The sequence below is a fragment of the Protopterus annectens genome, chromosome 9.part0 (genome assembly GCF_019279795.1).
Source record: "Protopterus annectens isolate FY-2018-M chromosome 9.part0, PAN1.0, whole genome shotgun sequence".
Classification (NCBI taxonomy): Eukaryota; Metazoa; Chordata; order Ceratodontiformes; family Protopteridae; genus Protopterus; species Protopterus annectens.
In genome coordinates this window covers 425,548,495-425,620,583 of record NC_056743.1, presented here as the reverse complement: position 1 = coordinate 425,620,583, position 72,089 = coordinate 425,548,495, and positions in this window count along the sequence as shown.

Sequence of the window (72,089 nt, the reverse complement as noted above, 5' to 3'; positions counted from 1 at the left end):
GCTGTAGGTCTCTTGGCAGCCTCCCTGACCAGTTTTCATCTTGTCTTTTCATCAGTTTTGGAAGGACGTCCAGTTCTTTGCAACGTCACTGTTGTCTCATATTTTATCCACTTTTTGATGACTGTCTTCACTGTGCTCCATGGTATATCCAATGCTGTGGAAATTTTTTGTACCCTTCTCCTTGACTGATACCTTTCAACAATGAGATCCTTTTGATGCTTTGTAAGCTCTCTGTGAACCATGGCTTTTGCTGTAGCAGGCAACTGAGTAAATGTCAGAAAAATTCTATTAGGACAGCTAAACCTTATTTGGGGTTAATCAAGAGTCTCTTAAATTGATGGCAGGTGTGTACCCAAGAAGACTGAATGCTGTAATTAAATCAAAAGGTGCTTCAACAAAATATTACTTTAAGGGTTTGTGCACACTTGTGCAACAAGCTTATTGCACGTTTTTTATTTTTTATATTTTCCCCTAACAGATTTGTTTGTTTTTCAATTGAATTGTACAGGTTATAGGTCACATTAAAGGTGGGAAAAGTTTTGAAATTATTTACTGTGGTCTCATTTTCTATATCACAAAAACCTGGCATTTTAACAGGGGTGTGTACACTTTTTATATCCACTGTATTTAGATAAAGAAAGTCAAAAGCTGACAACCTTCATTACACTTGAGAAAGGGTCTGCTTTAAATGTCTGCCATTTGGTATATCCCAGCACTCAAAATCTTTCTGATTTACTCATCAGGCTGGATGGTGTGGTGGTGGTGTTATGGATAACATCCTGATTTTAGGCTTGAATAAGGAAACACATGATTCAGGACTAGACGGAGGGCTGCAGACCATCAGAATGTATGGTTAAACAAACCAAGATAAGTGCTGCTTCAGTTCTTTGGGGCAATGCATAAGCACTAGTGGTATCAGACCACTTGTAAGAAAGGTTGGCGCAATAGCTGAGTTACAAGAGCCATCTTGTGTAACTGATTTAAGACAAGCCTTCGGCATGATTAACTATTTAGGCAAGATTTTGTCCTTTAACAAACCTGTTAAGGAAAAATGTAAGATGGCCCTCGGGGCATGCTCAAGCCAAAACATTCATTGAAGCATAAGAAATGCTGACAAGCTCCAGTGCTAGCATACTATGATGTCATTAAACAAACACAAGTGAGCATAGATGCTAATAGCTATGGCCCAGGAGCAGCATTACTCATTACGGAGTAACAAGTTTTCCATCTTGTTTCTTATTCCTCCAGAACCCTTACTGATGCTAAACAGAGATATTCACAGATCAAAAAGACTGCCTTGCAAGTACATGAAAAGTTCTCTAAACTGGGGCTTCAAAGTTTCCATTTCCAGGCTGATTCCATGAATCAGTTTATATAACAAAGTGCCACCAAGGTGCCAAAGTCTGATAATGAGGCCAAAGAAGTGGAATGCCAAAATGATCCAAGTAGCTGAAAAACAGTGTTGCAGATGTGTTGTGCCATACCTCTCAATTGTCCAGATTTTCCCAGAATGTCCATATTTTTGCCTCATATTTTTGGTCTTTACCTCATAAAATTTGTAGTTTACTGGCAAACTGCGGAGGACTGAAGTCATTCAATAATGACATTCATTTGAGTTTCTTACTTCATATCCTTCAGAAAATCCATGCTTACACGAATAACTGTTATTCTAGCAACTTTCTAAGGTTTATAACAGCAATATTTAAAATCTGTCGCTACATTTTGTCCTTTACCCCCCCCCCCATTATTTTAGGCTTTGTTCAGATTTTTTGCCTTAAAAAGTTGAGAGGTATGCTATGCAGAAATCCTGTATGTGCCCAACCATTGTCGAAATACCTAAGAAGATATTGGCACCTATAAGCTGAGCCTAATAATGACTGGATCAGTAAGTAATAAAAGACTAGGGTAACATAAACAGGCTACTAAAAACAATCAAGATCTGCAGTCCATTGTCCAACATGTCAAAATGATTTATTATTTATTTATTGACAACTGTTTACTGGGAAAGTCCAGCTAGGCACAGGTGCCCTTTTTCAATGGAGGTCCAGGAAGGAAAACTCCAAGGTAACAAATTTAATGCAATCAGTATTTACAATAACAAAATTGTATAATGCAGTTACAGTATATACATAGCAAAGCAGTCAGTATAATAAAATTTGAGTTGATATTCACAAACATTAATATACAACATACTATTTAGAATTTACAGATAACGTGGTGTATAAGATAGGTAGAAGCAATTTAAGAAACACATTAGAGTGAGGTATTGAATGGGATAAGCAGTCTAAGTGTTAACAGAGAAGTAGCAATGGAATAGAAAGTTGGTTGTGCTAATTAGAACTAAGTATAGTTGTTTAAGTACTAGAATAAAGTGAAATATTAGAAGGGGATAAGCAGGTTAAGTGATTTAGCGCTTTAAAGGGAGGTATAAGAAGGTGATGAAGGATATCAGGAGAAGTTACGTCTCACATGAGGAGCAGGGACAAAGCTAGGAGGCAAAAAGGAAGCCTTTTAGTAAAGGTTTGAAAAGATGAAGGCATGAGGTAGATCTGATTGACACAGGAATTTTATTCCAAATTCTAGCTGCATTATGGGAACACAGGTTGACCCCAGCAGCCATTTGTGGTTTGTAGATGGTAAACAGCTTATCATTTGACTGAAGGGGATGGTTTGATAAATAGAATTTAAGTATGGAGGTAATTGCTGTACAGGCAAATGTGGTATAGACGATTTTGTGGGTTAAGATGAGCTAGGTATAAGATAGGTGGTGATGAAGTCCAAGCAACATAAGTGTTTTTAATGCTAAACAGAGCTGGCTCTGGTAAGGTTTTCTGCAAGCAAATCTGGCAACATTGTTGTAGCACTGTTCAAGTGTAGAACTAAGTGAAGCTTGTTGGTTGGTCATGATAGGGGTTCCATACAGTAGAGAGGGTAAGGCGTAAGTGGTAGCTAGAGTTACCGTGGCAGAGTCTGTAAGGAATTTCTTTACTCTCTGAAGGGTACCGAGTTTTTGATGCATTTTCTTAAAGATATTGTGGATTTGTAAAGCAAATCTAAGATTTTTAAAGTTTTTTTTTTCATGGAAATGGGATTTTGGAATAAAGAGAAGTAATTTATTGGGGGGGAGGGGGTTAGTAGCATGTGATTATCCTGTAGCAAACTTTTAACAGAGTTAAAGGCTTCTAGAGTAATTCTCTGAAAATGTACAAGATTATCTGAAGTGCATATTAGGGTAGAATCATCAGTACATTGTATGATGAAAGCTTGCAAAGGGGATTTATGTAGATTGTTAGTGAATATATTGAAGAGTAAAGGGAAAAGAATGGACCCTGCAGCACATCAGTAATGACAGGAAGGAAGGGAGAAAAGGTGGAGAGCCATTTAACAGACTAGTATCTATCAGTTAAGTAGTTGTTAAACCATAGTAGTGTGGATTGTGATAGCCCTGGGGAAGACAGCTGACAGAGGAGGTTTTGGTGACAGACTAGATCAAAAGTTTTAGAGAGATCAAGGAATACAAAGGAAATGCGTTTGCCTTTGTCTCTGGCTTTGTTAAAAGTATGTGTGAATGTTAATAAGGCTATGGGTGGGTCTAAAACCATGATGCATGGGGGTCAGGAGCTTTTCCTGAAGGATGTCTTCAAGAAGTTCTTTGTGAATGCACTTCTCCAGCAGCTTTGACAAAGGAGATAATATGGCAATTGGTCTGAAATTAGTTACATTAGATGAGATTACTCTTTTAAGAAGTGGGATGCTGAATAAGTTTTTCCAAAGAGAAGGAATGTACAATTCCTTGACAGATCTATTAATTAGGACAGACACAGGACATGCTATGGAACTAGCATCTAGCATGAGTTATTCTTCTGTAAGATTATCTGCTGAAGGAGAACGGGGTTTCCATTTAAGGAGCAGCGATTTAATGTCGGAGGTGTGGATGGGTTTTAGGGTAAAACAGAGTGTTTGCCTTCTCAGAGGGCATGTCAGAATCGTTAGATGGAAAACCTTTAGTAAGAACTTTAATACTTTCTGTAAAATGTATAGGTTCATAGATCGGTACTAGGCTATCAGCCCTAGGGCCTATACAAGCCTAGCCATAACAATTCCCTGGATATTTCTTCCCAAAATATTTACTTCTCTGGACCCCTGTCTAGCAGGGCAACTGACATGATCCCCGGGGTGAATTTCCTATCTCCCATCCAATCATCAAGGTTCCTTTTGAAGAGGGCCAAGGAGGCACTCTGCTTGACATGTATGGGCAGTCTATTCCAGAGTATGGGGAGCTCTGGGTCAGGAACCTATCCCTCCAGCATGATTTGTTCATTGTGATGACAAGGTTTAGATCCCTGCAGCATGTGGCTCTGAGGGATTGGGATTTCTTTAAGTGGAGCATGTCCAACAGCTCAGGGTTTGACATGGCCTTGTATGTTAAGCAGAGATTGCCTCTGAGTAGACGATACACCACAGAGTATGCCTGGAGTTTTTTTAGATGGTCAGCATATGGCATCTGCTTTAGGCCTGTGATTCTTTTAGTGAGGTATTTCTGTGGCCTTTCCAGCTATTGCAGATGACTTGTGAGGTACATGCCAAACAGGGCATTACACTCTATAATGTGTCTAATGAGGGATGAGTACAGTGGGACAATGACCTCCTTTTTTCTGGATGCAAAGCCCTTAGGATTGAGGTGTGCCACATAGAAGGATTTCCTGACTGTTGTGGCGATGTGGTTATCGAAAGTGAGACCACTGTCCACCTGTGTCCCTAAGTCTCTCATCACACTTTCGATGTTGAGTGCACTACCACCTATGTGGTAATTCATGGGTACATGTTTTTTTCCAAAGGGGATAACTAAACATTTCTTGGCAGTAAGCTTGAGCCCGTGGCTCTGGCACCAGGCATCTGTTTCTGTAAGGCCCTTTTGTAGAATATCCACATAATTTGGGGATTAAATAATGGCTCCCAGTTTGCAGTCATCTGCAAACTTTGTTAGCCAGAGTCCCTTAGTGTTGGCCTGTACTTCAGAGAAGTAGATGCCAAACAAGAGTGGTCCCAGGACTGAACCCTGAGGTACTCCACTTGTCACTTGTCTGGAGCTGGATTTGGAGTCAGCTACTTTTACAGTCTGGGTTCTGTCAGTAAGCCAGTTGGCAACCCATCGAGTGACGTAGGGATTTATGCCCAGCTTAGTAAGTTGATCTATGATTCCAGAGTGGGGGATGGTGTCGAAGGCCTTGGCAAGGTCCAGATAGGCTGTGTGGACCGCCTTACCCTCGTCCACAGCTCTGGAGACTGATTCGAAGAAGTCAATCAGATTCAGGAGACAAGATTGCCCCTTCACAAACCCAAACTGGGTGGGGTCCAGTGTTTGAAGGTTGCCAATGTCTTTGTTTATAAGTTCCATGATAATGCGTTCCATGCCCTTGCAGATCAGGCTTGTCAGACTGATGGGATGGTAGTTCCCGGGATCCAAGGCGGATGCCCCTTGTGGAGTGGGATAACTGTAGCTGTGCATCATTCAGTGGGCACAAAGCCTGTGGTAAGGCTATAATTAAACATGACACTTAGGTGAGGTGCCAGTTCATTTTGTAGTTCATGTAGTACACAGCCTGGGATGTCATCTGGTCCCATGGATGCTGTATTCTTAGCTTTGTAGAGTGCGGTTTCTACCTGTGTGGCCGTGATTACTGGAATTTGGCAATCTTTTGGTATTGAGATGGGCCCTTTAGGGAGTGAGAGGGAGGTGAAGTTGGCACTAAATCGATCTGCCAGGATATTGGCAATATCCTTGGGATCAGTATATTTAATGCCATTCTGTTGTAGCTCAGAGCAGATCTGAGCATTGCCATTTAGACTGACATAACTATAGAATGCCTTGTGGTTGTCTTTGGAATCTTTGGCAATTTTATTTTCATAACTAGCTTTTGAGGATTTTATGAGGGATCTCAGCTTCTTACTGAGGCTGGTGAGGGAGTTTTTTGCATCCTGGGATTTTCCTCTTTTCTGCAACAGTTTCTTCCTTCTGTTGTATAGTTTGTTTATAGCAGGGGACCACCAAATAGGCTTCCTTTTTTTGGAGAAGAGCATCTTGGTTCTATTTGGGATGGCACGATTCATGCACGAGTGGATATGCTCGTACAGTGCCTTAGTGTAGGATTCTGCAGTCGAACTTTCAGATCCCGTCTGCATGGGTGTCATGAAGTTTGTTACTTCTGGCTTCAGTAGCATGAAGTTGGCTTTGGAGAAGTTTTTTAAGGAGGTTTCCTTACTGGGGGTGGAAATGGGATGTGGATGTCAAGGGTGATTTGCTTATGGTCAGACCTGACCAATGAGGAGGTGTCCACTGGTGTGGAGCATTTATCTCCCATGTTGGTAATGACCAGGTCTAGGATATTGGAGCCCCTGGTGGGACAATGGATTAGTTGATCCAGGGCATTGGAATTTATGAATTCCAAGAACCGTTGGGAAAAGGAGTTGGTACCCAAGTAGTTTTCCCAGTTAATGGCAGAGTAGTTGAAATCACCCAGTATTAGGGTGTTTGGTTGTATCTTAATATTTTCCAGTATGTTTAGAAAGGTGTAGTGAGAATCTTGGGGCATGGTGGGGGATCTGTAGCAAGCTACAGTTTGGACTGCAGTCTTACCTAGTGTTATTTGCACCTGGAGAATTTCAGATGCATTGTGTTGGGCAACTAGCCTGGAGGTGTGGATATCCTTGGTGAATATGGACACTCCTCCACCTTTAGTGTTTCGGTCTTGGTTTTGTGGCCGAAAGGTGTGGTAAGAGTTGTAGCCTGGTATTGCAGGAGTGCTCTCTGGATCTTTGAACCAGGTCTCAGTTACTGCACAGATATCGATGTTCTCCATTTTTAGGAGTGCCTCGAGAGTGCATTTTGAGGTTTAGACTTCTAGCATTGAGTAGCATTACCTTCACATTTTGCATGCTTGTATCTGTTACGGTGGTGGTTTTATCCTTTGAAACTTGCCTAAAAAAGGCACTATAAGGGTAGCAAGGGCTTTAGCCAGTAACCTGAATCCCAGGGGTGACAGGTGCAGACCATCTCTGGCAAAGCATCGTGGTTTGTCGATCATGTCTTCCCAGGCAGACAGATACTGGATCCCCTTTGAATGACACCAGAAGCTTAGCCAATCGTTGAAGTCAATCATTTTGTCCTTATACTGTGGTATCATTCTGGGCGAAGGCAGGATGCTACTCAGGGCTAGGGTCATACCTGCATGGGCCACATGATCCAAGAACTCTTCCATGTCTCTTTTCATGTAGTCCAGGGAGGTACGTCTCAAGTCATACACTCCAACATGGACAATGACAGAGTCGTATTTGAACTTGTTGTGGAGTGACTTGAGTGCATGCGTTATGTGGCGGATCCTGGCACCCGACAGGCAGCTGACTGTAATTTTCTCCTTGTTCAGCCTGGTGAGTGGGACATCAGTGTGCCTAATTATAGAGTCACATATGACTAAAGTGTTGGGTACATTGTCTTGCCTTAGGGGTTGTTGTTGGGTGGCACACTGGTGTTGTGAGCTATGTGTCACTTTGGTTGTGACTGGTGTTTGTTTGTGTTTCAGCTTCGGAGGTCCTTGTTGCTTAGGTAGGTTACTATTAAGGGCCTCCACATATGTGGGTTTAGAGAAGCTTTGCTTCCAGTTTGGCTATGTAAGTGCATCTCTCTCAGGTTGTAGTGTTGGGTGGTAGGAGGAGAGGATTGTCTGTGTACATGAGGCAGTTGCCGCATTGCCCCAGTACGCCCAGATTTACCAGGTGGACAGTAGAAATCACCAGAAGCTGAACCTTGGACATGCCTGTTTAGGTGCTTTTTTTGTAAAGTATAAGAGCTGTTTTCCCTTACCTTTGCAAGGTACTTTGCAATTATAGGCTTTTTAGTGCCTACGATTAATTTCTCCTTATTGACAAGGAGTGCTGAGTGCTTGTATCAGTTTCAGGCTTCACAGTGCTTTCCAGCAGGTTCTAGAGCAAGTGCTAGTCACAGGGGTTCATATTTTAGTGCTACTACTGAGCAACCAGCTAGTTCTAAGGGAAAATTTTGAAGAGCAGACTTTCTGGCACCTGGAATAGTTTAACTGTAGCCTCGCAGTGTTGCACGATGTGAAAAATGTGCAAACATGTGTTTTTAAGCCAGAAAGTTGAAAGGGATAGAAATCAGCCCAAAAAGCCTAATAAAATTACAATTTCAGAGTTGGAAACCACTCCTCTAGCGTTAGATAGGCAGTACAATGCTCACCATTCCCACTGGTAAGCAGTAGGACTTCCCTCTACCACAGCAAGGTCTGGATAGCTCTGAACACAGAAAACAAAGTCCTGAGACAAGCAAAGCCTGGGATATGGACTGGCTAGGAAAGGTGGGAAATGAGCAAACAGGATAGTATTTGTTTTGTTAAAACAGGCTAAACAATGCAATAATACAGTAAATAAACACAGAAAAGGCTAACACACTTGAGTGTGTAGTCCGAAACAGTAAATGCAATTAAAACTCTACAAAATTAGCAATTTAAAACTTTTTAAATGAAGCAAGGCAAGTGCACAACTGAAAAATGATTTAAGAGGCAGTAACACAGCAGAATAAGTAGCTAGTCCACATATACAGAGAAGTCTATATATATATATATATATATATATATATATATATATATATATATATATATATATATATACAGAAAAGCAGCTAAAACACACAAACAATTCAGATGCAGTGCAACCTTGAACACTTGAGTTGTAGCAATATTAAGGCAATTACAGTTATAATAAATGCTTTAAATATACTCTATACTTCCAAAATGTTTGAGAAGCACAGTCAGAACACAAGGAGATTCAGGCAATTTTTTTTTTGAAAGGGAAAAAGAAGAAACAGAAGGCCTTCTCAGATGTTCTCTCTGTATTAGGTAGAATGAGCTAAGGACACTAGATTGGGAGGAGTGTCCCAGATCAAATTTACAGTAGGGGCGGGCAACTGCAAAGCCACCAAGTATAACAACAAGACACGAACAGGGAGGGAGGGTGGAAACAAAACTAAAGCTAGTAGCCTACACTCTTCAGACAGTAAACACTACAGAAAGACACAAAATGAAAGTTTTTAAACAGATAAAGGAGCAAAGAGACTCTACAGAATGCCTTTAACTGCAAACAAATCAGTTACCCATGCAGATTCGTTAATAGCAATAAAATGCACTAAAGACTATGCAGCAGGCAATAAAAAGTGCTATATATAAATTGCTAGAAACAATAATCAGTATAAATAATCCAAAAAAAAACAGGATACTTATATATCTCAGATCAGAGTTGTAGTCACCGCCCCTCCTCCACTCTGCTCAGTGTGCATAGACAGAAATCTTCTCAAAAGTTAGGGCTTAAATACCAGAAGATACAACCTTAGACAACTTTTTTTTTAAAAAAAGGACAAAAGAACCGACCCCCACTAGCCACCAGCCAGTTAACACAAATCTAGCCAAGGTAAAGAAAGGCTTCTGCTAATTCAAGATGGCCTGTTCATGTGCTTTGAACAATCACTGTAGAGACAAACATGCCCTGAGCCAGCAAATCTGAACTAGGAAAATACTAAAGCTATTAGCCTACACTCTTTAGACAGTAAACACTACAGAAAGCCACAAAATGAAAGTTTTTAAACAGATAAAGGAGCAAAGATACTCTATAGAATGCTTTTAACTGCAAACAAATCAGTTACCCGTGCAGATTAGTTAATAGCAATAAAATGCACTAAAACTATGCAGCAGGCAATAAAAAGTGCTACATATAAATTGCTAGAAACAATAATCAGTATAAATAATCCAAAATAACAGGATAGTTATATATCTCAGATCAGAGTTATAGTCAACACTCCTCCTCCACTCTGCTCAGTGTGTATATTCTTAAACTGACTGGCTATTTCAGAGGGAGTGTTACTTGGGTGGTTGTTCCAGGATGGAGTATATTATTAATAGAAGACCGGAATTGTTTATGGTTGGAACAGTGATTTAGTAAGGGGTTACTGTAGTAGATTTTCTTCTCTGTGTTAATCTGTCCATCAGTATGGTTACATAAAGTGTTGTGGGTTTTGGAGAGCTCTGTGTTTTAACCACTCTTTCCAAGCCCTATCTCTGTTGTGCATTGGCACCTGCTGTGCGTGGATAACTAAGGAGTAGGGTTATTCGTTACTCGTTTTGTTCTAGTTGGAGACAGATTATTCAGAGTTTCCAGTAAAAGTGTATTAAATTTGTGAACAGCTTCATTGAGTGGAATATTTTTTCAGGATAGACCAATTAAAGGAACTTAGTATTCTACTAAATGTGCCAAGATTAAAATTACTATGATTGTGTGAAGTTTTAAGTAAGTGTTGTTTGACATGATAGGTACTAAGTTTGTTTGCATATACAAGAAGGTAGTCACTGAAGGAATCAGAGAGGGTGCCACTGAAAAATACTTAGTAGAATCAAACACAAACATCTGGTTGACAATTGAGCCACAGTTTTTGGGACAGTTATAACAAGTGGGTGAGGAAATAAGTTGAGTCAGGCCAAATAGGATGAGACTAGCTGATGGGTATTTGTGGAGATAATATGCCATTCGAAATTAACGCCACCTAGGATTATCTTTTCATTATAAATTGTATGTCAGATCCAGTTTAGGATGTTTTCCAGGGTTGTAGCATTATTGTCTGGGGGAATACTGAGTATTAACATACTCAAATATTTAATATACAGTTGTTTACGGTTATTTAATTTAAGATGAGTGAAGAGGAGTACGGCATTATGGAATTTGGGAACAGGTTTATTACAGGGTAGTCAGGGTACAGTAAAGCTACTCCACCAGTTGTTTTTTTTTAGTTCTCTCAGCACTGATGATATTATAACCAGGGAGTGAAATTTCAGAGTCAAGTAAATGTGGCTTTAGCCATGTTTAGATTATGGCAAGAATGTCTGGTTTATTGTGTGGAATCCAAGCACTGAGTTCTGAACTTTTATTAAAGATACTACAAGAATTGAAGTAAATAAATGTAAGTAGTTTGGGCGAATTTGAGATAGGCAGGTTGGGTTTTGATGGTTTTGGTAATGGTGGCATGCTCCATGTTTTGGAAGGGAATGAAGTGTGTAGGAAGGGATGGTTTGCTTGGGATGAGTTTTGGTGGCTATTGGGGAGTCAGGATGGGAGAAGGGGTCAGGGTTAAGATAAATATCCCCACAGAGTGGCAAGATAAAGCTGGATAAGTTTGGTAAGCTTGTTTTGGTTTAAGAGTTAATTTTATTTTGGTGCAGTAAGTGTAAGGGTTTAGAAATTTAAAACTGAAGTAAATACTGGGAGAATCATTGTATATATTTGAAGTGATTAATAGTGAAGTGGGGTGATTTGAATAGTTAGAGGTGAAGGAGACAGTGGGAGAAATGTGTATAAGATTAAGTGATGTATGGTAATTTGTAAGATGATAAAACAGGAAGGGTAAGAATGCAGTAATATTTAAGAGAAGCACTGTATGTAGGTTTGTAGAGAGATTATTGGTCAGTGAGACAGGAGCTAAAATTCTTAGAGAACAAATATAGAAGGGATGGGGTAGATAGATGAGTGGGTGGATGGAGTAAGTTGTGATCACTGGGATCAGTTAGCAAATATAAGGGAAGAAAGAACGTTGGAGTTCTTAAACGCAGACTGATGGTTTAGCAGTTGTGTGTGTATTGTGCCTGGAATAAGTCTATATTTATGAGTGTGCCTTTAAGAAGTGTGGGCCATAGGTGGAGTTCTGGGTGGAGAATAGGTCTTATAAATGCAATGCCATGAGGGTTGGCTGGTGGATTGATGCTGGGAGAGGAGATCACTGAGAAAAAAGCTGCAACACCAAGACAGTGGAAGGTAATCAGTGCAGAGATGTACATTTTGTAGAGCTTTCCCAAGGTAAGAAATCACTTAACTCTTTCAGTGAAAAAATATTACGAAATAGGAAAGTAGTCTACACATGCTATGGATGTACAAGTGTTAATCTACTCCATCAGACTGCAGCTGCAGTAGACCTGTTTTGAAGGAGTAAAGTATTGCAAAATACTAAGAATCTACAGGGCAGTTAGCCTCAACAGCTACAGTTTCAGCAAACAGTATGCAGAGAGGAGAGGAGCCAAGTAAATTTGGTTGAAAGAGCAGTAGAAAGAGTGTAAAAGGTCAGTCAGTCATGTAATAAATATTGTTTAAGGTTGTAAGCATGGATCATGTGGCAGGACACTGTTGTCTCATTATTATTACAAGACAACAGACAACCGCAAGTAGAACAGCAATCCACTAAAAGCCTTAAGTGAATAAAGTGGTGTCTCTAAACAACATCACAGCGGTGCATTCAGATGCCTGCTGAAACTGTACCTGTTTGACTGAGCTAAGAACTCAGAATGTGTGAGCAGTATTTAAGCTTCTTGTCTGCAGTAAGGATGGTGTTTTAGACAGAAAATATTGTATTAGCTGTGTGACTGGACTAAGAACTCAGGATATGTGAGCAGTATTCATGCTTTTTTTTTGATGTCCAACAGACATCGGATGGCCAAATCACAGGATACAAACCGAAAGTACAGTTGTGTACACTTACCATAAATGTAGATGGTCAAGTGTACTCACTGTTACAGTCATCACATTTGGGTTATTTGCCTGCAGGTAGCCCTCAGCTAGCCTGAATACCAGAGTCTTCAGATTTCTGCATCGGATGCTGTCTCTTCTTCCATGATGTCAGGTCGTCAGGGGTATAAAACATGCAGCCGATGCCATTACATCAGGTTTTTCTTACCCCAGATGTCAGGTGCACCCACAATAAGAAGCAATTATATGGTATGGTACACCCCCACCAAAAAGCAAATACACCAGGAAAAATAAACATACCAAACAAGAAGGAAGGTAGAGCCAAGAGAAGTCAGGGGGCTAGAGGGAGGCTAACCAGGACTGCAACTGTGAATACACTCGAACATCTACATTTATGGTAAGTGTACACAACTCTACTATGTTCTTCATGTTTCACTGTTGCAGACTTCACATTTGGGTTGATTCCCAAAGCTAGGGAAGGGAGGAAGAAGTTAAAAAGCATTAGGGCCAGCTATTAAGCCCTGCAAGACTGCAGTGGCAAATCCAGCTCTGGATTTAGAAAAGATAGGCATGTGGTAATGCTTGGTGAAGGTATGTACAGAGCTCCAGGTAGCAGCTTCTGGGATGTCCCTGGTAGGGACTCCTCTGAGAAAAGCCGTAGAGGTAGATGCAGCCCTGGTGGAATGGGATCTTATCCCCTGTGGGGTAGGTTTTCCATGGTGCTTGTAGCAGAAATGAATGCAATGTGCTATCCATTTGGAAATGGTTTGCTTTGAAATGGCCTTCCCCTCTGTCCCTGCAGCAAAGCCAACTAGCAGCTGTTCCGATTTTCTGAGAGGCTTAGTCCTGTCCAAATAAAATCTTAGTGGTCTGTGCATGTCCAGAGAGTGCAGTATTTGTTTCCCTTTGTTTTGTGGATTAGGGAAAAAAGTAGGCAAATGAATGGACTGATTTTAGGCCACACTAGACACCACCTTGGGTATAAAGGAAGCATTAGTTCTGAGGGAAACCCTGTCTGCATGGAAGATAATGAAGGGTTCCACTGCCATGAGGGCCTGTAATTCAGACACTCTTCTTGCAGAAGTGATGGCTAGAAGGAAAGCTGTTTTCCAAGAAAGGAATTTCAACTCTGCTGTTGCAGCTGGCTCAAAAGAGGGGGGGGTGAGCTTTTCCAATACAAAGTTAAGGTCGGTCCCAGGCTGGAGTGGGAGCGCTCCTGGGGGGGTCTTATATTTTTGGCCCCTCTCAGGAATTGTTTTAGCAAGGGGTGAGAGAAGAGAGGTGGCTTGTTATTATAATGTGCTGAAATGGCAGAGGCAAGAATTTTAATTGACGAGAAGGATAGGCCCTTGTGGAGCATTTCTGTTAAGTACTGTAGAATATGAGGTAAGCTGGGCACCGTTGTGCCCATCCCCTGAACCTGGCTCCAGGGACAGTATCTTTTCCACTTTTCAGCATAGGATTTTCTAGTACTAGGCCTCCTTGCCTCCAGAATGACATCCAGCACCTGCTTACTGAGTGACGCTAGAGGAGCGCTCAAGGAATTAGCCAGGCTGCAAGGTTCAGGGTTTGAAGCTGAGGATGCAGAATCTGGCCCACCTGCTGGGACAGCAGAGAAGGGGTCTGAGGCAGGAGCCATGGTTGCAGCGGTGTCATACTGCCCAAGGGGGGGTACCAGTGCTGGCGTGGCCAGTCTGGTGCAATCAGTATTGTCCTTGGCTTGTCCTGTTTGATCTTTAGTAGAACCTTCGAGAGGACAGGCAGAGGGGGAAAGGCATAAACTGAGAGGCTTTCCCAGGTAAAGGAAAGGGCATCCACTTTCCAAGCTTGGCTGTGGGGATTTCTTGTGCAGAATTTGTTCAGTTTGTAGTTCTGAGGGGAGGCAAACAGATCTACCTCTGGAGTCCCCCATTTGTTCCTCAAGACGTTGAATATTTTTGGTTCTAGTTTCCATTTGTGTGGGTCCATAAACTGAGAGGCTTTCCCAGGTAAAGGACAGGGCATCCACTTTCCAAGCTTGGCTGTGGGGATTTCTTGTCCAGAATTTGTTCAATTGGTAGTTCTGAGGGGAGGCAAACAGGTCTACCTCTGGAGTCCCCCATTTGCTCCTCAAGAGGTTGACTATTTTTGGCTTTAGTTTCCATTCATGTGGGTCCATGAGATTTCTGCTTAAGTCATCTGCCAGTGAATTTAGTTTGCCTGGCAGGAAATGAGCTCGTAGATGTACTTGTTAGCTCAAGGCTGTGTTCCACAGAGCCATGGCTAGTCTGCAGAGAGGGTGCTAGTGGGTTCCCCCCTGCTTGTTTTTGTACCACATAACTGTGGTGTTGTCTGTCTTTACCAACAGTTGTCCTGGAAGAATACAGTCTTTGAAGACTGTCAGAGCCTTCTGTACTGCTAACATTTCTTTTTGATTGATATACAGGTGCATCAGTCTTGGGTTCCATTTGCCCTGAATGCACTGCCCTGCCATGTGAGCCCTCCCCATGCATAGAGTGATGCATCTGTTGTTAGGGTTTGGGCGGCAGGGGGTAGAGTGAAAGGGAGTCCCTTGTTGTGGTAGCAGGCCTCTGCCCACCAGAGGAACTCTGTCTTCATACAAGGAATGATAGAAATCATTGTTTCAGGTCCTGAGAATGTTGACAGCATAGGCTTTTTAGATACCACTGGAGTTTCTTCATATGCAGTCTTGCATATGTAATTAGCAGAATGCAAGAGGCCATGAAGCCCAGGGCTTGCAGGATTTTCCTTGCAGATAGCTGGGGTTTTGTGGCCAATAGTTTGAAGTAGGTTGTCAAATAAACTTTTTTCTTCTGAGTGAGGAATGCCATCTGGGAAGTTGTGTTCAAGCTTTCTCCCAGGAATACAATCTGTTGGCAGGGTACTAGGTGAGATTTCTTTTTGTTGATGGTGTACCCCAGTGAGGTTAAAAATTTCTTTACGAATGCCAGGTGTTGTAATAGCAAGTCCTGGCTTTCTGCCTGAATCAGACAATCATCCAAGTATGGGTAAATCTGAATATTTATCTGCCTGCAAAATGCAATGGCTGGAGCTAGACACTTTGTGAATACCCTGGGCACAGTAGATAAGCCAAAGGGAAGTGCAAAGAACTGATAGTGCATGGAGCCTGCCCTGAAGCGTAGGTATTTCCTGCAAGATTCCCTTATTGGGATGTGCAGGTAAGCTTCTTTTAGGTCTAGGGTTGCCAGCCAGGCATCCTTAGCTAACATAGGAAGAAGCTGTTGAAGAGTTAGCATTTTGAATTTTGGAACCACCAGCAAGGTGTTGAGAATAGGGATGTCCAGGACAGGACGCCAGGAGTTGTCTTTTCTGGGTACCAGAAAAAGTCTTGAATAAAAACCTTGTCCTCTTTGTTCTGCGGGGACAGGATGAGTAGCCCTGATACTGAGAAGAGAGATAACCTGCTGTTGGGCCTCCGCCCATTGATTTGTGGGTAGGTCTGGCCAACCATTTGGGGTTGGTAGTGTGTGGAAGTGGAATTTGTATCCTTGGGAGACTATGTTCAAAACCCATTTGTCCTGGGTAATGAGTTCCAAGGTTTTTGCATGCAGGGCGAGCTTTCCTCCTAAGGGAGCAGGTAGTTGAGCAGGACTTGGAAGGGTTAAGGTTAAGTCATTGTGCCATATTTCCGTAGGGGGGGTAGCTTACTACTCCCTGCTTTGGAAGTGGGAGCCCCCCACTGCTTAGGTCTGTGTGTAGCCTTAGACTGTAGCCTAGGTGGTCTGCTATTCCTGGGTTTGGGCTGAGAAGGCCTGGAAGGGACTGGAAACGACCAGTTCTTAGAAGGCCAATGCCTACTGAATCTGGGAGGCTGTACTTGTAGGAAATCTTTAACAGTTTGCATAAATTTAGCTTTTCTTCTGCTTTGTTGCCAAAAAGGCGGTCTTGGTTTAAGGGAGCATCCAGCAATTTAGCTGTAACATGATCTGGCAGGTTTTATTCCTTAAGCCAAGCATGCCTTCTAAGTACAGACCCAGTGACAGCAGCCCTGCAAGATGCTTCTAAAGCGTCAAAACCGCATTGCAAAGTATGTTTACCAACTTGTTCTGAAGAATGCACTAAATCTTGCAAATCTTTGTGTTCAGCACATTCAGGAATCAACATCATTTTCTGTTTAAGTAGTCCCATAATATGCTGCTGGTACTTTAACATATGAAACTGGCAATTTAAAGCCCTAATGGCCAAAGTAGCAGTTTTTAAATTTTAAAATTTTAAATGGCTAAAGTGTATACCTTCGTACCCCATCTGTCTAAGGCTCTAGAATCTCTATCAGAAGGGGTAGGATTTTTGGCAGTAGTAGCCTTAATGCCTTTTGGTCCTTGGGAAATGGTCTCTGGGTCTGCAGAAGGATTCTTGAAAAGGAACTTGTGAGAGTCCGGTACTCTGTAGTACCTATTAGGTTTTCTGGGAGCTGGAGGTAAAGTGTCTGGGGTAAGGCTAGATTCCAAGAAAGCATCATCTACAATGTCCAGAACAGGAGGGATAGCTAAAGGCCTGTGTTGAGGCAGGAGTAAGAATTCCCTAAGTCTCTTTTTGGACTCAAGAGTAATCCTGGCTTTCCCAGTGGAAATGCTCCCTAAGAGTATGCAAGGTTTCACCGAAAGAAAGATCTTCTGGAGGGGAGGCAGAGGGAATGGAATCCTCTGCATCAGAATCCTCATAAGTAGATAAGGGCAAATCCTGGTAATCAGAAGGAGCAGAAGAATCAGATTACTGATCAGAAGAATCAGAAAGAAATTCAGTTCTAGGTCTCTTAGAGGGGGAAGGCTGGCTTCCCCTAAATAAGATAATAAGATCTTCAGCCATTCTAAGCATTTCTTTTTGAGGCCTATGGGCCTGAGCATGCGGTTTGGTCGGTTTTCTAGGCGTAGTGTGAGATTTTGGCCTGGATGAAATCTATGGCGTCAGTTTAATATGAATGTCTGTAGGCCTGAATACACCCTCAGAAGCCAGTGCCTGCACAGCGGCTCCAGACCCATTCAAGGTAGAGACATCCGCAGGTTCCATAGTCGAAGAAGCATCTCGTGGCATACTGGACTCCAAATGGGTCTCAGTAGAGGCCTGCGAATCTGAAGTAGTGGGTATCAGGGGCTGTGAAAGTGCCTCACTGAGTACCGGTGGACTGGCGACTAGCTTAACGGAAGCGTCGTCGGCAGTTTTGGACCTATGCCGTCTGTCTCTGTCTTTATCCTTACTTTTTTCAGAAGATTGGTAGTTGGGTGACTTAACAAAGCCATTTTGGAGTACACAGATCGAGTACGAAAGTGATTCACTGCAAAAATAGCCTGACTACGAACAGTTCGGGCGTTGAACAAGGCACAAAACCGACAACAAGGAACGTTGTGGTCTGGGCCTAAACAGGGGATGCAGTACGAATGAAAATCTCTATGAGGTATTTGCTTTCCACAGGTAAGACAATTGTTAACTTTTAATGACATCGGTTAGAGCAAGAAAAAGGATCCCCAACGGGGTACTTATCTTTTTTGAAGACTTCGGGTCTGAAACTCAAAAATGAAAATTTCAGGAGACAGCCGACCGGCACTTGCGAACTGATGTAATGGCGTTGGCTGCATGTTTTATACCCCTGACGACTTGACTTCATGGAAGAAGAGACAGCATCTGATGCAGAAATCCGAAGACTCTGATATTCAGGCCGGCTGAGGGCTACATGCAGGCAGATAACCCAAATGTAACGACTGCAACAGTGAAACGCGAAGAACATCAGCTCGTGCATAAGTGCTGTACCGACACAGCACCTTTATTACATTATGATGGCTTGTTGTTATATCAAGACAGAATCATAGTACCCCATCTCAATTAGCAGAGGTGCTACATCAAATACACGAGGGTCATCAAGGTCATATACGATCTCGCAAAATGTTGAAAAAGAGCCAAAGTGGCAGTGTGGTGGCAAAACATCAGCCAAGACATTGTAAACCTGTTGTCCAAGTATCAGTTCTGTATTGTGCATAAATATAGCACAGATTTGAGGCACTACTGCCAACACCATTACCACAATTTAGGAGTATGGATTAAAAAGGATTCTGGTGTGGCAGCTAAGAATATGTGGTAAGAGACTAAACAAAAGATAAAACAAAAACTGAAAAAACAGGAGCTTTGTTATATGGATATGGATAGCAAGATACAAGTAATTAAAATGTTTTTTGTCCCTTTAGTTTTATACATAGGTCAGGCATATTTTTATCAACCAGAGAAGAAGTTGTGGCTAGCAATTAATAAAGAGCTGAAGGATTTTATCTGAGGGGAAGATGGCAAGAGTCAAGTGGGATAAGCTGATTCTTCCAATAGAGCAAGGCAGTTTGGGATTACCTGATTTGAAGTGGTATTTCAGAGCTACACAATTAAGGCTTCTATACATAGTAAAAGCAGAAACCTATAATTCAAAATAGAAAGGGATAATAATGAAACACAGGGGAAGCTTGAGAAACAAGGAGAGACTGGGATTTTGGATAAAGATCCTTAAGTAGAATAACAATAACTCTACAGAATATATTATTAATAAAAAAGCAGAAACTATCATAAAAACTAAGCCAACAAAGAAATGGAGAGAGGAGATGCTGCCGATAGAGATGACTGCAATTAGGAATACAGACAATAGGCAAGAGCGGACTAGAATTTATAGGAAAAAACAGGCAAAAGAACCAAGGTATTGGGAGCAAATAATTAGCGAGGGAAAGGTGACAGACTGGGAAGAGGCCAATAATTTATTTGGACTGCAAACTAGAAATACCTTCCCTATCAAGGATTGACATCAGAGTACAGGCAAAGAGAAAGAAATAGGGGATCCTAAGCATAAGACCAGCATTGATAGAGGTTTTGTCAGAATCTAGAACAGAAGCTGCTGTTAAAAAAGGAAAAATTAGTAGAGCATGCAAAATATTGCATAACTATAAGAATCAATCAGTGGAGTTTAGAAAATATTGGGAAGAGACTGGATAAGCAATTCACAAAGAAACAATGGGGGATATATGTATGTCTCCCATATATGCAATCTAGATATATGCAACAAAAATTAGAATATGTAGGATCTTTTGAAGTGTATACATAGGTATTTCTTTACCGCAAGTAGACTCCAAAGAATTTTTCCTCAGATAGAGAGCAAATGTTGGAGGTGTGATGGGAAAGAAAGAGGTAATTGGGAACATAATTTCTGGGAGTGTAATGAGTTGGCAGACTTGAAAGATTTCCTGCAGACTACTCTGCCAGATATACTGGGTGCGCAAACTGGTGTAACTAAGGAATTTTTTTTTTTGAGCTATGATACAGAATCAGAATTGCATAGACATAGTAAGGCCTTGCTAAGTCTAATTATGGTGGGTCACAAAAAAGCAATTACTAGAAAATGGAAATCAAAGTCTAAACCAATTCTACTAGAAATAGCAAATATAGTAACAGAGATAAAACAAATGGAATTGGGATCTTTAGAAAACGGCAGAAGCAAATTACATAGAAAAATGGGAATTGTGGGAACAATACATGCAGGGAAGGAACGAGGTTAAAAAAAAGGCAGGATTTACACGAGCTATGTAATGTCTGACTTACAATGACTGGATAGATTATAAATTATGTATAATGTTTGCAGCTACATTTACGCCAACAGGGTTTGTGATGTATAATGTTTGCAACTAAAATTATGCCAGTATAGTTTGTTTTAATTTATATGAATGTATGACTTCCTATGTCATAAGTGATAATTTAATAAAGTAGTTGCTTGTTTAAAAAAAAAAAAACATTACCACAAGGTCCATCTCAAAGTAGCTTACAAATAATAGCAAGATTCACAACACAGTTTCAAGGTTTGGTGTACCTATTTACCTACTGAACTGGTTATTGAAATGATACTCTGTTTATAGGTTCATAGATTAGTACTAGGCTAAATGCCCTTGCGAGCCATTGTAAGCCTAGCCAATTAGTCCTTGTGAGACTCAAACCTTGCACCTTGTGTTTGTAAGGAAAACACCTTAACCATTAGGCCATCCTCCCATGTCACGTGAGTTTCAGCATTTTGTTGCTGGCTATGGTTTCACCCATACTAATCAAGTCTTCACTAGCCACATCCCTTGGAAAAGCTGACAGAACAGTACAAATTCACAAAGAGATACTACGAAAGCAGATGCTTACAGAACTCTTGTGGCATACTCGGCTACACCACATAGTGGCATGGTAATATGTCCTTCACAGGTAATGCTTGAAGATAAATATGAACTAACATGCCAAAGTGGAGTCAAAACCTGAGAAAAAAGTTGTTCTGTATAATACAGTCAAACAAAATGACCAAAAAAACAAAGCTTTGTGCAAAAAGGTTTGCAATCAGCGTCCTTCAGGACACACGTTACCTATCCAGAAACCAGATAAAGCTGTCCATTTGATGTTAGAGGGTGATTAAACCTGTGATACAACAAATGCAGCAGAAAACTACTGAACTATCTTCTTATTTGGTGCAAACAAAAGATGGCACCATAGTTTGATGGCATAAATGACGTATCCTGTTGGTTGCTCAAGACTGGCAGCCTGAGTGCAGTATTTTGGAAAACTTATTTTACCAGTTTGAACCAAGATTAACCCAAACAATATCTATCAAATCTGTACCCATACCAGCAAAACAGCTACTTCAACAAAAATTCAATATTAGCTAAAACACTATTTCCCCCATAGTGTCTTTTTTAGGCAATACCAAACTGAAAGTACTTCCAACATAACAAATCAAAACCAAGAAAATCTAAAAGTAATATTGCTCAATACTAGCAATCTAACAAAAAACTCTAGACGCTCTCTTCACCCTAGAGAATGTTGACGTCTTTGTGGTCACTGAGACATGGTTTAAAGCTGTGGAAAGTACACCAAAAGTGCAAGGTTATAATGGTTTCCACACATTTAGACCAGCTACTACACAAGAAGGAACTAAAGGTGGAGGTGTCTCGTTTTACATCAAAAATAAATATAACTCAAGGTTGGTCAAAAAGAGCACTTGAACTACTCCATGTTCAAATCACCATAAGCAAAATTCAATACCACTTCCTTGCAAGCTATAGGTCCCCCTTTATGACCCAGGAAACCCATACTATGTATTTAAATTTACAGGAAACACTCACCATCCAACCCAATGCCATAGTGATGGGTGACTTTAATTACCCCACTATTAACTTGGAATCCTATATGACAACATACATACAGGCACAGAAATTTCTAGATTTTGTAAACGCAAACTCCCTGGATTAGATTGTCAATACACCAACCAAGGGTGCAACCATACTGGCGATCTGCTCCTCACTAATAAGGAGGAGTGCTGCACACCCCCTAGCATAATGTCTACCCTGGTAAAGTCAGATCCTAAAATGATCTCCTTTGAAGTAAAAATAAAACCTGGACCCCAGCTAACCCTGGAATATTCAGGAATTACTCTAAGGCTAAAATCTTGCCATGAAATGATAACCTGGCAAAATTTCAAGCCCCCTAAAACCATGAGAACAATGTTGCCTGTGCAGAACTGTTCACATAAACCCTTTACGAGCATGCTGATAGCTACATACAGGCAGCTGTACACACCAGGAAGAAGTACAGAACTAACTCAGAAAACAAGCCACCCTGGTGAAATCACAGAATCACTAGACTGTATAACAGAAGGACAAAAATCATGGTAAAAATTAGGAGGTGCAGCATCCTGCAGGATAAAAGCACTCTCAAACTAAACAAACAACTCAGGGACTAAATAAAGTCTACCAAAGCAAAGTTGAGGTAATTTTGGCTTCCCAGGCCAAGGACAACCACATGGCATTCTTAAGCTATGTCTGCAACCTCAAAGGCAATACATAACTGTATGCCGTGCTCATTGTAAATGTAACAACCTATAATGAGCCAGAAGATATAGCAAACCTACTGGCCAAAAAATTCAGCTCCAACTTTACCCCTCTCTCCCCCTCAACCTTCCTTAAGGAAATACCATCAAATATAACTCCCCTGCTATCACCAGGGAACACTTCCTTAATGCTCTCCCTAAGGCCAAGAACACTCCATCAATGGGCCCAGACAACATCTCAGGGTGCCTTCTAAATAGCATGAAACATGATCTATCAGGGCCTCTGGAAATGCTATTTAACTGTAGCCTCCAAACAGGCTTCTTAGCTCATGAATGGAGAACAGCAACAGTTATCCTTCTGCACAAAGGTGGGCCATCTATAGACCCTGGAAACTACAGACCTATAACTCTCACTAGTCTTATATGCAAAGCCATGAAAAGAATTATCACAGACTTGATTAATGATGTAGTAAATCTCCAGACAGTGGACCCAACTCAGCTGGGTTTTATCAATAGCAGGCCATGCCTACTCAACCTGGTGGACTTCTTTGAGAAGGTCACCAAACCAATGGACGAAGGCAAAATGGTTCACACTGCCTACCTTGACTGGCCAAGGCATTTGATACAATCATCCACTTGAGCATACAGATTCAAGAGGCTAGGTCCAAACCCGTATGTCACCCGATGGATTGCAAACTGGCTCACAGACAGGACCATGGAAAGTTAAAACTGAGAAGTACACCTCTAATAGGCCAGTAACAAGTAAAGCTCTCAGGGATCAGTCCATGCACCACTCCTTTTTGGCATTTACTTCTCTGAAGTCAAGGCCAAAGTCAATGGTCTTTGGCTAACTACATTTGCAGATGATTGCAAATTAGGAGTCGTCAATGAATCCCACACAAACAAAAATGTTTTCCAGAAAGGGCTGACACAGACAAACAACTGGTGTCATAGCCATGGACTAAAACTAAATGCCAAGAAATGCAAGATAGTATCCTTGGAAAGTCATCTACCCCTAGTAACTATCATATCGACAACATACCCCTTAGAGTTGACTCAGTGGTCAGAGACTTAGGGACATACACAGACAGTAATCAAGCATTTGAGCATCACATGTCTACAGTACTGAGGAAATCATTCTACATTGCGCAACTTATAAAGAAAGGTATGTCATCTAGCTCCAAGGAAGTAATTGTTCCACTGTATTCAACAGTCATGAGACCTGTCATTGAGTACAATGCACCCTTTAGTATGTACCTAACCAAGCATATCCAACAAATGGGACGTCCACAGAGATTCCTCACTAAAAGAATACAGGAAGTAAGTAAAATGTCCTATGCAGACTGTCTGAAGGCCCTATCCCTGTATTCTATCTCTTACAGGCTGTTGAGGGGAGACCTACACCTGGCATACAGGGCATTGTGAGACTCCACTCTGATGGACCTCCTGCATACCCACAAAACATACAGCACCAGAATTACCCATTGTAAAGACCTAAAGCTTGACTGTGATATAAATAGGACCTGCTGGAGAGACAAGTATGTATCCCAGAGACTACCCAATCTCTGAAACAGGCTCCACACCCATGTAAAGCAGAGTTCTTCCCTAACTCAATTCAAGTGTAACTTGGACAATTGGATGGGAACAAGAAATTCATCCCTGGCGTGGCACCTATGTCTCTAATGGACACAGGCAAGCTGTAAATGATTTATCTCCCAAGCCCCTGCTTGTAAATGTTTCATCTCCTAAGCCCCTGTTTACACTTATCAAGGATATCAGAACTTGTCAGATATTTGGGATGTATGGTTAGGCTTAAAAAAGCCCTTGTAGCCATTAGCCTAATAAACAACTACAAATCTATAGACCTACAAGATAGGGGTGGATGTTTGAGTCTGATTAATCACAGTGACGGACTATGTGCTGTCCAACTAAAACAATCAAGTGTGACTGTTTCTGCTCCTGAGCCAGTTGACTCTGTCTTTATCTGCTGACTGTAACAATTATAATACTTGTCATAACAGTACATGTCATAGCTTTCTTTCCACAGTTTCTCAGTCCCTTTACCAGCTGCAGTTTGAATAGTTTTCCAGTAACAAAGAGTGGTCAAAGTAGATACTTTCAGAGGTGTAAATAAAACCAAAAGAAAAGCTGTAGATTAGGAAAGAAGCCAAAACGAGCTGGATAAAATTAAAATTCCACTTTATTCAACACGCCGAATGCCACTATCATAAACACCTTATATGCAAACATGCGTTTTCGTCCACACAACTCGGACTTCATCCAGTACTTTCAGAGTTGTAACAGAGTCATTGTGACACTTTAGTATTTGCTAATAACGGAGTTCTAAGTGTTTTATAAATAACTGTATTGTTCATATGCAATAACTATATAATTTTGCAGAATCAGTCTAGAGTGTTAAATGTAAGGTGCTCTGGTTCTGCACGGTCATACTTCAAGGTTTCAAGGAAGAGATTTTTTTGTTTACAGGAGGGAGATGTGATGATAATCATAATAAAGCTGCTAAAATGTTTCCATTTATATTGTTCATATGTAAGATTGCCATTAGCTTTTTAAGATTAATATGTGGTGTTGCTATTTTAAGAATATATATATATAGTCCATAATAGTGTGATGCGCTTGAAGTGCTAACATAATTTTTGTTTAGCTACCATGTTATGAATAAAATCTAGCTATTTGACTAAACGAATGGTATATCCTGATTTTACTAACATGACCAACAAATTTTACTAGGCAGGACTTGGTACACACTCTGACCATCAGTAACAGAACTAATCAAAACATATCATCAGATACACAACCCAATGAAAGCCACACACAAAAAAAAAACATATTCTTGCAAAACCTAACAAAAGTACTGTTGTTCCCTTACATATTCCCTTCTACCTCTTCTAATCCTTAAATAGTCAATTAACTAATGCAAAAACAAAATCTACCAACCACATACAAATGAACACTACAGTCTAATACACTATACAATACATGAAAAACTACATTAGTCAAAAACTGTACCAAAAAAACAAAACATGTAAACTGTTCTAAAACATCTACCTACTGATACAGTATATATATATATATATATATATATATATATATATATATATATATATATATATAGAGAGAGAGAGAGAGATTGTTGTGCCATTTTTTTCTCCATCACGCCATAACCATCAATCTGTCTCTGGCAGGTCTATAATCCCTCCCGGAAGTCCCTTCCTGGCAGACCTCCATATTCCATTCCCTGCCAGGTAAATGGCAGGTCAAGCTGCCATCATCCATCCATGCAGAGGATTTTTGTATTGACTTATCTTTGACTTATCTCCCATTCATTCATCCATGCGGAGGATTTTGTATTGACTTATCTTTGACTCATCTCCCATTCCTGCATGTCAGTGCAACCTTGTGTAATATCAGCTGACAATGACATGACCTCAGAGCAGGTCTGACCCTGGCTGTAAGGTGTATCTGTCCTTCTCTGCTTCTTCCCCTTCCAAGCTCTGCATCATATCAATGGAGTATGGCCTCCATCAGAGCCCACTGGTTGATACTCTTAACACATCCCTTCCTCCCAGGATAAGCATGCCTATCCTCCCTGCCACTCTATCAGATGTCTGAACTGCTAATCAAACTCGGGCAGCAGGGCTTTATCCCTCTATGTCACTGGAGCAGCTGGAACTGATAGTATGTAGCAGTCAACAATATATTCCCATCTATTTATTAATTTATTTACTGACATTTGATTACTGGGAAAGTCCGACTGGGTAAAAGCTCATTTTCAGTGGAGGCTCAGGGAGAAAATCCTCAAATTATTCAAAAGTTTTTAAGAACAATAATTTTGCAATCTTCAAAAATAAAACAAAAACATCTGCAGTTTAAATAACTATAGCAAATTAGACATATATGATAATCACTTAATACTTAGAGAAATTTTACAAAGTTTGTAGAGAAATTAAAGGTATGTTATTCTAATACAAACAGGAATTTCAGTATGAAGTGAGGGAAAAACAGGCTTTTGGTATATTTAGAGAGAAGGTCAGGGAAGAGAATCAATAGCAGTAAGGAAGTAAGTGAAGAAGGGAGAATACGGAGGTATAAGAAATGAAGAGATACTTGTTCACATTTAGGGTTATAGTTTATCCTTTCAGCAGTTTATTTATTATTTACTTATTTTATGTATTTTACATTTGTTAACCGGGAAAGTCCCACTGGACAGAGGTCCATTTTCAGTGGAGGCACGGGGAGAAAAGCTCTAAGCAAACAATACAAGTCCATAGAGCCAAAACAGTAGCATATAAGGAAACATAATAATATACATATAAGGAATACAACTGAGTGCAGATGGTTCCAAACACAAATGCAGTTACAAAAACAGTACCAAATAAAAGAACAGTGAATATATTTGAACATAGTCAGAGATTAACAATGTCTAAATTTTTCTGGCAATAAGCCAATATTCATATAAGTATAAAGAATATACAGAATGTATTTTTTTTTTTTTTTTACTTGGGTAGCAACCATTTGATACTAAGCAAATTCCTAGCAACAGGACTTAGGGAGTAACCATTTAATCACTAGCATAATCCTAGCACCAGTGCAGTGGTATGGCCTAGCCTGGGGAGTAACATATACAATGCCAGTTATTTATGTAGTGGGTTTTGAGAAGTTTTTTTTAAATTGGGAAGTAGAGGTGGTAGAAGTTAAGTGGTTTAGGAGTGAATTCCAGGTTCTGGCAATGGTGCAGGCAAAGAGTGATTTACCTACATCATTTATGTGTTTGATGACATTTATGTGGTTCTGATCACTAGATCTTAAGGTTCTGGTGATGGTGTAGGGGTGAATTAGGTTCTGAGGTGCTGGGGTTTTGTCAGAAAGGTAGTAAAGCTTGTGAGAGTTGGTTGAGTAAGAGCAGTTGAGGTAATTCAAGCCAATTTAGTAGCTTGAGGGCAAGACAGTGATGGGATCTATGAGAGGCATCAGTAGCAAATTTGGCAATCTTGTTGTAGCAGGATTCCAATGTGTTTAGTTCGCAGTGGCGAAGATTAGTTAAGATAGGGGAGGTGTACAGGAGAATGGATAAGAGGTGAGTTCTTGGTAAAGTGGCTTTGGTAGGTCTAGTGATGAACTGTCTATTCCTGTAGAGACCACCAAGCTTTTTGTTAACTAATAGTTTTGTGTGTGTTGTTGGGGTGATTTGTATGTTATCTCCAGATGTTATGTAAAATCATTATTTGGTGAAGGAGATCTAACGGGGCTAAACATAATGAGTCTGTTTTTTTTTTTGGGGGATGAAGAATAAGTTTTATGTTAGTGAACCATGCTTCAGCTAAGGAAAAGTTTTTTTGGGTTATGGCTTTTAGCTCATGTAGGGTGGGGGAGGCACATATAATGGTAGTATCATCTGCGTATTGCACAACTGAGGCAGAGCGTGTGGATGAGGCTATCTGATTAGAAAATAGTGAGAATAACAGAGGTCCTAGGGTGGACATTTGGGGGACACCTATGCCTACTGGTAATAGAGGGGACAACTGATCTTGCCATAGAACTGCCTGCTGACGGTCTAAGTAGTTATTGAACCATGATATGGTGGAGGAGTTTATGTTAAGTGATGCTAGACTTTCTAGGAGCATACTATGGTTCACCACATCAAAGGCTTTTGATAAGTCTAAGAATATTGAGGATACAAACAGACTGTTGTTTCTATGATGATCGACAATGTTGGTAAAGGAGAGTAGTGCTGTAGTAGTATTATGGGAAGGTCTGAAGCCATGCTGGGATATAGATAGCAGGTTATTTTTAGGAGGTACTGCATTAGCTGGGAATGAACTACCCTTTCTAATATTTTTGATAAAGGTGATAGGATTGCAATAGGGTGGTAGTTGGTAAGCTCAAGGGACTTACCCCGTTTGTGCAGTGGTATATGTGATATTTTCCGGGAGTGAGGTACTTTACATTCTGATATTGACCTATTTATGAGAATGGACACTGGATAGGCTACAACTTCAGCAGTTATTTGAATGAAGTCTGCAGGTAGATTGTCAGCTGCCAGAGTGGTTGGTTTCAGTTTCTTGAGAAGTTTAGCGGTTCCAGAGAAAAACTGGAGGAGTTGTTAGTTATACTGAAGTGGGTAGGGGTCTTTGTAGGTAAGGGGCTGCTAGTAGTATTCTGGGTGTTGGCTAGGGCTTGGACTGTTTCAGCAAATAATTTGTTAAATTGGGTGGGGATGTTGTCATGGTTGTTTGGTAGCACAGGGGTAGGAGTGGTGGATTTTCCTGGGTGCAATAAAATATTTATAGTGGCCCAGAATTTTTGAGGGTTGTGAGTGTACTTTTCCTGCATGGTTATGTGTTAATTAGTTTTGTCACGTTTTACTAGTTTTTTATCTTTGTTGCGGAGTTCAAGATAAATCTGTCTTGTGGTGCTGTTTTTTTGTTTATGAAATTGTAACCAGGCTTTGTCCCTTTCTTTCATTATAGTTTTAGTATCTTTTGTTAGCCATGGGGCATAGTTAGTTCTGATTCTAATGGTTCTGGGGGGTGCATTCCAGTTTAGGATATCTAGGAAGGTTGAGTTGAAGTACTGCACAGCATCGTCTAGAGGCAGTCGTTTTAAGGGAGTCCAGTTGCAGCACGTTAGTGAATTGATTAGGTCTTTAGCTCTGAATGTCTTTTTGTTACATACTACTCTGAGGATAGGTTGTTTAATGTGTTGGGATCGGTTCCTAATTAAGTAGGTTGCTTAATGGTCACTGAGACCGTTAGGAAGACAACCTGATTGTTGAGCCAGTGTGGGGTCTGACAGCAGAATCCAGTCTAAGATGGACTGACATTTAGAGGTTTTGTCAATTCTTGTGAGGGCAGTTATAATTTGGTTAAACCCATGGAGGTTTATATGGGTGGAGGGATTTTGGCTGGAACAGTCAGACTAGTCAATGTTGAAGTCACCTAATAGTATGGTTTCTTGAGGATGGGAGGATGACATACAGTTTAGTAGGCTTTCCAGTATGGCAGTATTATTACCTGGTGGCATATATCCACCTGCTATAACTATGTGTCTGTTGGCATTGACTTTTAATTTGCCTAGAATTAGTTTAGTTCTATGTCTTTTACTTCTTGGGAATTACACTCAAATTGTTCAAAAGTGAGGTGGTTTTGGAATAGTATTGCAACACTGCCTCCCTTTTTACCTGTTCTGTCTCTATGTATAATATTGTACCCAGGGGCACTAATTTCATTATCGTGATGTTCAGGTTTGAGCCAGGTTTCTGTTAGTACAATGACTTCTGGCTTGTATAGAGCTAGTAGGGCATGAAGGTCCTGGGTTTTGTTACAAATGCTTCTTACATTGATGTTTAAAAGGAGTAGAGATGAAGATGGCCTTAGATATAGAGGATTTAGTTGCTGAAAGGTACTGTGATTAGTGTTATTGGGTCCTGGATTAGGGTGAATGTCCCCATAGCAAGTAAAATTTTGGAGGAGGTACAGATAGAGCTTGTTTAGTTTGTGTAATACCTTAGCCTGTTTCTGAGAGGATGGGGTGCTAGTCTTGTATGTAAGAGTATTATAAAGGGAGGAAAAAGATTTGGTGGAGGAAAGGTTGTAGGATGATACAGGGAAATGTTCTTCTTGTCTAGGACTGGTTGTGGAATCTATTTGCCATGGTGGTGGGGAGGTGGTATTAAAGTATGTGTGGTAGGAGGAAAGGATTGACAGAAGGAAAAGAGAGAAGATAGTTAATGAGGAACCTAATACTTTTAGTAGGTGGGTGAGATGCATATTAGACAAGTTGAGTTGGAGGAGTAGTTGGGTTATTGTAGGAGTGATATCAGTAGTAATATAGTCAGGTGTTGAATAGGGGTGTGGTGGAGTCTATATGTGAGGGATGGTAGGTGAGATTTGATTGGTGAATTGGGAGTCAGATGTGTTGGGGGTGTGGTCTATAACTATAAACGTAATTGATGTGGGGGTGGGTGGGAATGGGGTAGGGTAGGAGAGTGAAGTGAGCGGAGCGAACAGAGCGGGGCAGCACCTTCCTGTAGTTCTGACAAACTAGATGAGAAAAAAATATCAGTAAGAAGATCGGATACTGTAGTACAGGGGAGAGAATGCCATGATTAATGTCCTGGGGCCTGCTTTATAGGTTCATAGGTAGGTACTAGGCTATCGGCCCTAGGGCCCATACAAGCCTAGCCAAAAAATGTACCCTGGCTTTCACCACCCATGGCTTTCACCACGCTTTAGATGTAATTGTGTACAAACTAAGCAGAGAAGCTGACAGTCTCTAGGCTGGGAACAAGGCTATAGAGGTGGATGAAAAGAGATAATGGTAGGGAAAGGTGAGAGCAGGGATTTTATGTGGGAGGGAGAGGACAGAGGGATTCTATCTGGGAGAGGGAGGTCAGAGGGAGGATATAAACAGGTAGAGATGTGAGGGACTGTGTCAGTAGGAAGCCATGAGAGTAGAGGGAAAGAACTAGCTGAAAAAGTGGATGGGTGTAAGGTTATGTGGGAAGGTGAATGACTTAAACACTAGAGACAGCAGGGGTACTGGGGTGAGGTGCATAGGGAGTGCTATAGCTGACCAGAGGCAGTACCTTAAAGAGGCATACAGTAGTCACAAAGTTAAATTCTACACCAAGTGGGTATAGAGTGTTAGGATTACTGAATACACAGTGTAACATATGTTGTAAATATACTGCACTGTTGCTGGATAGGAATTCCACCAAGGAACAACACTCAAAGTGAGTGGATGGTCTTCAAGGCTGACTGGGGTTAGCAATGTCCTTAATTTGATTGGTAACAGGGACATTGTCAATATACTGCACTGTTGCTGGATAGGAATTCCGCCAAGGAACAACACTCAAAGTGAGTGGATCGTCTTCAAGGCTGACTGGGGTTAGCAATGTCCTTAATTTGATTGGTAACAGGGACCTGGTCAGCTTGGCACAAAACCGCACTATGGGGCAGACAGAACTTCATTAGTCTCAATTGTACAAAAAAATCATCATGCAGCAAGAACTACATTAGTCTCAACTGTACAAAAAAAAAAAAAAGTAAACTGCTCTAAAACATCCACCTGATACTGTGTGTGTGTGTGTGTGTGTGTGTGTGTGTGTGTGTGTGTGTGTGCACACATACACACACACACACACACATATAATATATATGGATTAACTTTAGAAGCTCAAAATCCTGAAATATCGAATTTCAGTATTTCGAGCGCATAAAGCGGAATCCTGAGAACAGCGAAAGCTCAGAAGCACAAAATTCAAAACCTCGAATACTGGCGGTTTTGAATTTTGTACTTTTGAGGTTTCGCTGTGGTTCTGCATTCAGGTAAGTGTGTGTGTGTGTTAAAGGTTTGGGGTAGGGGCTATGGTGTGTGTCAGTGTGTTGTCTGCGAGGAGAATGTAGCTTGTGTGGTGGTGTTTTGTGTGTGTGTGTAGTGTGACCTCGGAGTGAGAATATTTAAGTAGGGGGGGTGCAGGGGAGGGGGGCTTGCCCCCCTGCTTTTATGTAGTAAAAAGCTTGTGTGTGTGTGTGGAGAGGATGGTGTGTGTGTGTGTGTGTGTGTGTGTGTGTGTGTGTGTGTGTGTGTGTGTGTGTGTGTGTGTGTGTGTGTGTGTGTGTGTGTGTGTGTGTGTGTGTGTGTGTGTGTGTGTGTGTGTGTGTGTGTGCAGTAGAAGCGCAAAATTGAAAATCTCCGGTGTGCGAGATTTTGAATTTCGTGGTTTCAAAAATTTGACTTTATATCTTTGAAATACTGAATTTCGATATTTCAGTATTTCGAGGATATAAAGTGAATCCAACATATATATAAATCCACATATATATATATATATATATATATATATATATATATATAAAAATACACACACACACATATATACATACATATATACACACACACATGTATTATTTTTTGGTGCCCTTTATTGCTCCATCACAGTATAACCATCAACATACCTCTGGCAGAATTTATTCATTTGCAGTATGTTAACTGGATAACTGAGCTAAAAAATGGTAATATCTACTGTGTCCATCTTCTATCTGCCACATTCTGTGCTTGTGTGACTTAGAAAAATGTCACTTTAGAAGACCACTTGAGCCTTGTCACATGGGAATTTTCCCTTTAGTTCGTCACACAACTGCCTTAGCTCTATACACAAGTTATGGAAATATTTGCTTTAAGAGTAAGACAGTTTTCCAGTGAAATAAAGAAGGAAAAGAAAATGCATTTGTTTTATTCCCTGGATTTGGGGAGTTTCAGAAGTTCAGGATATGTTCTGGATTTGGGTATCATTAGAAAAAGTAATCTACTTTGATTGTCCAGAAAAGTGTAAAGGTCATGCTCTATCTAGAGCCAGAAAAGTATTTAAGATTAAAATTATGTGTCGGCATAGAAAAGCTGGTAAAAAGGAATCATAGGGGTTTACCCAAGGAATAAAGAGCAAGTAGGGAAGAAATGTTTTATTTGCAGTTCCCTTTCTAGTAACTTTCTGAAAGGTAGGAAATGATAACATAATACAACATGGTATGCAGCTTTAATGTTTATAATGAGGGCAAGTATGAATTTCTCTATTCACCTATAACTGTATTATGTAAATTATAGATAGGTCTCTTTTTAAAAAAAATAATTTTATCAGGATCTGCTTAAGGAAGAATGTGCTATATTAAAAGGATGAAATATGTGGTACTTGTCACTAACATGGATAACAGACATTATTATGTAAATGACAATTTTATTTCATTGCATAAACATCTAGAAATTACAAAGGACGGGATGCTGGCAGAAAGTGGGAAAACAGGGTTAGGACTGTTGAAGGGAAAATAATATGCAATGGTAATAATGTAGATACAACTATTTATGATGATTCAGAATTCTAGAATGTAATGGGGAAAGGTCAGAGGAAGAGCTTAAATGATATTTAAGCACTGGTACATACATACTGGGGGGGACAATGCAAAAAAGTGGAAAATGTCAGTTTAGTCTGAAAGGGAAAAGGGCTCAATTTGGACATGGGTGCTTAGGTCTATGGCTAGGAGGATAGTAGTGACTGGCTGCTGCCATCTCATGCATCAGGAAGGAGGGAGGGAAGTGACCTTGGCTTGCTTCATTTATAACACCTGCAGGAACGTGAATGTATCACCTGCAATGCTGAACCCAGAAAGCCTGTGCTGTACTGTGGTTCCCCACACAGGTCTGTGCTGTACTGTGGTTCCTCACACAGCCTGTGCTGTACTGTGGCTCCCCACACAGGTCTGTGCTGTACTGTGGCTCCCCACACAGGTCTGTGCTGTACTGTGGCTCCCCACACAGGTCTGTGCTGTACTGTGGTTCCCCACACAGGTCTGTCCTGTACTGTGGTTCCCCACACAGGTCTGTGCTATACTGTGGTTCCCCACACAGGTCTGTGCTGTACTGTGGTTCCCCAAACAGCCTGTGCTGTACTGTGGTTCTCCACACAGCCTGTGCTGTAGTGTGGTTCCCCACATAGCCTGTGATGTATTGCGGTTCCCCACACAGGTCTGTGGCACTATAAGAAGAAGCACATGCTGCTCCTGTGGCAGTTATAATGGAGATCACAAAGCTGCTTATGAGGAGGGAGTTAGGCCAGCTGACCCATGTGATGTACTGATGGCCCTGTTCACTATCAAGTGATTCTCACCTCTAATGGAAGGATGGAGCTGGGGAGCCCCAGGGAAAGAATGGGCCTCAAGATTCTTGCCTTGGCAGGGAATGACCTGGTACCCATTCTAATTTGAATGGCATTGGTTAGCCCTTGATGCAGCATATGATTGGGTCATAGGACTCACCTTATTTGGCATGGACTTGGCCGATGCCTTCAAGCAGCTGGCTGGTAACGCCACCGTCAGCCCAGTTTCCATCTCCCATTAAAAGGAATGGTCAGCTGGGTGTAAGTAAAGGAGCCACTGAGTAAGTCAAGCAAATGGTGAGGAGGGAACATTTTACTAATTATTAATAGCAGCTGTAGTAATCAGTCTTTGCTATCATGTGCATTGTAATGATTTGCAGTGAAAGTAGTGCTTATAGTGAATGTCCTTAAATCCTTAAAGGGAATATGCATCCTTATTTACAATCAAAACACTAGAGTCATACAAACAACCCTTAACAGATTCCTTACAGTATCCCCTAGATTTGAAAACCATTCACATCCATGCCCAAAAATACTAAAGCCTACATATCCCCCAATACTATCTAACTCTTAGAAACAATCACCCTTAGACTCCATAGTCTTAACTTTCTAAATGTTGTAAGTGAAAATAAAAGTTTTTCCAGACTAGAACCAGCCACATGGAACAATCTCCTGTCAGATATTTGTAAACTCTTGAATATTCAGGAATTCCAGAAATAACTCTTTAAGCATCTCCAGGGCTCTTATGCCTGCATTTGCCTTATAAACACAGGACAATGGCCATAATATCACTGCAAAATCAAGGTTTCCTAATGGGCCGCAATCCATCAAAGTAATCCATCATAATGTTGGTGAGTGTAATAAAGTTTTTTTCTCCCTTAAAAAAATGCCAATGTGTTGTGGAGCGCCATGCTTCCCAGCCCCCTTACCTATAAGTACCAACTCTAGCCCAGCCCCATAACCTATATATCTTATGTTGTCATTTTCATTCATTCCTCAACTGATGAGTCTTGGATCCGACTCTGATCCTGCTTCTTCCAGATCCAATTCTCACGCTCCCCCCTTTAACCATAATACCCCGCCAACCTAACATACTTCGGATCACGTTTGCTGCCATATTGCTACAGATGCAGATCGTCTTGCTCTCGAGCTATTGGGTGTAATTTCAGACAAAGCAGTGTTTTTCAAAAATTTATTTACAGTGGGCTATCCTTTCAGTTTCTTCTTCCTTTTTATTCAGAGTTTTTCACATATTTTTTCTACTCATCAGGTCTTTCTTCTTTCTTTCACTTCTACCAAAACTTTGTTATTTCCTTATAGTACTATTGCTGGTACTTCGGCTTCCTGTTTTTTTCCCCTTGTCTCTTTCAACCCATTTTAGGGTTCCTTTTACTACCATTGTTAATAATTTCTTTTGTTAAAAAAATAAAAATAATACAGACTAGTATATATTTTACTTTGGGTCTCTCCTTTTGAAACTAGTACTCTTGGATGGCAGAAAAAACAAATGGTTTCAAAAAAATGCATCCCCTGTGGGCACAAAATATTCAATTCAAATGCCCACAGGGAAGATGTCTATTGTTTGGGTGCTACCCACTTATATTCAGAGTGTTCTGTTTAAGCTGCTTTCAACATCAGGGCACTTACTGATAGATGGAAGAAATTAGTTTTGAATGGCCTCCTTCCTTCTTCTTCTTCTTTCTCTATTCCAACTAAGGCTCAAACTCTCTCAAAGAAATCAGACAAAGGGAAGCTTGACGCAGCTCCCAAAGACAAAGATACCAAGAAAAGGTCTCTGGATCACGCAACATCTTCAGTTACATCCTTACAACCACCACCAAAGATGTTGAAGAAGTCGGATCCAATCGGATCTGACTACCACGAATCCTACTGCTTCAAAAACAAAATTACCTTGGATCTGGTCACCTCATTGTTCACTGAATCTGATACCTTCTTGACTCTCTTCCCCATTTTTGTCATCACATAAATACTTGAGGCCACCATTTACTAGCTCATCATTCAGGTCTTCCAGAAGTTTGTCAGAGGACGAAGTGGATAGGATAATGAGAAAGTTCCTCAGAGCTCAGATCCAGATGGAGGCAATTCTGTCTTGGTCTCTCATCAGATCCATGAGCCTGCCTGTGACAAGTTCGCCTTTAGTTTCTCCTTCAATCCAACCTGTGGTTAAAGAGCCCTCGGATCCAAGATTCCGGGGGGTGGTGGTCCTCGCTGGATCTGAAGAAAGCTTGTTCTTTGACTTCAGTTGCTTCCCTGAGTCATCCAGCTCCAAGCCTTTCAAAGCAGGAAGACACTGGTGCTGAAGCATCATCACCCGATCCGAGGGATCTGGGTCGACACCAAAGTTGTTGGAGCTGTCCATGGCCCTCATAGCTTCAGCGATGGACAGTTCAGGTCCAACTCCACCCTCAGGTGGAGGGCCTTGAAGGATTCAAGGTTCAGCAGTGTAGGAAATGCCAGCTCCGATATTTCTGGCTTTGGTCTCCCCTAGGCACTCTACCTTCAAGATTGTGGAAAGGGCTTTCTCTTTACCTTACAGAAAAGCCATCCCTACCCCCCAGGTCATATATCTCTACCTCTTTTGGGTCTTGGCTTTGAGTCTGATTCTTCTGTTCTTCTATTCCACTGGGACAGCCAGACCATTCAAGTCTCCAATCAGACCCTAAGGACTCCACTGTCACTTCCAATAGCTCACCACACCATCCCATTGATGAGGTACCTAAGAAGAAAAAATGTAAAAGGAGACACTTGAATTCCCCTAAGGAATCTCTCATTGAAGACGCTGATTTCAATGAAGGGGAAGGGGTCCCCAAAATCTTCACCTGAAGGCATCTCCTTTTGAGACATTCTTGAACTCCTAAAGCAAAAAGGTAGTTGGTCTTTTGACATCCTGTCCAAAGAGGAATTGGTGTTTCTGAAGACTTTTGGTCTTCTCTGGCCATCTTCTGAGTGACTCCCTGGCTGAGTGACTTATAGAGTTTGTCTCACACTGGACACGGAAGGAACCAAATACTGTGGAGCCCATCCCTATGTGCCCAGATAAATTTTTAGCTCCCCCCAAGGACAGAATAAACTAGAGCAAGAGGTCCCAGTTGATGCCATGCTTGTGGAGGCAGCAACTAAGAAAGAGCTTGCAGAGCAAAGCTCTTCTGTCCATCCCTCTATCAGGGAATCTAGAATTTTGGACAGATTCTATAAGTGCATTTATACTTCAGTGACCTTTGTTCAGCAGTCATTGAAATATTTGGCACAGTTCGCAAGATTGCAAAGAGATTTGACTAAAGAGCTATCCAAATTTCTGGGTCCATCTCTGTGGAGGATAGAAACAGTCTCTCTTTGCAACTAGCCACACTTCAGTCTATAGCTAATGCATCCAAGAAGATATCCCACACTGCATAAGGTACCTCAAATATGGCCTGTTTGGGCATAAGGAGACATGTCTGGATGCACCTTTGTGATTTTACAGAGCCAAGTCTTCATTCATCAATGCTCCATTTGAAGGATGTTCCCTATTTTGCCCAAAAGTACAAGAAACACTCTCCTGAAGTCAGCAAGAAGAAAAGACCTTGTCTGCCATAAGGATACGTTTTTCTTCTTCCCAAAGACCCTTTTTCTGGAATCATTGAGGAGGTAGAAGGTGTGGTTCTGCAATGACCACGTCCTTTCCAAGACATACGAGGAGATAGCTCTCCCAGAGATAGAGGGGAGACCTCTAACAGAGGATGCCACCAGCGGCAGAGGTAGCCCACAGAATCAGTGTTTCAAGAATTCCTTCTCAAACAAACTCTACTAGTACTCTTGAAAGGCTGCCTAACTGTTGCCCTCTAAAGGCAGTAGGGGGAATTTGCCTGTGCACCAAAAGGACATCCATCACAAGAGATTCCTGGGTGCATTGAATTATATCCAGAGGTTATATTATACCACTTTACCCCCCTTCAAGAATGAAAAGAATCCCTGATGCTCCACCCACTCAGAGGGAGGCAGCAGTATTAGAATAGAAAAGCTGCTCAGAAAAAGAGCCATCCAGAATGTCCCTGCAGACCAGACAGGATCCAGAACCTACTCAAGATTCTTCTTAGTGCCAGAAAAGGCAGGCGTTTTGAGACCCATCCTGGATTTCAGCAAACTGAACCAATACATGAAATATTCAAGGTTCTGGATGATCACAATTCAGTCCATTTTGTCCCTACTGCAAAAGGACAATTGGATGTGCTCAATATATTTTAAAGATTGTACTATCACATCAAATGAACATGCACTCCAGGAGACATCTGCACATCTGTCTGGAAGACTGTCATTACCAGTTCATAGCACTGCTCTTTGCCCTCACCACAGTACCCAGGGTGTTCACCAAATATATGGAAGGGGTAACAGCTCACCTGAGACCACTGGGATTCAGAGTGTTTCCCCTTAACAAGGTTTCACACACAGATTCTGCAATGGACTCTATCAGTACAGTGGTCTATTCATCATCAGCTTTTGCTCGCCCCAGTCAAGATCACACAATCTTGTAAAAGAATATCTTCTTTGATGGCTTCACTCGGACCAAGTTTCTCAGGTCCGTGTCCGTCCTTTTATTCTTCCCCTGCCCATGGCCCTGGTGACCACAGATGCCTCACAACTGGGATGGGGGGGGGGGGATACTTGTGAAGGCCAGTCCAAGGCACATGGTCCCCAGAAGAGGCTAAGATGGATATCAATATCCTGGAAATGAGAGCAGTTCATCTAGCATTGCAGGCTTTTTAGGACACACTCCCCTTCATGACAACTGCTATTCTGATGGACAATGTCTGTAGTCTGGTACATGTAGAGAAGCAATGAGAATGTGATAATGGGTGATCTATTCCAGTTGCTTTCTCACACCAAAGTACATACCAGGGAAAAACAAAGTGATTGCAGGCAAACTGAGCAGGTCCATTCTGATACTTCATGAGTGTTCTCTCAATGTCACAGTGGTGGAGAGAATTTTCTGTCAATGGGGTAAGCCATGCTGAGACCTATTCTCTTCTCCCCTCATCAACAAATGCAGTATGTTATTTGGCCTGATCCCTTATAATGGGGAGTCACCGAGAGATGCCCTAGTTCACGAATGGCCCTCTGGTCTTCTTTATGCTTACCTCTGTTACCTCTAATCCCCAAATTTCTACTGAAACCATCCTGGTGAAGAGCAAGGCCATCATCATTGTACCCTTTTGGCCTAGACAAATATGGTTTCCCTGCCTCTGGCCTCATCTTCTACATCCAGCCTGGATACTGGATCCCAATCCAGACCTCCTGTCTCACCCCAACAGGGATAACTCACCTGGACATAACGGGCCTCAAACTAACTACATGGTTTCTCCTGTCCACTGATTACTAGACTGCCCGGGCTTTCCTTCCCAGTCCTTCATATTTTATTATCTTTTCAAAAGGCATCTGCTAGAAAGATTAAACAAAAGTGAATGGAAGAGATTTTCTGGACCGTTACCAGAGATTTGAACCCTTCTTCTGCCACTATACCACCTGTACTTGAGTTTTTAGCTTCAAAATTTGATGAAGGGGCTAGTTTTTCTACTATTATGGGTCAGCTGGCTACCATTTCTAACTTCCATCTAAATGAAAATAATTATCCCTTAGCTGCTTTTAGATTATGTAAAGCCTTCCTCAAAGGAACTTTTTTGCTTAGGCCTCCTGGAAAGGATTCTACTCCTTCTTGGGATTTAACTATCCTGCTTCAAGATCTGACCCAAAATCCCTTTGAACCATCAGCCAAGTCAGACCTTATGTTTTTGTTTTGGAAACCCATTTTTCTAATTGCTATTACATCAGCTAGATGAGTATCCACACTTCATGTTCCCCCTCTAAGCCTCCTTACCTACTTTTCCACAAAGACAGGGTTTCCTATGGATCAAGCTGTCCCTTTTGCCTAAGGTAGCTTCTAGGTCTAACATCAACTAGGTGATTAACCTCCCAGTTTTCTTTTCAGATTTATTTCTCAGAGAAGGAAGAGTACATGCTCCATCTTTTGGAAGTATAAACAACTTAAATTTTATCTCCATAGGACAAAAGAAGCTCTGTTTGTATCCTTCTCATCTAAAAGATTGGACATGCCAGTTTCTAAAGTTAATCTGGCTAAATGGTTAACTTATTGAATATCTTTTGTCCACACTAAAGAAGGTATGTCCTTATCTAAGCCCCCAAGAGCTCATTACATAAGATCTATGGCTGTATCCTCAGCATTTTTGTCAAGAACTTCCACAGATGACATTTGTGAGGCTACCACTTAGTCCACTGCTCATACATTTACTGTTTATTACAAACTGGATTTGGTTTCTTGGAACAGAGCTGCTTTTGGCTCCACAGTATTCAAAATTATCCTTCCATGATGTCCACCCAAGGTTCATCTAGCTGGGGATTCTGCCCATCAGATGAGAAATTAATGAAAATGACAACATCAGATAAATAAGTTATCCACTCACCATAATGTGCTGCGCATTTTCATTCTACCTCAATTTTTCACCTTCCCAACCCCCTTACCTTTACTTCTGGAAAGACCCAAGGGATTATATTTTAGGAACTGTGATTCCTTGTTTCAGCCTCAGTTCTGTTACTTTAATCTATACCACAATAAGTTCTCTTAAGGTATTATTCATTGTCTAGTAAGGGCAGCAAATGCAATCTAAGGAATGTTAGGTTGGCAGGGCATTATAGGTAAAGAGAGGAGCTTGAGAGTTGGATCCAATGATCTAGAAGAAGCAGACAAGTAAAATCTGATACCCATCTGTTGAGGAACAATAAAAATGGACAACACAGATATAACCTTATGGTGAGTACACATCTTATTTATACTGGGTCTATATTATATGCTCAAAGAGACTTTTCTTCGAAAATATAATCATTGAGAACTAAAGTGCAAACGCTCTAAAGTGCAAACGACCACGTCCACAAATTTTTACCTCAGGGAAAATGATCTCGGAGTCGGTATATTTAGTTAGGGGGGTTTGGGGGGGGGCACAGCCCCCCACCTGATTGGGGTTTTGAGGTTTGTGTTTTTTGTGCATGGCCCCATGAATTTTTCCCCAAGGAAAAAATCTGCGGACATGGCCGTTCGCGCTTTAAAGCGTTTGCTCTTTAGGTGTCGATGATTATATGTTCAAAGAAAAGTCTCTTTGAGCACATAATATAGACCCATTTATACCAACTCCAGACCAGACCCATAACCTGTCTAAATCAACTCCAGTCCAGCCCCCTAACCTATGTATACCAACTCCAGTCCTGCCCCCAATCCTTTATATACCAACTCCAGGCCAGCCCCTAACCTATGTATACCAACTCCAGTCTAGCCTCCCTAAACTTTACATACCAACTACAGCCCAGCCCCCTAACCTATCTATACCAACTCCAGTCCAGCCCCTTAACCTTTATGTACCAACTCCAGTCCAGCCCCTTAACCTATGTATAGCAACTCCAGTCCAGCCCCCCCTAACCTTTAGATACCAACTCCAGCTCCAGCCCCCCAAACCTTTATATACCAACTCCAGTCCAGCCCCCCCTAACCTTTACATTACCGACTCCAGTCCAGCCCCCTAACATTTATATACAAACTCTACTCCAGCCTCCTAACCTTTAGATACCAGCTCCAGTCCAGCCCCCTAACCTATAAATACCAGCTCCATCCAGACCCTAAATTTTATATACCAACTCCAGTCCAGCCCCCTAACTTTTATATACCAACTCCAGTCCAGCCCCCTAACTTGTATATACCAACTCTGACTCCAGGCCACATAACACAGAGGACAGTGGGAAAAAACAGACCTTGTTAAACTCATTAATATGAGTTGTGGCTTCAATGTTTTGTCTCCCTGACTTGTTAGTTTACCCCATTGCTTCCTTTCACTTCATATGATTACCCTGACCACTGAAAGTATGGCACCCTGCAAATCAGTCTTTATCATAGTATGCCTTCATAATTTTTCTTCAGTATACCTTATTAACTTTTCTTCTATTTAAATTAAAACTTTGTTTATAGTATACAGTAGAATTACGTTAGGGCAGATCACCTTTATTGCTTGCTTCAAACTGTATTTGTTATGTAAACAGTACTGTACAACAGTCTTTGATCATTGTATCAACAGATGAAACATTTCACACAGCAAGTGTTGTCTTTGCTGTTACTAAAGTCTTTATGTATACAAGTTTCATACTTATGTATTTTGTCCAGTTTACTGTTATTTACAATACAAAAGAATAAATGTATGTATGACTTCCTACTGAGTATCCTGTTTGCTTTTGTGCCCAGGTTGTACCTGAAAAGGATCATTTGACCTGTCCATCTACCCAATTACTATTAAATATATATATATATATATATATATATATATACATATATATATATATATATAATATATATATACATATATATATATATATATACATATATATATATATATATATATATATATATATATATATATAGGGATCTAGTTTCATCCACTGAGAACACATTTCACTAAATTTCAATTCACCCACATCAAATCGCTGAAAGCTCAAATCACTGAAAACTCATTTCACCAAATCACATTTCACTGAATGCAGAGTACTATAAGGTAAGTAAAACTTATATGCCCTTTTCTCCAATGTAGTGTGATCCTGGAGTTAGTATACATAGCCCCCACCTAGTTTGCTTTTATATTTATGAATCTTATTTCACTGAAAGCTAACAATAAACTAGGTGTGGGGCTTCACCTCCCCCACACACACACCCCGCCTAATTGTATATACTAACTCCAGGATCGCAGATATATCTATATATATATATATATATATATATATATATATATATATATATATATATATATATATATGTGTGTGTGTCACTGAATGACAACCTGCAACTGATGAACATACCTTCGATAAGAAGGATTTTCACCTTAAAGTGAGAGAACTTGGAAATTTATATTTTAAACTGAAGAAGCAACAGTGGCAATGTATGCATTTAGAGGCTTGCCTACATTACAAAATTATACCCAGAGGTTTACACATTCTTTTGATGCACCCAGAGCTGCTTAAAAATAGCAGGCTCTTAACATCGAGCTAATTAATTATATGCACCTTCTCACCGAATACTTTGAACCAACTGAGCATGAATTAATTAAAAGCATTGAGAAGTTACAGCATGAGCTGGAAACTAAATATACAGATATCATATATGTCATGAAACTTGAGGAGATGTATATGAATGCATCCTTTTATGACACTAAATTGGAAATGGTAAAATCTAAAAAATTAATGTGGGACTATGATGATTTTAAAAATGGTCACATTTATGTGTGACCAAGATGCAAGAAGCTTGCTGCATTGGGTAGGCAGATTAAAGAAAAAGATAATACCAACAATATCCAAGAAGATATGACTGATCTGAACTGTAACATTGAGTTAACCCCCAGCTCTGTTATGGATAATATGGGCTGTAATGCTACCTCTCCTTTGCGATTTTGACATACTATTGACACTCAGAATTTGGTGGCTAGACCCAAAGAATCCAGCATCCTTCCCTCATTTTTTCTGAAGCTTCCTTTGGAAATTCCAAACATGAAGCACATGGAAAGGATGATCTCATAAAGTGGAGGGAGAAGGAAATGCCATCTTTCATTGGAATGGAAAGAACAAGGGCAAAGAAAGTTCAGAGACAGATGACTTGGTGTTCAATTTATCTAGCTTTAATTTAACATTACCACAGCGTGAACTACTGAATAAAGGACTTAGCTTCATACCAGCTGTCCCATCTATTCTAATAGATATTATTTTAAACTTTTAAGTTATTTGGACATAATGTGATGTTAAGATCTATATATGGGACAGACAACTATTCAATTCCTAATATTTTACAGAAACCAAGTAAGTATATTTCACAGAACACTGTGGTTTTAGAGACAGTCATCCAGATATTTGAATGAGAAATATCTCAATATGTGCATAAGGCTAAACATAATTTTTATAACCTAAATAAAGAAGAGAAACTGGCTTTACAGATGTTAAAGGATGACCAAAATATAGTTATTAGCCCAGCAGACAAAGGTGGTGGGATTGTTTTATTAAGCAAACAAGACTATGATAGAATGTTACAGATGCTAAAAGACGAAGCAATGTACACTGCTATTAACAGGTTACACGTTATGAAAATGGTTCATAGCATTCATACAAAGCTCTCTGAACTTCTGCAACTAAATAGCATTACAAATGATCTTTTTGATTTCTTTAGTATAGAACATCCCACCATACCAGTTATCAGTGGTCTCCCCAAGATACATAAGGATCAAAATAATCTTCCAATGTATCCCATCATATCAGGGAATGGATGGGCAACAGAACCCTTGTCGATATATGTTGAATACCAGATGAAGAAAATTGTTGAACAGACTCCGACCATCATTAAGGATACTGGGCATTTTTTGGATATGGTCTCCACTTTGTGAATTTGATGGACTTTAGAGAAAATCATCTAATGGTAACTTTAGACATCCACAGTCTTTTCACTGTTATACCAAATGACTATGGTGTTACTTCAATTAAACGTTTTTTAGAATGTAACAGTGACTTTGATTCCATCAAAATGGAACTTATATGTGCTTTATTAGATCTTACTCTACATAATAATGTATTTATTTTTGACAAGGGCATTTATTGGCAGAGATAGGGTGTAGCTATGGGTACACCCTGCACTAACAGCTATGCCAGTCTGGTATTAGCTGACTGGGAGATATCCCTGGTATTGAATGACAACAATCATTTAGATCAGCTGTTAAGTTCTATAAACGTTTTGTGGATGACATATATTTGACATGGGGAGACACTCTTACTATTCTAAAGGGCTTTGTATCAAACTTAGAAATTACTACAGACATTTTAAGGTTTACCATGCACTATTCTGCTTTGGATATTAACTACTTAGATGTGAAACTCTTTATGGATGAGAAAGGTGATATGTGTACTGGACCTTACAGGAAAGACTGTAGGACAAACAATCTTTTGCACAGACAGAGCATGCATCCACAGTTTGTTTTTTCCAATGTTATAAAGAATCAGACTTATAGATCCACCAGACACAGCACTGCTGATCATGACTTTTTTAAGGCGATGGACAGTTTGGACCTGGAGTTTCAAGATATAGGCGACAAACACCAGGAAATAGAGAAAGGGAAGGTTGATATAAATGTGCTATGGGAAAAGAAAGATCACACTTTAGACATGAGTAGTTTGGCCTCATCAAATAATACAGAGGAAACAAACTACTAAGTTGAATATTCCCCTCACTCAGAGAAATAGACTTACTCTCACTTATACCAGTGATGTTAAGCATATTTGCAATATCATTAGGAATAACTGGAAGATATTGCTACTTGATCAGACCATTAAAGATATTGTTGGCAATGAACCTTCATTTAGTTTCAAGAGAAATAAGAATCTCAAGCAGTTGCTTTGCGATACAAATAATGTCATAGACAAGGTTTATTCAGATAGGGTTGGTACATTTCCATGTAGGTCCTGTTCGAATTGTAGCTATATTTCAATGGAAAATTATTTTATACCTCCAGTCTGTGGGAGATGCTATAGATGTTACATGTATGCAGAATGTAAGAGAAGGCACGGCACGTGATACACACACACACACACCTATATATATATATATATATATATATATATATATATATATATATTAGTGATGTCTCTCTTATCAATGTTTTTATTTGGGTAAAACTGACAGTTAAAGGAACGCATCTCCAAGCATATTGACGACATTCGGCTAGGAGATATGAAGAGCGCATTATGTAAATATATTTCTGAAAATTCAGGACATTCATTTTTGCTTATTGGCTTGCAAGAAGAAAAAGAAAATGTTTGAGGTGGTGACTTTACAATTTGAATTGAGAATGAAATGAGATGGATAACGGAACTACAGGCATACCGGACACCTGGTCTAAACACCAATTTACCTCTCAAACTTGCCCTTAATAGGTGTAAATTGCATAGAAAGTTATGACTGGATGCCAAATAGGCTATGCCTGAATGGAGATATTTGATCCGCTTTATTAATATCTATACCCTTTAGATCTTCATAACCCACTCAGGATTAAAGATGAATTGGAAGAACTGAATATATATTGTGAACATTTTAAAAGGTTTGGGGCTATTATTATTTTTACTATTCATATCTTTATTATTTTTACTATTTCCACTTATGACCCTAAGTCCAATGAAAGTAAATCCTGCTACAGCACTGTGTGATTAGTTGAATAATAGAACTACAATTCTATTGGACATTTGTCTTTAGTGTAGATCTATCCGCACTAAAGAGGTGCAGATTAATCTGGAAGACACTGATTGGTCAACTTAAAGGCAGTGTCTGAAAGAAGCTATTTAATGTAAGTCAGCTATACCATTATGCAACTAGCTGGATAAAAGAATCACAATCTTACTGGACATTTGATTGGAGTGTGAACCTATCCACATTGAAGAGGTGCAGATTTGTGTGGAAGACACTGACTGAATAACTAAAAAGTGGTGTCTGAAAGGAGCAACTCTGATTTGTTAGCGTCAACTATAAATGTTTAATTTTACCCTCTAATTGCAGATCTGAAGAAGGGTTTAATCCAAAAGCACTTATCCTGCCACTTTAAGTTTTTATTTCCTATTTTTTATTAAAGAAGAGTTTTATGATAGTCAGCCTGGTGATTGCTTTGGTTTTGTTTCTTGTTTTTTTATACGTTTTATCCAAGTGCGTATCTTTGACTTTCGAACAATACGTTTGTGGTTTATATATATATATATATATATATATATATAGAGAGAGAGAGAGAGAGAGATATGGGTCTATATTACATATCCGAACGCTTAAATGTTCAAATCGCTAAAGATCGACCTTTAGCAATCGAACATTCATATGTTCGAATATGTAATAAGCCCCCCTGCACCCCACACTCTCCCGCTACTTAAATATACCAACTCCAAGATCGCACTTCAGTGCACTACAGTGCAGAAACAGGACATTTCCCATTCCCCACACTGTAGCACGATCTTGGAGTTGGTATATTTAAGTAGTGGGGGGTGCAGGGGGCTTGCCCCCCTGCTTACACCCTTTAGTTTTTTTTTTCCTTTTGTTTTTTTTTTTATTCATGTTCGAAGTGTTTGGATATGTAATACAGACCCGAGAAAGACAGATATATATATATATATATATATATATATATATATATATATGTGTGTGTGTGTGTATTACAGAAGGCCAAATATGCACAATACAGACATCTGTTTGGTCAACAGAAACAGATGCTCAACATGTGCATGAGGCCAACATTTCTCATACATGGAAATGTTGCCTTTTCCCAGGGACTGCGTGATCTTGTAGTATATACAATTAGCAGGGGGTATGGGGGTGCGGGGGACTTGCTGTTGGTTTAGTCTGCTCTGGGGTAATCCTATGAACATGAACACTACGTTTTGACATTTTTATGCCAATAGTCTTGATGTTGATGTTGTGCTCGTTCAAGCTATTATATCTATATATATATATATATATATATATATATATATATATATATATCCATTTATATACCTGTCCATAACGTCAGTAAGTCACACCCTATTTTGAAACCAGGCCATCTTCTTGGAGTCATAAACCATCTTCCATATCTGATTCTTCTAGTGTCATGATTAATATGTTGAGTAACATCTAGCTGACTTATCTTAGCAAGTAACACTGTAAGGTTCAAATAAATTCTGACAGCAATCCTGTAATGTTGCTTTTACTGCAGTCTTAAAGATCTGGTGCACATCCTTTATCCATAACTACTGCCATCTCCTGTAATAAATGTCACCATTCTGGAATGAAGTCAGTACTGTTTTATACTGATGTCTTATATTCTTTCTGAGCAAATAACCATCTCTACTTCAGCAGTGTAAGATCTAGGAGCTGAGGATGTTTTCACTGTGATTTGAATGCTTATCAGCTGGATCTCTACTTCCCCCTAGATCTAAAAGATCTAACCCTCTTGCTGTTTTGTCTAGTAGATCTTCTGTTTCTTTTGAACTTCTTGCCAGACTTCAATCCTATCAGGCTCAGCCCCAAATTGAAGTAGACCCTGGCAACTTGTTTTGAGTCTTCTTTCCATAAATAATTGTAAAGAAGACAGTCTGCCAGGTTTTAGTTCCATGTTTCAGTATTGCAGTAACACTAAGTAATGGTCCTTTGTATGAACAACACATTTTCTGATAATGGTCTTAGCTTGAACAGCTCTTTCCACTTGTCCACTGGACTGTGAATATCTTGGACTAGTAGTAATATGTTTAAATTCCCACTGTTGTGCAAATGTCTTAAACTCTTGATTCATAAACTGAGGATCATTATCTAAATGTTTTTACTCTATTTAAACATAACCTAGAAAAATGGATGTGAAACTGCAAGTCCACCCTTGGATTTAGTACCCTTGTCCCTTACGAATATGGGTAACATGCAAATGTCTGCCAGCTCTGGCTTATTTTTACTTATAATACAAAAAGCTCTGGGTTAATCATGCTTACAATACTAAGGCTAATAAACTTCTGGTATTCAATGCATGACTAGGCTATTGCAGATCCTCAAGGATCAATAGACTCATAAGCACCTATGAGCCTATGAGATAATGATATGAGGGAATCCCACATCTGAAAACATTAACTATATGAACTGTCTCTCATCCAGAAAAAAAAAACACTGAATACTTTAAATAGTAAGTAATACCCACAGAGAGATATGTGAATTTTTAAAATAAAACAAGTCAGTAGCAAGTTTTCTCCATTGCTTTTCCAGAATTTCCTTTGGTAACATTATTCTTTCATGTTACATGTGTGAAACAAGTCACACACTTAACAATTCTTTACTTTCATTTCAGTCTAAAGAGACACTCCTGTACAAAACAAAACATCTCATGCTGTTTCTTTACACTTTAGAATCCCAAGATTTGCTACACAATTCTATCCAGCATTTTGTCTTATTGATGATGGTACAATCATTCTGTTTGATATGAACAGCAGACTTTGCACGTAGTTAATCTCATTACAATATGTGTATAACACCCATATTTGCATTGGTACTCACTTTATTTCACCTAGGCATCCTGACTTCACCATGTCTCTTGGCACCTGAATTTCTGCATCAGTCTACACATCTTAAAGTCTTGTAGTCTTTAATCAGATAATGGCAGGAAGTGAATTAATATCACTTCAAAGTCTTGCTTCAGCAAACCTTCCATTTCTTCTTTTAAATAAGGTCTGCACAATTCTTCTTCAATGTGAATGTTTTTATATACAAATTTCAAGTCATATTTTGTATGGTCAGTAACATTCTTTTTTCTAGGCAGAATGGCAGTTTATGTACATTCTTCAGAAAAGACGTTATAATAGCTTATGGTCTGTCTCAACATAAATTAGTCTTTCAGACACATACTCAAAAGAACATTTCACATACATGCACTAGCTAGAAATTCTTTTTCAGTCAGAGATTATCTTGTTTGTGGCTTAGCTAGTGATACAGAAACACAGTTAACTGTTGTCCCACTTGCATAAACAATTCTGTTGCGTCATGCTAGCATCCACTTGTAATGCAGCAGGCTTTGTTACATCATAACAACAAAGAGGTGGAGATTTTACTAACTTCCTTAGCATTGTGAAACTTTTTGTCTTTTTCCTGCCACTCTTCATCCTTTTCAAACAATTTTATTCACACATGCAGAAGCTTCTGGTAGTTTTGAAATAACTTTGGATAAATACTGAACAATGCCCAGAACTCTGCAACATTTGCTTGTCTAGTGGTATTTCCATTTGGACTACTGCTCACACTTTCATGTTACACATCCTAATAATATGTTGCATATATTTGATATTAGTCACATGTATCTCGGAGTGGCTGGAGTTGTCCGGATGAAAGTAAGTGACCCTCTTGTCATTTGTTTAATTTAAATGGTCACTATTTGACTTTGCAGGACAAGTGTGCATTTGTGTGATGATGGAATGTTTAGCCTGACATCTGCCATGCACAACAAAGTAGGTATAACTGCTGGAATTGTCTATGGAGAAAAAAATGACTATTTGTCAGCTGTTTGTTCATTATTTTGGTTTTTCAGGAAAAATGATATTTTTGTGAAGTACCCTGGAATACTTTAATGTAGGGCAGCCATTTATGTTGAGCAAACTGCACCACATAGCCATCCTCTTTTATCGCAATCAGATGCCTTCATTGTATGCAGAAGTGGCTAAAACTGCTTAGTGGGGTTTACCTGAATGAAAGTAACTAAACTTGCTGTCATTTGCTCAGTTTAAACAGTCATCTGTTAAATAATAAGGCATAAAAAAACATCAGAGCATCCATTCATTCAAAGCTTCAGGTGGCCTCGTGACACCCCCACCCCATATCTGTATAACTGGATTTCGACAGGCTTAATAGTGGCCTCTGCCCTGAACACCACCTAGTCTAAAACAGGCCCTGTTCAGAGGTGTATAGAGAAGGTCACTCTAGCTTGTGTGTTGGGGGGGAGGCTTACAATGCCATTATTTCTTTAATTTTTCTCCCAAATCTAAGAGACGTGCATAAGTCACTATATCTTGTGTTGAGTTGATGACAGTGTGATTGTAAATTGTATAGATCCATAGGTGAATACTACACTAACTGCCTTGAAGGACTATTTTAAGTCTAGCCAATAACCCAAGGTCATAATCAAACCCTGTCCCTTGTGTCTATGAGGTGAAGACCTTAACAATTATGTCAAACTCACTCATCTTTAACTTTCATCATACACTTTGGGGATGTGTACAGAGATCCATAATAGCTTGTACAGGAGCAGTGTACTGTCTAGGAATAACAAGTTGGAAATATTACTCTGATCATTACTTTTCCATTTTCTCACTATCAAACATTTATAGCATATATAGGTGACTATCTTATGAGGGAAGGTAAGAAAGCATGTTGTTTTATATAATATACGTCTGATAAAAATAGGTTGAAATATGTTACGTTACATTTAACTTTTCAGCTTCATACCAGTCTGACATCAGTGGAGTATACAGAAAGTGTCTATCTTTTGGGAGTGGTGTGAAGAGGCGTGTACTGTAGAAGTAAGACATCAGCAACTTGAATATATGGATCTAGCCATTTGTGACTTAACATTCATCCTAAACTAACATCATACAAGGTAACACAGAAGTTTTTTTTTCTTTTCTTTTGATGGGGTACAGAAGCAGGTATATTTCTGAAATATGATTTATGTATCCTCACATGCATTAGTTTTCTTAGTTTATTGCAAACTGCAGCTTTGTCAGCTTTGAGCATTAAGCCTTGGATACTATTTATTTTTTCGCTTGAAATAAAAAAGTTAAGGCTGAATTTCTTTCTTTAGTCATGATTTTTGTTCAGGCCATCATTGGATTAAATGGTTGGAAAAAAGCTCTAAAATGCCCTAGGACCCTTGGCGTAATGCAATTATTCTCTCTACCGTTTTCCACAGTGCAGTACTGCTCAATTAGGGTGTGTTGAACGGATGCAGGAAAAAGCAAAGTTGAAAGAGTAACTCTGACTTTCTGTAATTATGATTTTGTTCAGGCTGTAACTGGAAATAAATGCACCTTTGAACATGAAGAGCCTTTGTGCCTATGGCTTATGGGGGGCCTACCACCCCCATACCCTCAATGCAGTTATTTTATTCACAGTTACTACACTGTCATCTTGGGCTCTAAGAGCGTTTTGAAAGTATGCAGAAAAAGGCAAAGTTGGAAAGTAAGAGTGAATTTCTTTCCCTTATCATTATTTTTTTTCAGGCCATTATTGGATAGAAAGGTTGTTTTAAAACATCTAAACTGTATCGCACAGCATCTACACCCCCCCCAAAAAAATCCCCACTTAATACTCTTATTTCCAACAAGGTTATCAGAGTATAGTCTTGCCTAGTTGGGATGTGCTGGATGAATGAATGCAGGAAAAAAGTAAAGAGCAAGGCAAACTGTGAGAAAGGTAGCAAAAGGTAACCTGGATGGTGTGCATAAGCCAGGATGAGGGCTCCATGATGGCATCAGATAATCTGGGGGTTGTGGGAGCCCTGTGGAGCCCGTCATCTCAAACCATTTCACCTGGCTACTTACATTACGTAGCAGAATGAACTTCTTCCTATTTTACTCTCCTTAGTCCCCTGAAAACTATTCCTTTCCTGACATTTTTACTATGAATGGAGTTTACATCAGTAACTACCACGATACTTCAAGGGGAAACAACATGATTTTCATCCTTTTAAATATGACAAAAAAAAAAACAAAACATGCTGCTTCTTCTCCCTCCCTTAATACTGGAATTGTGTCTTGGAAAGGAGTGGAGACAGTGATGTACCCTGTTTAACTTAAGTCCTCCTTCCTACTGAAAATTAGCACCAATCATATGAATCTAATGAAGGTCACATCTGAGCTTGGGGGTGACTTCAGATGAAGCACCATTCTAGGTCCTGACACAGCTTAACCTACCTTAGGAATAAGTCTGTTAAAGCCAGAGCTGATGTTGCTGAACAGAGATGGATTTAAGGAATAAACACTGCAACTAAATGTTATCTATTCTTTTTATTTGCTTTAGCTGAGGATTAAGGTTTTACTTCTAAAATCCTTAATGACATATTCCCTTTTTTTGTTATTCTAACTCAAACTCTGCTTCATAGTGATGAGTTCTGCAAAGAATACTGATTTTAAGAAAGGGTAAATGCATTCTCATTAGTAGGCAGAAGTACATGTCCCACACATTCTTTGCCTTATTTGTGCTCATCAGGTTACTATTTCTCAGAGGAGACCTGAAGAACTAGTTGTCTGCTTTCGGGAATGTGATCCCTGGTATTGATGCACGTGAGCCCTGGTACTGATGCACATGAGCCCTGGTACTGATGCACATGAGCCCTGGTACTGATGCACGTGAGCCCTGGTACTGATGCACATGAGTCCTGGTACTGATACACATGAGCCCTGGTACTGATGCATGTGATCCTTGGTATTGAAGCACGTGAGCCCTGGTACTGATGCACGTGAGCCCTGGTACAGATGCATGTGATCCTTGGTACAGACACATATCAGCCATGGTTCTGACACACATGAGCCTTGGTACTGATACATATGAGCCTTGGTACTGATACATGTGATCCTTGGTACTAATGCACTTGAGCCTTGGTACTGATACACATGAGCCTTGGTACTAATGCACTTGAGCCCTGGTACTGATACACGTGATCTTTGGTACTAATGCACTTGAGCCCTGGTACTGATACACATGAGCCTTGGTACCGATGCATGTGATCTATGGTACTGATACATATGAGCCTTGGTACTAATGCACTTGAGCCCTTGGTACTGATACACATGAGCCTTGGTACTGATACACATGAGCCTTGGTACTGATGCATGTGATCCTTGGTATTGATACACATGAGCCTTGGTACTGATGCATGTGATCCTTGGTATTGATGCTCTTGGCAGTGTTGGATGTAGTGTCATTTCTGCAGAATACCACTTGAAGCATGTTTGTAAGACAAACAATAAGGTTGACACTGAGAATATTGTACGACTAAACCATGTATGGTCTGACATATTTGAAATGAATGAGGAAAAAACTGTTTCTGTAGATGTACCCACAATCCTTTTACAGAAAGTCATTATATGCAAGGAGATGTAAATGCATACAGATCCATCACTGGAACAGCAAGTACACGAAAGGTTAGAGGTGACATGCTAGATAAAAAATCTTAGCAGCTTATTGGTGCTGAAATGCAAACCAGGTATTTTGAGTAGCAGTGTACTTAAGAGTTCGTCCTACTGGGCTGTTCCCATTTTTAGAGGGGCTAGAATAAAAAAAATGCTAATAAAACATTTCAAAATATACCTGCATGATGCATGTAGGTGTTATAGCATGGAATAAACAAATGACAATAACAAAAATTTCAAAAGACACAGGTATGATACATCCAGGTAATACAGCACAGTAATACAAGAGTTATTTAACAATATCTAAACTGTGCAGTCGAGTATGGCAATAACTTTGTTATCTTTAAATGCCTGCTGCATTTTAAATTAGGAGCAGAGCTGTAACTAAGGCAGGGTAAAGGAATAGCTGCCCTGGGTGAGAGCTGTCAGGGTGTGTAGTTGGTAGTTTCTGATTTTGCATGATACGAACTGAATATTGGCATTGAGGAAACCTTCACATGAGTGTCTGAGTGTTTTTTTTTTTTTTTTTTTTTAGTTGAGAAGTTAATGACATTCATGGCTGCACTTGACAATAAGTTGCATGTGTTTCAAGGAAAATAGAGAGATCTCTGTTCTCTGTCTCAGATTTTGGAGGAGGTTTTAGGAGTTTCAATATCTCTGCCAGTGAAGCTTAGGGCTCTGATTAGTTTGTACTATTTTGACATAGAAATGAGGACTGGAGATTTGTTGTAGAGGATTCTGGGACTGAATTCAAAGTGAATGAAATCTAGCTTTGTTTGTAAAGGACATCCAATTCAGTTTTTGAGAATGTGGCTCATGTGAGCTTTAGTTATCAGCTGGACAGCAAATTTTGTATTAGGTATATTCTAGTTTGTTTTGGGAAGTATATGCCATAGTATAAACTAATTTCTCTCCCAGGCTCAAGATTAGCTGTAAGATTACAACAGAAAGAAAGGGGATAACTACCCATACTGGTTTAAGTTGGGAAGACTTTGTCGGTGGTCAGTCTGTATTCTTGATGAATCAGAAGGAACAAAGTTTATGACTTTAATTCTGATGGCATGTCACAATAAGAGTGTTTTGAGAAGTGTGACACAAAACATTGAGTTTCGGAAAGTTCATTTGGTTATTCCAGTGATTTTGTTACAGAAGTAGCTCATCCTAATTAAGTTTAATTCTCACAAGGTTAACATGGCATACCCAAGTTTTTGCTTGCAGTCTAAATCTAAAACGTGGTCTCTTTTCTGAAAAAATAATTTATTTATTTCAGTTTGATAATTGGGAAGTCCACTGGGCCATGAAGAGCCCATTTTCAGTGGAGGCCCGGGGAGAAAAGCTCCAGTGTAGCGTTACAGAGAAACAGAATATACATTCAATTGTGAGAATATGTAATGTACAAATATGAGGAAAAAGGTAACAAGGTAAGTTCATAGAGAAAATACAGCATACAATACAATACCATGGCACTTTTTGATACAGACATATGATAAAAGTATTAAATCGCATATAATTTTTTTTTTTTTTTTAGCAAGTCAGGGGAGTAACTTGGGAATAAAGGACACAATGAAAATATTAACCAGGGTTTGGTGGGCTGAAGTGTATTTAAAACTGGATAACTACACTGCCATACATTTCTATCATTCTTTATACTTGGGTTGGGCTAGGGGGATTGTTTATTACATAGCCCATTCTAAGAAGTGTTACAAATGTGACTTCATAACCAATTGCCCTGGCTGTTAGGACAACAGTTCTGGGTTGCTGAGTCATTTTACAGAACTGTGTCCTCAGTTGAATATCTGTCATTCAAGTGAAAAGTGAAATGTCTCAACAGATAAGCACACTTACTTTTGATGGTGGAAGATCAAAAGACTATGGGTTCTATTCCCCCACCAGGTGCTTGAATTTAAATTTCCAGTACTGACACTGCAGTGCAGCAAAAGGTGGTGCTGCACTCTTGAGTGTTCTGCCCTTCAGTTGAGAAATCAGACTGACTCTCTGTCGCTCTCCTACTTTGGACACAATAGAAGAGTCTTTGTGGGTTCTGTTCAAGCAGCTTTATTTTATACTAACACATCACTACAGAAGTTTACTGACTTAAGTAACTTATATACAAACTAACAACTACGATTATGCATGCTTTCAGTGTGCCTGCTCTTACAAAATGGAACTAGGGGATGCACATGTCTGGAATTTGTATGTGCACGAATAGCCTTGGCATGCTTCTTAAAGATACAGCACACTTCACTTGCATTCTGTTCTGCATTCTCCCTCTTTGAGAACTAGATCATATACCGTTGTGAGTCTATTTAGCATGCAGAAATCACAGGTAATTCTTAGTCATGCATTATATAACACTAAGCATATATATATATATATATATATATATATATATATATATATATATATATATATCATCTTCTTTCGGCTGTTCCCATTAGGGGTCACCACAGTGGATCACCTGTTTCCATTTCTTTCTGTCCTCTGCATCTTGCTCTGTCACACCAACCACCTGCATGTCCTCTCTCACCACATCCATAAACCTTATCTTAGGCCTTCCTCTTTTCCTGTTACCTGGTAGCTTCATCCTTAGCATCGTTTTCCCAATATACTCAGCATCCCTCCTCAGAACATGTCCAAACCAACGTATAATCAAGTCCAAGTTGCTGCATATTTCACACTAGGCTTTGATACTCACCCATATCGTGTGACATAAAAATGAGTTAGATTTAGCAACTGGAACTGTCACTGCAAAACTGTTTCACCTGTGGAATGTCTGGAACATTTTCTAAACTAGAATCAGAATTTTGAACACATTCTGGTATGGAAACAGTGTCTGATTCACTCTTAGATTTGAAGTCTGCATCACAGAAACAATGTTGTGATGGTGATGATGATTCTGGTACAGGAAGAAGATGTTTACGGTTCATCCTATATTCCATACCCTCGGAGTCTACCAGGTAAGATCTTGGCTTGGCACAAATGCCTATAATCTGTCCCAACTTGATCAAAACCTTTCGTTGTCTGGATTTGTACCGTCTCTCCTTCCCTCAATGGACGAAGTGATCTGCTCGATCTGTCATAACTAGATTTCTGGATATTATGCTTCTTAACCAATTAAGTCTTGATGGTTTTATTGTTCTTTGGTTTAGGCTTCAATAAACTGGAAGTAATGGGTAGCATAGTCCTAGTTTGCCTGGAAAGTAGTCTTTGAGCAGGTGAGCCAAGAAGTTCGTCACGGGGTATGTTTCTGAGATTAAGCAAATTCAAGAACACATTGATATTGTCACGCTTTGACCTTTCAAGTAATTGCTTTGCAGTCAGTACTGCACATTCAGCTAGACCATTTGACTGAGGATATTCAGGACTACTACTAACATATACAAAGTCCCAGTCTTTTGCAAATTTCTGAAACAACTGGCTAGTAAATTAGTACCATGAACTGAAAAATGACATTTCAACTTTGTAGTAACAGCAGTGGATATTAGGTTAGGTAGTAGATCAATCTCAAACCAATTCAAATAAGAGTCTACCAAAACCAAGTAATGTTGATTGTTCCATTCAAAGATATCAGCTGCAACTGTTGACCAAGGTAGTTCAGGAACTGGACTTAGCTGAAGTGGTTCTCTTTGCAAATGCGGTCTAGTACTATTGCATACTGAACAGGAAGAAAGTACTTTATCAATGTCTTTTGGTAATGAAGGCCAAAATACTAATTCTCTCGCTCTTCTCTTAGTGGGTGCAGAACCTGGGTGACCATGATGCAAAATCTGGATATATTCCTGTTGCAAGGAAGCAGGAACAATTTTAGGACCTTTGAAAATAATGCCAGCTTCCATCAACAATTCATCTCTGTAAGGAAAATAGGTTTGCCCTTCAGGTGGTACATTAGATTGCTTTGACAGCCATCTAACATTAATGTAGTGATTGAGCTTCTGCAAAATTGGATCAGTCTGAGTATGATCTCTCAACTCAAGTCTAGTGGTAGAAAAATTATGCACTGACATCATATCAAAGTCAAGATTCTCTGCATGAAACTGTTCTGTCGTACTTCTGGGCAATCTGGATAAGGTATCAGCCAGATAAAGCAATTTGCCTTTCGTGTAGACTATTTTGAAACTGTACTTTTGCAATTTGAGCATCATTCTTTGTAATCTCACTGGAGCGGAATGCATAGGCTTCTTTAGAATAGTAACTAGAGGTTGGTGGTCAGTTTCAATCTGAATAGCTCAACCATAAATATAATCATGAAACTTAGAACATGCAAATACTACTGCAAAAAGCTCCTCCTCAAATTGAGCATACTACATCTGTTTGGGTTAGTGTTCTAGATGCATAGGCTACTGGTCTGCCCTCTTGAAGTACAACTTCGCCAAGACCAAATTTTGAAGCATCACAGGAAAGAGTAACTGGTTTGTTCACATCGTAGTATCTTAAGGTAGTTGGAGTGGCAATTTTCTGCTTAAGGTCTTCAAATGCATTTTGGTGCTGTTCCAACCATGACCATACAACATTTTGGGTGATAGCTCTCTGAAGGGTGTTGTCAACTCACTGAAGTCTGGTATAAACTTGCCTAAGTAGTTGACCATGCGTAGAAAGTGTTGTAGAGCTTGTACATTATCTGGTGTTGACATTTCAAGAACAGCTGCTTGCTTGGTCGAGTCTGGTCTCAAGCCTGAACTCGTGAACAAATGACCTATGTAGGTAACTTCTGGAAGTTTGAATTTGCACTTCAGAGGATTGAGCTTCAAATTCACTTCACGTACTCTATCTAGAATTTTCTTGAGGTTTCTGTCATGCTCTGCTGCACCATTGCCTCCAACCAATAAATCATCTACTATTATGGCACACCGATAACCCCCCAAAATTTAGGTTCATACTAGGCTATCTACCCTGGGGCAATTATAAGCCTAGCCCAATTCTGTATGGCTTACGCCACCCCTTGATTTGAGTATACTGTGCTCTTTTTAAGGTTTAGTTTACTGTGGCTCTGTCTAATAGTGACACGGGAGTAATCCCTGGGACAAACCTACGATCCCCCATCCACTTATCGAGATTCTTCTTGACGAGATTCAGTGAGGTGCTCTGCCTCACATGAACTGTAATTCTATTCCAGAGCGAAGGGAGCCTCTGGGTTATGAACCTGTCCCTCCAGCAAGTTCTATTTATTTCTGTGCTGAGGTTCAAGTCCCTCGAGCGTGTGGCTCTAAGGGATTTAGATTTACTGAGGTGGAGCATGTCCATTAATTCTGGATTTGACATAGCTTTGTATGTCAGGCATAGATCGCCTCGAAGTAGGCGGTATGCAACTGAGTAGAGCTGGAGTTTTTTTAACCGAGCAGCATATGCCATCTGTTTGAGACCCTTGATCCTCTTGGTGAGATACTTTTGAGGTCTTTCTAATTGCTGCAGGTGTTGGGTAAGGTACATCCCAAAAGGGGCACTGTATTCTATGATGGGCCTGATGAGGGATGAATAAAGGGGCACGATTACCTCTCTTGATCTAGATGTGAAATCCTTCGTGATGAGGTGGGCTATGTAGAAGGTCTTTCTAACCACTTTGGCAATGTGGTTTTCAAAGGAGAGATTGCTATCAACTTGGGTCCCCAGGTCCCTAATAACTTTCTCTGTACTTAATGGGTTTCCGCCTATGTGGTAATTTGTGGGCACATTGTTTTTGCCAAAGGGTATGACTATACATTTTTTGGCATTTAGCTTTAAACCATGGCGCTGGCACCAGTTATCTGTCTCTGTGAGACCTTTTTGAAGGATGTTTGTGTCAGCTGGAGAGTTGATTACGGCACCCAGTTTGCAGTCGTCAGTGAACTTGGTGAGCCATAGTCCTCTCACGTTTGCCTGTACCTCAGAAAAGTATATACCGAACAAGAGTGGTCCCAGGACAGAGCCCTGTGGGACGCCACTTGTGACCGGTTTCGAGTCTGACATGGCTCCAGCAACTCTCACTCTGTGGGTTCTGTCTTTGAGCCAGTTTGCGACCCATCTTGTGACATAGGGGTTTATATTTAAGCTGGATAGCTTATCTATGATGCCCGAGTGGGGTATTGTGTCAAATGCCTTTGCAAGGTCCAGATAGGCTGTGTGGACTACCTTCCCTTCATCTATGGCTTTGGTGACTGTTTCAAAGAAGGCAACCAGGTTCAAAAGGCAGGATCTGCCCTTGACAAAGCCGAACTGGGTAGGATCTAGTGTCTGTAGGTCCCCAATGTCTTTGTTTATGAGCTCCATGATGATCCTCTCCATAGCCTTGCAGACTAAGCTAGTCAGGCTTATGGGGCGATAGTTTCCAGGGTCCATAGAGGCTCCACCTTTGTGGAGTGGGACCACTGTTGCTGTACGCCATTCTGTGGGCACATATCCTGTAGTGAGGCTGAGATTGTATAGCTGTTTTATTTGAGGGATTAGTTCCTCTTGTAGTTCATGTAGGATGCAACCTGGGACGCCATCTGGTCCCATGGAAGCAGTGTTTTTTGCTTTGGAGAGGGCAGCCTTCACCTGAGCATCTGAGATGTCTGGAAGGCAGCACTCTGCCGGGATAGATACTTGCTCTTTTGGGGGGGAGGGGGTGGAGAAGTTTGCACGGAACCTGTCTGCCAAGATATTGGCGATGTCTGTGGGTTCAGTGTATTTTTTGTTGTTTAGAATCAACTCAGAACAAGTCTGGGAGTTGCATCCCAGGTTTCTAACATAACTGAAAAAAGCCTTATGATTGTCTTTGGTGTCCTGTGCAATTTTTTCTCTCAAAGCTGGCCTTGGAGGATTTTATGAGGGATCGTAATTTTTTTGCTAGTACTGATCAGAGATGCCTTCCCTATTAGGGATTTTGCTCTATCATGTAGTAGCTTCCTCCTTCTGTTGTACAGTTTATTTATGGCAGGGGTCCACCAGACTGGACGCCTGCCTTTGGATGATTGGGTCTTGGTTTTGTTTGGGATAGCATGATCCATGCATTCCTGGAGATGTCCGTAGAATGCATTTATATAGGATTCTGCAGTTTGGGCTGTAGTTTCCACTGGCCCTGGGGCCTTGAAGGATTCCACTTCGGTTTTGAGAAGTGAGAAGTTCGCTTTTGAGAAGTTTTTCACTGTGGTTTTCTGGGCTGGGGGTGGGGTCGGGATGTGGACATCCAGTGAAATTAATTTATGGTCTGATCTTACCAATGAGGGATATACTTCTGGTGTGGAGCATAGAGTCCCCATGTTGGTAATGATCAGGTCTAGTATGTTGTCCCCTCTTGTGGGAGTGGTGACTAGTTGTTCCATAGCATTTGAGTTTATAATTTCCAGGCATCTTTGGGCTAAGGTGCTGGGGCTTGAGTAGTGCTCCCAGTCAATGTTTGGGTAGTTGAAGTCACTCAATATAATGGTGTTCAGAGGGATCTTCATGTTCTCCAATGTTTTCAGGAAAGCCGAATGGGATTCCTGACTTTGAGAGGGTGGTCTGTAGGATGCTATAAACTGAAAAGCAGTCTTGCCCTCTGTTAGTTGCACATGGATGGTCTCTGATACTTCATGCAATGCCACTAACCTGGAGGTGTGAATATCCTTGATAAATATGGAAACTTCCCCTCCTTTTGTGGTTCGGTCCGGGTTTTGGGGCCGAAAAGCATGATACGAGGTATAGCCTGGTAGTGCTGGGATGCTCTCTGGTGCCTTGAACCAGGTTTCTGTCACTGCACAGATATCGATGTTCTCCATACTGAGGAGAGCTTCGAGTGCATGCATCTTGAGGTTAAGACTTCTGGCGTTTAGCAGCATTACCCTTAGTTTCTTGTTCCTTGTGCTGTCTATGGGGGTGGGTTTGACTTTTGAGCCTTGCCTAAAAAAGGCACTATGGGGGTGGCAAGAGCCTTTGCCAATATCCGAAAGCCCAGTGGTGACAGGTGCAAGCTGTCCCTAGCGAAGCAACGTGGTTTGTCGAGCATGTCATCCCAGGCTGACAGACACTGGATCCCCTTTGAATGACACCAAAATTTTAGCCAATTGTTAAAATCGATCATGTTGTCTTTGTACTGTAGCATCATTCTAGGTGAGGGTAAGATGCTGCTCAAGGTCAGGGTCATACCAGCCTGGGCTACATGATCAGAGAGCTCCTCTATGTCTCTTTTCATGTAGTCCAGGGAGGTACGTCTCAGGTCATTCACACCAGCATGTACAATGACTGAGTCATATTTGTATTTGCTTTGGAGTGACCTGAGTGCTTGTGTTATGTGTCGGATCCTAGCACCCGACAGGCAGCTCACTGTGACCTTCTCTTTATTCAGCCTGGTGAGTGGGACGTCAGTGTGTCTGACAATAGAGTCACCTATAACAAGAGTATCAGGTGTGTTATTCAGCCTTAAGGGCTGTGGCTGCTTGGTACACTGACTTTGTGGGTTATGTGTTGTGTGTGTTTTGTTTTGAGGTAACGTTTGCTTGGATGTCTGCTTTGGAGGTCTCTGTTGCTTAGGTAGATTTTTATTTAGAGCCTCCGAGTATGTTTTTGTGTATTTATGTGTTTGGTTCGCTGATGTGGTGTGACTATGTGATACTGGAATTGTGTTGTGTGAGGTTACCTTCTCCTCCTGACTGGTTACACCAGTTTTGAGATGAGAGAGCTCAGCCTTCAGTTTGGCTAAATAGTTGCATCTCTCACATATATTTTAACCTGTTTGGAGGAGGAGAGGGTTGTCCGTGTACATAAGACAGTTGTAACATTGCCTAAAAATTCCCAGATTCACCAGCTGGACTGGAGAGGAAACCATTGACTGACCTTTGGACATGCTAGAGTAACAGGGAAACTGAATTTAAGACAGACCAATAGAGGACAGGGTAATCGTAGAGAGTATAAGAGTAAGTAGTGCTTATGGTTTAATAGTGCTAACTTGTAGGATTACTTAATTGGACCAGTGAAGGGCCTTAGAATGAGAATATGGTGTTTAAATTGAGAGATAGAGCAGTTCTAAGGGAAAAAGTGAAGAGCAGACTTTGTGGAGCCAGGAATAGTTTAAACCCAATTAGGCGGCGCTGCCCATTGTTGCGCTATACTCAGAAACGTGCAAAACCGCGCAAAAGAGGGTTTTAAGAGAGGAAGATGGAGTTTTGGAATTGACCCAAAATGGCCAATAAAGCTACAGTTTCAAGTCAGTAACCACTCCCACAGGGGCAGGCAGGCTGCTCAATGTTTTTCACTGCCGCTGATCAACAGAGAGACTTTCCTTTAGCCCAAGCAAAAAATGGCCTCACAGAAACTTACAAACAGTTCAAGAACAGCAAGCCTGTAACTGAACTTTTTTAAATCTCAGAAAAGTGGGAAAAAAGCAAGATTTTTGTTTTTGTTTTTTCAGAGATAGCAGAGGTTAACAAGTATCAACAAGTTATAACAGTGCAGTAAATGACCCCACACAAGAGTGCTATGCCAAAGACACATAAAATGCAAGTTTTGAGGAAAAAACGATTTTAAAAATAAGTGCAAACAGGAAATTCAGTAAACAGCTCTAGGTTGTGCTCTAAATACAGTTACTAATGCAGAAATCAAATTTAACAAGCCAGAAAATGCTCAAAATAGGCGGCTATGCAGAAAAACTTAGCAAATAAACAGAGGAAAAATACTTAAAGTCTCAAAAGTGGCTCCTTTCTTCTCTCAGCGTTTTCTCCTCTTGGTGGGCGCTTCACCAACAGCCAACAAGCCAGAAAAGAAGCCAAAACCACGAGGCAACCAGGTTTTAAGAGAGGAAGATGAAGGAGTTTTGGAATTGACCCAAAATGGCCAATAAAATTACAGTTTCAAGTCAGTAACCACTTCCACAGGGGCAGGCAGGCTGCTCAATGTTTTTCACTGCCACTGATCAACAGAGAGACTTTCCTTTAGCCCAAGCAAAAAATGGCCTCACAGAAACTTACAAACAGTTCAAGAACAGCAAGCCTGTAACTGAACTTTTTTAAATCTCAGAAAAGTGGGAAAAAAGCAAGATTTGTTTTTGTTTTTTTGTTTTTTCAGAGATAGCAGAGGTTAACAAGTATCAACAAGTTATAACAGTGCAGTAAATGACCCCACACAAGAGTGCTAGACCAAAGACAGATAAAATGCAAGTTTTGAGAAAAAAACGATTTTAAAAATAAGTGCAAACAGGAAATTCAGTAAACAGCTCTAGGTTGTGCTCTAAATACAGTTACTAATGCAGAAATCAAATTTAACAAGCCAGAAAGTGCTCAAAATAGGCGGCTATGCAGAAAAACTTAGCAAATAAACAGAGGAAAAATACTTAAAGTCTCAAAAGTGGCTCCTTTCTTCTCTCAGCGTTTCCTCCTCTTGGTGGGTGCTTCACCAACAGCCAACAAGCCTGAAAAGATGCCAAAACCACGAGGCAACCAGGTTTTAAGAGAGGAAGATGAAGGACTTCCATTGTACACTGAAAGACTTAATTTGCAGAATTTATTCCAAATGTCATCCTTAGGAATCTGTATTTGCCAAATGGAGTACCAAAAGTAGTTAAAAATGAAGATTTGTGATCAGGCATCACTTGCCAAAATGAACTCTTTGCATCCAAGACAGAGAAAACAGTGGCATTCAGTATTAAGGCTGTAACCTCTTCGACTGTATGCATTGGATGATATGGTCTCTTCAATGCTTTGTTCAGATCTCTTGGGTCAGTACACATTCTGATTTCGTCTGAACCTTTTTTGTGAGCTGCTACCATGGATGACACCCATTCAGTTGGTTCTGTGACTGGACACATCACACCTTGCTGCTCCATTTTATCCAACTCAGTTTTAACTTTGTCATGCATAGCTAACGGAACTGTTCTTGCTGGTCTGACTACTGGAGTGATCTCTGGGTCTAACTTCATGGAATACACAACTGGAAGTTTGCCTAACCTGTCATCGGAAACATCAGCATACTCTGAGAAAATGGCTTCAGAAAAATTAGAACTTGGGAATACACTTACATGATGGACTTCTTTAGCAAAAGAAAGCAGATTAATTCTTAAACTATCTTTGAGACCTAGTAAAGACTGCACTGGTCTTCGAACTACACAGAATAAGAAGTTGTAACAGTTCTCTGCCAAATAACATGAAAGCATCACTGAACCTTCGGTTTAAATTTCTTCACCTCCATCAACAACAGGTCTTGCACTACTGATTACATTGTGTTGTTCGTTAGTTATCACTTTAGCAAAGGTGTCTACTGATATAACGTTACAGTTTGAACCATTGTCTACCTTAAGCTCTGTGGATTTTCCATTAATCTGGACAGTTAATAAATTCACTGCATCAACTCTTTCATCAAGCACTGATACACCACCTACATAGAACACTGTCTGCTTAGGTTCTACCTGATCAAATTGCTTCTTTGTGTGACCTTTCTTTACAACTGTATGAGGCTTACTTGATTTACAAAACTTTTGGAAGTGGTTCCATTTTTTACACATGTAGCATTGCTGACCAAATGCTAAACACTTCTCTTAGACTCATGATTTGCACCACAATTGCGATAGTTAGCAATAAAGCTAAACTTAGGTTTTGCTGATTCATGCTTGTACTGTACTAAGTTGGAGTGCGCTCCCTTTTTAGAACTTGCTGGAAAGCCATGCAGCTTTCTTGGTAAAACAGCAGGGGTTGTGTCTGCCATGTGCTTAGGCCTACTTCTGTTTGCCATGTGTTGCATACCATCTATCTACGTTTGCTCTGGAGCCAACTGAAACCAAGCTCTTGTCACTCGTAAGCATACTTTTGTGTTTTTCTGTCACCGCATGGATTTGACAAATCTCTACGGCTTTGCTCAACGTTAAATCACTGTCACAAAGTAAAATCTTTATCACAGCAGCACTATTAATATCACACACAAGCCCGTCCTTTATCAGCTCATCTTTTAAGTCACCAAACTGACATGTTTTAGCTGTGTTTCTCAAGTCTGTTATATAACCTGCAAATGTTTTCCCTGGTTTCTGATCTCTTGTGTAAAACAAATGCCTCTCTAATGTAATATTTGTCTGGGGGTTACACATTTCTCTGAACCTGCACTTCAAACACTCGGGGTCTTCCCTTGATTCAGCTTGTACAACAATATGATGTTTTTCACTTTCTCCTTCATATACTGCTGCTGCATACACAAATGAACGCTGTCTTTCTATGGCCTCTGACCCAGCTAGGTTTAGCAAAATGAATGTCCTGGTGCATGCATCTCTATCTGCATAAACTGCTTATATAAAAATATTGTACTCTTGCTCAAATATTCTCCAATTCTCTGCAATATTCTGATCAAATACAAGTTGTAGGGGCTTTTGAAATCTGTCTGCCATGTTAACACATACCAGTGAAGGGTTTTGGAAATAAGCACAAATATACACTCATGCACATATGCCAGAAACTTATGCCAGTATTTTTAACATTGTCCAATGCTTTGTACATCTGAATTTATATTGGACTTTGCAAAATAAACTTCTCGGGTGCTTTAACACTCTTGAAAAATGCCAGTCACTTGTCATCATTTTAAGAAACATCTCAAACAATTTTATGATGCGAGTGAAATAAACTCTTGGGCACTGTAATACTCTTGCAATATCTTTTTGCAATAAATCATCTCTTATCAGTGTTAAGAAACATATCAAATAACTGCACAATGTGAATAAACTGGACCTCTCTTGCCCAAAACTCAACAACATTTCAAAGTAGTTGCACTTTGCGAATAACTGCATACAAAATGGCGGTACCTTGCTAGGCAACTCTTTACAGTGCAAGAAAAACTCTGTAATGGAAGAACTTTGTGAATAGACACACCCAGCACAAGAAACTTTTTGAAATGGCTATACTTTGACTGTATTTCACAAAATAGTTGCACTTTGCACACAATAAACTCTTCAAAATACATGGACAGTAATAAGCACACACTGTAAGCACTTTTACACACTCTGAGATACTTCAAATAACTTTAGTTATGCCCTTGATACAATACGAAGTCACAGTTATGACAAAACATAGCACTTTGCCATAACACATGCAGTCACCTTGTTTTCTTTTTGCTTAATGTGCCCTTTTTGCCCTTATTATATTTGTTTTGCTTGTTTAAGCCCTTTTCATGCACAAATTATGTACTATTCTTGTGTTCGTTTTATACTAAGCATGCCCAGTTTTGCTTTAAACACACTCATTTTACTTTAAACATGCTCGTTTTATCCTTAAACATACTCGTTTTGCTTTACTGTTAATCATTTCATCACATACCTTTATTTTATACATTTATTTTTAGCCAACAATCTTTTCGTGCCTTCCACTTGCTCAGTAATGCGGTTTGTGCCCTTGTAATGCCCCATTTTGTCTCTTCTATCACATTTGTGCTACTTCTCATTACCTTTGATTCTTTTCTGGCTATTTTTCTGCTTGTTTCTCTTAGTTTTACCTTCACTGTTGTCTCTGCACCTCATGGCTCTGGATCTTATTCTCTTTGATCCCAGTTCTGACACCATGTCGCTCTCCTACTTTGGACACAACAGAAGAGTCTTTGTGGGTTCTGTTCAAGCAGCTTTATTTTGTACAAACATCACTATAGAAGTTTACTGACTTTAACATAAGTAACTTATATACAAACTAACAACTGCGATCATGTAGGCTTTCACTGGGGTTGCTCTTACAAAATGGCACTAGGGGATGCAGATGTCTGGAATTTATATGTGCACGTATAGCCTTGACATGCTTCTTAAAGATACAGCACACTTCATTTGCATTCTGATATATAGGCTCCATCTGCCTGATTCAATGGCAGCTCAGGTAGATGTAAAAGATCCCATGGAACTTATTAAGAATTGTGAGGTTCTGTAATTAAATCTTCTTTTCGGCTTCTTTACACATCAGTATATTATTTACTTATCATTATATTTACATATTTTCACTTCCATATAATAATTTATAGAAAATAAAACAGTATACACTTGCTTTCAAATTCCACCACTCCACCATTCTTTATGGCATAATCACCTTATTTGTAAAATATCATTCAGAATCCACTTCGTACTGAGTAGAACCTCATCAGTTTTTGCCCTCCATATTTCTTTTATTAAACAAAGCATTTTCATATTTAATTCTTCAATGTCTCTTTTTATTTTCATAATATCCATAAAAGATCACATCCATATTCACAGTTTTAACATTCCCTAAAACCTTCCTATCATACACATACTTCCATTGCTTTTGTAGGGAAGTACCCTGTTGTCCTGGCCACACTTCCCCTAGCCAGTTTGAATACAACCTCAAGTTTACTCTGAAAAAAAGACTGCTGGCATAGTGGGAGTAAATCAATAAAATACAGATTGACTAAATAGATAGATAGACAGACAGACAAATAAAATAAGGACAGGATCACTCAAGCGCTTGTTGGGATATGCAAAGATGGATGAGGTACACTGAAGCAGATAAAGGGTGCAGAAGGAGACATAGTATAAGACTAATAACCTTGATGACTGCCCAGGAGGTTCATTTCATGCACAAAGCTCCTAAGGGTCTCTGATATATCTGAAGAGTGTTTGGGTAGGACATGAAGGTAGAGAATGGTAAAATAAAACAACAGCATTCTCCCTTTTTTTCTTGTTTGTTTCATTATGCGATGGCTTTCCAAGTGAGTAGGGTAGTCAAAATATAATTTTCAGCTTTAATCCAGGCGAGATGCAAACAACTGCAATATATGGATAGTGCAAGAAAGAACACAGTCTACAGAGAAAAATGAAGCAGTATGTCATGTAACATTTTCACGGAGCAGAGAGATTAGTACTATAGAAATACAAAACAATTTGTATTCAGTTTAACATAAGTAGACTACATACAACAAAACAGAAATCTGGAATATCGTTGAACAGTGACACTAAAGTGTCACTGAGCAACAACAATTGAAGGTAAAAAAAATAATGGGAAGTACCAGTAGTAAGCAAAGACTGGACACTGTAAAAGAAAGAGTTAACTGGTTTTACGAGCAGTATGTTAGCAGGTGATAATGAAGCAAAAGAGTGGAGGAGCACATCTAAAGGCAATAAAACTGCAAAGGTGTTGAATGTCAAGAGAATACCAAACTCCATACAGCTGAGGAAAGTTTAGAGAAGCCTCTTTCCAAAGTGTGTACTGTAAAAGGTGGTGTCTGTAGGGAAACAGAGCCTGGAAGTTGAAACTGCAGGGGGTTAGTATGTCCAACTGATATAGACCTTGTCATCTATAGGTTAGCATGTGTAAAAATATATAACTTTCCTAAAAAAGAATGTATAATGTTCTGTTATAATGTTTTGTTATGGGTAGAAATGGGGAGTATGCAGTAATTCGTCTGTTGCACAGAAAGATTTATAAAACAATAAATTTGGTTTTAGCCTTTCTGTAGTAAGGCAAGTTTCTGAGTATCATGTAAGGGAAGGAGAGAAAGTGAGCACAAAAAATTGGCATTGCAATGCTTTTTCAACTTGACATTCAGAGCGAGATGACTAGAGAATCTGTAACAGAGCCTAAGATGAGAAAATTCTCTGCTAACAGTTAGTTTGACATGATCATTAAAAGAGGGAAGAAGGGTCTTGATGCAAATTATATTAGAAGCAGTAGAATTACTCAAGAAGACAAAGTTATAAACAAGAAATGGTGGAAAATGCAAGGTACCAAAAATCACAGCTTTAGCATTACTCAAGCTAAGTTTATGACTGCTGTGCAATAGGGAGAGTTCACAGAATAATTTGTGTAACATTTTATAGCTGTGAATTATCTGTACCCTCTTTAAAATAAGTACAGCAGCATATAGAATAGTTTTAAGAGTAAGGAATTCAAACGGAGATTTCTTGAAGGGAAAAAAACAGAGGACAGTTCCAACGATATAACCCTGGGTATGCCTGACTTTAAGTGGTTGTTTTCAGCAGCTGAGGATCCATAGAGGACAGAGATAAGTCTATCAGTTAAAAAAATTCTGAAAGCACTTCAGAGGTTCAGCAGCAAAGCCAATCCTAGAGAGCTGGAAGGAAAACAAAGGAACGATCAACTAAATCAAATAATGTTAGCAAATTCAGACAGAAAGTTCCATTAGCATGTCTAAACAGAAGGCAAGTTCCAGCCATACATACTGCTGAGCCAGTTAGGGCATTCATTTCTTAGGCAGGAAGAGATGAATAGTCGGTTACTGTGGAATAAGAATACAAGGAAAGGTGTTGGTATTTCAGCATAGGTGTAATGCAGGGAAGCATTATAAGACAAAAAACACACACACACAAATTGAGCCAAACATCCAAAAACAACTGCGACAGAAGAGAAGTCAGAAAAAAGTATATTCACCTCTAGCATCTAGGCTCAAAAGCCTTCAAGCATTATAAGACACTATGGGATGTTCTGCTCTTGTATCTGTGGCTTCATTAGACCAGCACACTCATTCAGTTCTCTTAATCCAGGTGGAAAGTCACATGACACAATTCATATCTGCTAGCTTCATCCGTGCAGTGAGATATAAATAAGATGCAGTGAAACATCTGCTTCTCTCTAATTGCTAATATCACCGTCACATATCCTGCTTTTATTGATGGTGTGATTACACCATCCCCATGCCACCTTCAAAAGAGCATTTTTAATGACAAGAAGTGAGGGATGATTCAGAAAGCTATAAACACTGCAATTTTAACACTGTCTGTTAAAATAGCAAACAATAGACCAAGATACTGTACAACTGTATTTGTACTTACAGGGCTGGTGTTAGCATTTTGTGGGCCATCAGCAAGTTTCAAGTTGGGGGCCCTACCCAGGAGAATATAAGTGTGACCACATTGCCATCACGCCCTCTTCCCTATCAAGCTTATGCAGCATTATTTAATGAACGCTGTACAGTGTTACTCCAGACCATTAAAAAGACCTGAAATGCCAAGGTACACACTGACTGGCATTTACTGCCAATGTTATATTATGAAACGCAGCTGTACCACAGCAAGGTAGCCACTCACAGCGATGCACACACATACTGACTGGAGAGGCGCAGTGGTGCAGTGGTTAACATTGTCACCTCGCAGCAAGAGGTTCTCTGGTTTGATTCTCAGCTGGGGTGCCTTCTGTGTGGAGTCTACATGTCCTCCCTGCATTTGTGTGGGTTTCCTCCTGTTACTCTGGTTTCTTCCCACATTCCCCAGGCCTCCTCTGTAAATAGGCTCTGTCCTAGTCATTCTTTCCTGGTCAACAAATGTTAAATAAATGAAATAAATAAAATTTAGTACCAATGTTAGAGTATGACAAGTCCCTGTACCACAGCAATGTATCCATGAACAGAGGTACACACACTAACTGGCATTTAGTACCATTGTTACATTATGACAAGCCCCTGTACCACAGCAAGGTAGCCACTCAGAGATGCACACACACACATTGACTGGTATTTAGTAGCAATATTGTTACATTATGACAAGACTCTGTACTGCATCAAGGTAGCCAGTCCCACATAGGTACACAAAGACAGATTTACTGACTCTCACACACAGGACATAGACACACAAGACAAAAAACAGCATTACAGCAAGACTGATGGGACACACCCACACAGACTTCCTCACACAGGACAGAGACACAAGACAGACAGCTACACAGACTCTTGCACACAGGACATAGACACCTACACATGATGTAAACAGCACTACAGTAAGACTGAACATTAAGAATTTAAAATACTGGGCTTATGAACTAATAATGGCGCTAGAATCAGATTTCTCAGTAACAGGAGTTGTTTGACCACACATTTTTGATGAACAAAACTAACAAACATCTGGACATTGTGCAACATTCTCACAGCCCCTACCAACCTCCTAATCTCTCAGCATAATCCCAAAGTCAAAAATAACCGCAGAACAAAGGTGTAACGTTAAGGATAGTTACAAACATTGCTATGATAAACTTAGAAAGATATTAGAATAGCAGGGTTTGCATTAGCATTCATTAAAATAATCCGTACATTCTGCAGAACTCTCAGTCCCCCTCCCCAAAGTCTCAGCACAATTCTATAGATAGGAGGTAACAACAAAATAAAAAAACAAGACAAGGACATACCATTAGGGATTTAAAACACTGTGCTTATTAGCTAATAACGATGGCAGAATAACAGATTTTTCCAATAGTATGCATTGCACGAATCCACATTTTTGATGAGTAACAGACCAAAAATACAGGTCAAACATTGCGCAACATTCTCACAGCCCCTACCCCTCTCCTAACCTCTCAGCTTAACAATTCCAGACAAAGCCAAAAAAACTGCAGAACAAAGGCATAACATCAA